Genomic DNA, 69,324 nt, shown 5'->3' on the forward strand with positions numbered 1-69,324 from the left:
CTCTGGAAACCCTTCGACTTAGAAAGAAACTTAACCAGGGAGGAAGATTAAGGAAGTCAAGGTAAAAACTAAAAACCGAGGGCAGCACACTAAGGCACACATGGCAAGGCTATATGCAAAAAGATAAAGATCTACACCAAAACTAGCAATACCTACAAATACACACAATGATTTCAAAAACTTAGCCTTCAATAAGATCTCAATAGGGAGGAGGATGAAGGAAGTCAAGGGACAAACGAAACAAAAGAGTGGCAGCAGACTGAAACAGCTGTGGAAAGACAATGCAAAAAGCCAGGATAAAGACACAAACCAAGACAGAATGACTACAGCAGAAAGGAAGACCAAGAAATGAATGTCAAAAAGTGAAAAACCGACAGAGATTAAAAGAAAAACGAAAAAAATAATAGAACAATAAAGGTAAGCACTAAGGAATGACACAAAACTCTTGAAGACAACAACATGTGAAATCCTCAGAGTTCATATGAACACTGAAATTGGGAGGAAGATTAAGGAAGGGCAAATCTAATAACCCATGGCAGCAAACTAAATCCGCTGCAGTAACACAATGTAGAAAGCAAGGGCACTCTGGAAACCCTTCGACTTAGAAAACTTAATTAGGGAGGAAGATTAAGGAAGTCAAGGCAAAACCTAAAAACCTGAGGGCAGCACACGAACACAGACATAGCAAGGCTATGCAAAAAGCTAGAGATCTACAGCAAAACAAGCAATACCCACAAATACAGGCAATGATTTCAAAAACTTAGCCTTCTACAAGATCTCAGTAGGGAGGAGGATGAAGGAAGTGAAGGGACAAACGAAACAAAAGAGTGGCAGCAAACTAAAATGAGATATAGAAAGACAATGTAAAAGCCAAGGTTCTTAAGGTCCCAGTATTTAATGTCAATGTCTCTGTATTTCAAGGTCAGGACTGCAACAGTTCTGCTGTCTGTGGACACCAGTGAGAGATGACCTGCTTTTCATTCGTTCAGGCACTGCACCTACACTTAGTCACAGATCTGATTTTTTTTTTTATGTTTTCCTCTCCAAGATGTAATAGACAACAGGGCACCCTTTAAGTGAAGTTAAATAGCAGTTCTACTGATTTAAATACAAAAAGTTTTCGCCTGTGGTACATTCATCCACAAGAACTTTAACACCTCTTGATAGAAGGAATAATAAGAAACATGACACTTTACCAAACTAGCTGCAGTGGTATTTTCTAGTTTTAAACAAAGCACCTGTGTGGAAGTTGCAAGCTCTCCTTATAGATTAGCAAACTTAGCAAGGACAAGACTGTGACAAGAGCAGGAGCTGCGACCAAGAACCAGTGAAAAGCAGCTTTGCAGTTTTGCAACGAGATAGAACGAACCGAGCATGCGCAGCGCCCCGGATGTAACTCACGGGCAAATGAGGAAGACTACTGAAAGAGATGAAGTAACGACCTAAGACCACCAGAGACTACCCAGGAGCTCTAATACACCTGCTAAAGGAGAATTGGAATAGATTCATACGCTCTCGGAAATATAACGATTAATATGCATATTGTAGTTCTATTTAACCTGAAATTAAAGGGTGTTTGGCGCACACGTTTGGAGGAGAGATCCCCCGTGTGCCCGGCGCCGTAATAAAGGACACCTGGTTAACAGCATACATTGTACTGTTAGGTTATTACCGGATCTGTGAATCACTCTAACCAGCGTTTTCCCTCTTGACTAGAAAATGAAAATCTTCAACAGCAGATAGCCCTGAAATAAGCTTCAGTCAAATCTGGACCCAATACAGGGTGTGCATTATGATATGCCACAGATCGGGACTTGACTCTTCAAAACAATCATGCACTAAGGAAAATTTTAGGTTGTTATGCAGAGTTTTAACTCGAGTCTTGGCAACCGCATTTGGGACATGAAAGGTATCAGCACTACAGTACTACGTGCAGTAGAGAAAACTGCTCTTGCAGTTCAATTCCAACACCGCATCCTCAAACAAACTGAAGCTGCTGTGTTTGAGCAACATGGGTGGAAATCTCACCTGCCACGCTGAAGTGACGCTGGGGCACTTCTTCACCTTGTAGTCTCTTTCCTCAGGCTTAGTGAATCTCTCCCAGAGTCTGAGGCAAAGCCCATGGATTTCTCCTGTTTGCAACAGGGGATGTCTGAGCCGTCACATGGTGGTTTGTTGTGGGGTACCACTTGTACCCTGGATTTGCCTTCATAAATGCATCCCTGTACTAGAAAGAAAAGGAAAACTTCCAGTCAGGTCACTCATGAGAATGCAGTATCCACAGGGCAACACAGTGCACTGCTTGTAATGAGATTTAAGACAGTAAAGAATCCTTAAATAGCTTGATTTTTAACAGTTTAATCACATGTTTAGAGTCTGACTGCCAACACAACCGAACAAAAGAAATACCATGATAGGAAGAGTTGTATTTCAAAAAGCGAGGTTTCTCTTTACCCACCTGAGGGTCTATCACCCAGAGCAGGCTGAAGTTCTGATCCTGCAAACTGCTCCCCACTGCTTCTCTGCTCACCTTGGCGAACAAGGACAGCTGTTCCCATTCTTTTGCAGGTACAATATTTCCAGTTTTACACTGCAGTTTCAATGAAATGAAGACATACATTTAGCAATACATGCAGAATGATGCTCCCAGAACAGGCAAAGAAATAAAACCTATGACCAGGATTACCTCATTTTCAGCAACTTCGGATACATCATCCCCGTGTTCCCACCAAAATGTACCACGCTGCATCAAATCAACCAGGAAAAAAACTCTTCAGGAACGCTGACCCACACACACGCTGTATCTTCAGAACCGGGCGTCTGTATGAAACTTGCACACTCAGGGCTGCGACCCCTCCCCCCTCACCCCTTTTCTCTCTCCCTCAGCCCGGGCTGGGAGCTCACCTCACCAGGGAAGGACACCAGGGAAGGACACCAGCCTCACCGAGGGACAGGGAGGGGAGAAGGGAGCAGAGAGAAAGGCCACACACAGGGAGGGGAGAAGGGAGCAGAGGGAAAGGCAACACACAGAGGAGCAGCTCTGCCTTCCCTTGCTCAGCCCACAGCCCGCTGGTGCCTGTGCCCGGGGGCTCCGTCTCCGTCCCCTGCCCCTCCCCAGCTCTGGGCTCCCCCCCGGGGCTGCCCCGGCCGGGCCCGGCTCCAGCGGGGAGCTCCCCCCCGCCCCCCTCGCGTGGCCAGCAGGCAGCACAGCCCCCAGTGCCCGCCCCACGGCCCCGCTCCCCTCACGGGCAGCCCCAGCCCTCACCTCAGCCGGAGCCTGGAGTGGATCCTGTCCCTGCCACACCAACATGGCCACCCAGCAGCCCCTGCCCCGGGCCTGCAGCTCCCAGCATGCCCCGGGAACCAACATGGCCACCCAGCAGCCCCTGTCCCGGGCCTACAGCTCCCAGCATGCCCCGGGAACCAACATGGCCAGCAGCAGCCCCTGCCCCAGGGCAGGCCCCAGGACTACAGCTCCCAGCATGGCCCGGGGCGCCCCCCCACACCCTGCCTTCCACCCTCTGGAAGCCTTTTCTTTCTTTCCTAACAGCTGAGCATTTAACTGACTAAATCTCAGAGGTACTCTTGTTCCTTCTCAACAAAGCAGCCATCTCCATCTGCTCACATCTGCCAAGCACACATCCAGGCAGGCCAGGAGAGCACGGGGTCCCATCTGCTCCCTGTCCCTCACACAGCAAGGAGGGTGACAGCCACCAGCCCCTGTGAGCTGGCAGCTCGCCAACAGCCACCGCGCGAAGGGACACAGCCCCTGCTCAGACACCACGGGCCTCTGGAATGGCTTTCCAGAAAGGTACCCAGGAGAGGGACAAAGAAGGACCGAGCTTCTGCAAGATCAGAGCAGAATGAGAAAGCCCAGAGTGTAACTTGGCAACACTCCAAAAGTGAGAAAAGACACCAAACTCTTCTGAGGATGTCACATCATCTTGGCAGACCAGTGCCCTTGCCCGCGTGCCGACAGGACCCACCAAAGTCGTACTCCTGAGATTTTCACCATCTGTGGTGGAAAGCCACTGGGTTTAACTGACGCCTCCAGCCCTTGGGACAGACAGACAGACAGATGAGAGGCTGTAAGGAAGAAAGAACCCCATGCTACGTCTACATCACCAAACGTCTCCAGGCACGTCAGACCTCAGCACGCTTCCCAGTTCCTCACAGCTCTACTTGGCTACTGCAGAAATAACTACTCCATAGCACTGCCCATGGCCGACAGCAGCCTGCTGCAAACTCCTTCCCGTAATTCCACCCACTGAATACAGTCGTGTGTGCACACAGACAGGACCCAGGAAGGAGTGGCACAGCCAGGAACGGGATTTTTGCCAAACTTGACAAAGACACCCTGTGAAAATGACAGCCCTTCTGTCTGAAAGAGCAACAGCAGCTTTAGTAGCGGGGTGGGGAGGAGGGGAAGCTGAAAGAGATTCTGTAGCATTTTTCAGTACTTTCCCTTGGAACAGCTTGAATGAAATCAAGGTGCAATCATGCCTTGTGACTTTGGCCAATGAAATCCACTAAAACTTTGAGGAAATAGTTTATACTCTAAAAAAAAGCAACAACCAAACCAAACACCACAGTTGCATTTCTAGCAATTACTGGAACTCTCCTGACATAAATGTTGCACATTGCAAAGCTAAAGCACAGCCACACAGAGCTGTTTGGTGGTTGGAATAACCACCAAATAACACAAGAAGAGGAGAACATTTTGCAACTTCCAGCACTACAGCTGATTTTGATGGAGTCAAGAACTAAAGCAGCCACAACAGATGAAGGACATCATGTAACATCCATCATGTTAACACATGCAAAAACTTTAGTTACTGCGACGCTGGTTCAAAACTGGGTGCAGGCATGACACATCCCTCCATTGCTGCTGAAACCAGAGCTCCATCACTGCTCCAGGGTTTCCACCGTGTTCCTACACACGCGCTCCTGCACCTACCCAGCTGATAAACGATCCAGGACCATAAACCCAACCAGAACGAACAAAGAAAAGCGTGAATTTTAGTGGAAGATTTCTGATTTCTCTTTCAGCTGAACATCAGATGCTTCTGAAAAGGAAACGCTGGGGCAGACAGCCCTGTCACAAGAAACTCACCTCCACGAGCAGGAACAGTGACGGCTGCTGGCAAGCTTCCGTCGGATGAGTCGCATCAGACTGGTGATTACTGGAGGAAACCTGGAACAGGGAGAGGGGAGAAAAACACCTCTGGGTTACTCCGACATCATCCTCTAAAGGAATTGTGTCACACGGGACGCACTCGTTAACTGTCACAGCACATGTCACTAGCAGTCACATGCCAGCTCCTCGTTTTATTTCACGTTCCTGATTTCTGCGCTGCGTTCCTGTGCACTGCGCGGTGTGCAGCGTGTGCTGCGCTGTGGGATTCACTGCCCTGTCTGCTCTCTGTCGCGTTCCCTGTGCTGTGCTGCTGCGTTCTGTGGTACCGACTGCCCTGTGCCCACGGTCTGTGTGACACTGTCGGTGCTGTGCTGGCTGCTGTGCTGTGTGGGGCCCAGGGGGCGGGCCCCCAGCCCCGGGCCCAGGCCGCGGATTAGCCGAGCCAGCACTGGGTGGAGCCACCAATGGGAACCGCCCACAGCGGGCGGAGCCACCAACGCCCACCAATGGCCACCAGCGGGCACTGGCCACACCCGTCGGCACGGCGATGCCCAGGGACGCGGCAGCGCAGGCGCCGGCAGCGGGCGGAACGCGGCGTCCTTGGCTTCCCCGGGGCTGCCTGCGCCCGGCAGAGCCCCCGCAGCCGCCCGGCCCCAGCGCCTGTCCCCGCAGGCGACCGCCCACCCGGGGGTCCGGCGGAGGGGTGCGCGGGGCTGTTCCCGGAGGGGTGACAGCCAGCCAGCCGGCCGGGGTGCCACAGGCAGACGCGGGGCTCTGCCCGGGGCCGAGCTGCGGGAGGAGGTGGGCAGGCGGAGGGGTGTCCGGGAGGGACCCCGAGCCGCGGAGCTGGGCTCTGCCGTCCGCGGCACGCACAGCCCAGCTCGGCGTGGGCACGGCCAGCGCGGCAGGGCCAGGGGCCGTCTGTGTGCCGGGAGCAAGGCTCAGGGGAGGGCTGGGCAGGGGCGGCAGCAGGGCACTGCTCGGGGCTGTCGACGGAACCCTCCTCACCCTCCCAGGGACCTCGGTGGGATCGGGAGGAGGCCGCGGGCGTGTGGGTACGGCCCTGGTCAGCCGGCGGGACGGACGGAGAGGGCTTTAAGCGGGAATGGAGGGGTCGGAGGACACCCACGGGAGAGCTGGAGGTGAGCTCAGGGCTGCCACGGCGCTGTTTGGGACGGTGTGTGTTGTGTCCTGTCTTCTGTGGTGTGCGCTGTACCCTCTGCTGCGTGTTGGGTCTGCTGCATGGTGTGGAGTTTAGTGCATGATAAGGTATTTGTGGTGTGGATGGCATTTTGGATGGTGTGGATGGCATTTTGAACGGTACAGGACGCTATAGGATGGTAAGCCTTGTATGGTGCAGTGTGTGCTCCATGGCATGTATTGTGTGGTATGTATCGTGTATTATTGTATTTTGTATGGTATGGTTTCGTATCTGGTATAGTACGGTTTTTTATTTGGTATGGTAGGGTATTTTGTCTGGTAGGGACGGTATGGTCTGTACTGTAAGAATTGTATTCAGTTTTGTACTGCCCGTGTGGCACAGCGCTGGGCATGGTATGGGGTATGGTGCTGTGCTGTCTGCGTTACATTCTGTGTGGCGTCAGATTTTGCATTGCGTTCAATGTATGCACGGTGTGGTGTGTACGGCGTTTCTGTGCTGTGTATTTTGTACAGTGTGGTGTATTTTGTGGTTTTGGTATTGGGGGTATGGTCTTGGGGATGTGGCATTGGGGTGTATGGTGTTTGGCATGAACAGTGTGCTATATATCGAAAGGCAAGTTTTGTTATGGTGTCGTATTGTCTGTGCTGTGTGGTGTGTATCTATTGTACTGTATGTGTTGTATATGTTGTGTGGTATGTATTGTGTCATAGAGTATGTATCGTATTGTGTGCATTGTACTGTACCGTATTTATTTTATTTTTTGTATTACATCCTATCATGTATTTTCTGCTGTATTGTTTATTGTTTTGTGTAGTGTATTGTGTGTATTGTGTGGTATGGTAGGCATGGTACGGTACTGTGGGTATTGTTTTGTGTTTTGTGTATTGTAGGGCATTGTCTGCATCATGTTGTATGTTTCTAATTTGTATTTTATTTTTCTATTGCAATTGCACTGTATTTATTGTGTAGTATGCTGTTGTGCTCTATGCAGTGTGTTGTCTAACTGTTTCTATTGTATTTATTTTGGATGCTGTGCTTCGTTTTGCATTGTATTTCATATTGTATTATATGTATGGTGTGTAGAATACAGAATGGTACGGAATGTATGGTATGCGGTGTATTACACTGGGTTCTGTGTTGTACTGGGTTTGGTCTGTTCTGTGTGTTGTGTTGTGTGTATTGTGTGGGGTTTGATTCTCTTTTGTATTGCATTGTACTGTTTGTATTGTAAGTCTGGTGTTCTATTTTATGGTATGGCATTTATTTTATTGTATGCAATGTATTGTAAGGTGTGGTATTTATTTTTTGTAAGTATTGTCTGTATTGTATGGTTTGTTTTTTATTGTATTTTATGTATTTTTTTGTATTATATTGTAACATACGGTATGTAATGTATGGTATGGTAGTGTATGGTATGGTAATTTATGGTCTGGCATTGTATGGTATGGCATTGTACTGTATTTTGCATTGAATTTTATGTATTTGATGTACTATACTGTATTTTATGTGTTTTCTTTAATGTATGTTACGGTATTTATTTTATTGTATGTATTCTATGTATTATTTTGGGTGTAGTACATGGCATGGTATTTATTGTATTGTATTTTCTAGTCCAGTGGGAATTGTGTTGTATGGTACGCATTGTATGGTATGGTATGTATGGTATGGTGTGCATTGTATTTTATGTTGTGCATTGTATCGATTGTATTCTATTTTATGGTATGTATTGTATTTTGCCTGCTGTAGGTGACCCTGCTTCGGCAGGTGGGTTGGACTAGATGACCCACAGAGGTCCCTTCCAACCCCTACTATTCTCTGATTCTGTGATTCTGTGATTGTATAGGTTGTACAGCCTGTAGGTACTGTATGTACTGTATGTTGTGTACACCTTGTATTGCATTGCGCGGTGTGTATTGTCTTCTCTCTGTTGTGTGTTTTGTGCTGTAGGTACTGTAATTTCTTTTCTACTGTATTTTGTATTGTATTGTGTGCATTTGATAGTATGTAACATATATAGTGTGTGCTATAGTAGGTGTTGTGTTGCTTGTGTTGTATTTTCTATTGAATGTATGTGCTCTGTGGTTTTTGCGTTGCGTTGCATTGCATGTACTGTACGTCATGCTATGGCATCATTGTAATGCACGTGTTCCATGGTGTGCATTGTGTGTGTGGTGTTGTATGGTATGTACTGTAGGGCATGGTGTTGTATTTATTGCATTGTGCGTACTGTATTTTGAATTGTATTGAATTCTGTATTGTATTGTGGGGGTTTTGTATCGTATTTTATATACTGTATTCTACTGTACGATATTTATTGTATTGTACGTATTGTAATGCATTTTGCGTTGCAATGTATTTTGCAGTGTGTTTTATGTGTGGCGTGGCTTGTACCGTACAGCCTGTAGTGTATGGCTTGCACTGGACTTTGGTTTGTGTTGTATGGCCCTGCAGTATTGCAGGCTGTCTTGTACAAGAGTGCACACAACGTGTGCTGTATTCCATCACAGATCCACTGGGATAAGCGAGACACGGCGGAATGAGTCCCACAGCTGGAGTTCTGAGATGGAGGGCTATAGGCTCCATTGTACGTGTTGTATTTTGTATTGTATCGTATTTTTTGTATCGTCGTGTTTCTATTGCATTGTGTGTAGCGTGTTTCATACAGTATTTTGTGTTATTCTGTATGGTATGGCATTTACAGTGTTGCATTTTGTAATGTGCTGTATTTTGTACAGTGAGGGTAGGTAGGATTGTCTGGTATGCACTGCATGTGTGGTGCGGTTTCCGTGGCACGGTTTGTAGGTATGGTAGGCATGGTCTGGTACTGTATGTTCTACTGTTTGTCTGGTACATACGGTATGGTATGGTATTTTGGTTGTGGGTATGGTATGGCATTGGGTACGGTACGGTATTGTTTTGAACGTCTTGCGTTACATTTTGCATTGTATTCCATTCTGCGTTGCATTTGTTGTATGTGTGAGGCATGGTATGGTACATACAGTGTTTTGTTTTGTAAGGTGTGGTGTCTTTTGTACTATGCAGTGGGTACGGTGTGATGCTGTGGGTATGGTATGGTACGGTATGCCATTGTATGGTCCTCAGGGTAAGCTACGGCATTGAGGTGTCTATGGTATGTATGGCTTTGTTTGGCGTGTATGGTATTATATGCGTGGTAGGTATGGTATTGACACAGGAGAAGAGTCAGAGATCACTCAGATCTGAGCTAGCAGTTAATTCATTCAGTTCTAATCACTACATTTCGGTATGCAAAATATTTAATAAAATACAGAAGGACTGGTGGTCAATACTCTGCTATCATCTGCTACACTGGAAGTCAGTACGGGAAACAACGACTATTGCGTAAGCTTACTAAGTGTATCTTAAATGTCACATGCATGCACAAAATGTCACTTACCAAGCCACCGGTGTGTGGGGTCAGGTCAGGGACCTCTCAGCCCCGAGGGGTGACCTTGGGAGATCCAGGGGAGGTCACGGCCATGCAGCCAGCTGCTGTGGAGGGAGAGCTCAGCGGACCCTGATGACTGCAGATACTTAACGGCATAAAGTGGTTGATTTGTGGTCAGATTTTCTGCTGCGTTCATGCAGTTTCGGTCCCTTCTCAGGCAAGTCTCCAGCCAAACCACTTTTTTTGGTTTGGGTGCTGAGCTCCCACTGACCGCTCACACAACACGAGTAACTTTGGCCAGGCTGACTTGCTGAGCATCTGCGTGGACCAGAGTTCAGTTAGGTCAGACAGGAGGAGGGCATCCGTCACAGGTAGGGATGGTGTGGTCTGGTGTGGTGTGGTAGGGTACGGTATGGCACTGTATGGTACAGCATGGAAATGTATGGTACAGCATGGTATGGTACAATATGGCATGGCACTGTATGGTATTTTGCTTTGTGTTATACGCATTGCATTATAGTTTGCATTGGGTTGTATGTATTGTATGATATTTTGCACTGTATGGTACGGTATTAATTGTATTTCATGCATTGTGTGTGTTGTGTTGTACACACTGTATTGTATGGTGTGGCAGTTATTGTTTTGTATTGTGTTCTGTAGCATATTGAATGTCTTTGTGTTGTATTTTGTACCGTATGGTATGTATTCTACAGAGTGTATTGCACTGTGTATCGTATGTATCATATGACGTTATCGTATTTATTGTATGTATTGTATTGTATTGCACTGTTTGTGCTCTTGGATTGTATCTACTGTACTGTATGCGTTGTATTTTATGAACCGTGTGGTATTGTAGGGTATGGTATGTACGTAGCTTACTCTATGCAGTGAATTGTATGTACTGCACTGCATTGTCCTGTATGGTATGTATTTCATGATATGTATTGTATGGTACGGAATGGTGTGCTATGTACCGTGTGCTACATATGGTATGGTGTGTCTTGTATGGCATGTATGGTACGTATAGTGTTCTGTATTGTATGTAATGCATTTTGTGTTGTTTGCACTGCACTGTATATTTTGTGTTGTTTAGTGAATGACATGGAATGTATGGTATGTGTTGTGTTGTAAGGGATGGTAGTTATTGTACCGTATCTGTGCATTTTCATGTCCTGTGTGGTATTTTGTTATTTTACGTATTGTGTTATCATACAGTATTTTTTAAATTTGATGTATTCCACTGTGCATTCTATAGTATTCTGTGCATTGTATTTTGCATTGCTTTGGTATTGTATTGAAAAAACGGTACTGTGTTTTGTATTGTTTTGTATTGTCTTGTATGTACTGTATACCATATTGTAGGTATTGTATTGCATGTATTGTATTTTTTCTTGCATTGCCTTGTGTGTATTGTATGTGTCCTGTCCTAATGTATGGTATAGTATTTATAACAGTTTATTCATTCTAGAGTATTTAGTTTTCTAAGGTATTTTGTTTTATAATATGTTGCATGTAGTTTACTCTATGTAGAGTATGCATTGCACTGTACAGTATGTATTGTATAGTATTTATTGTTTTGCAGCTATTGTGGGTATTGTGGGTATGGTAGGTATGGGACTGCGCTATACAGTTTATTATTGTCTGTATTGTATTGTACCCCGAACGGGATGAACCTTTTCCAGAACCACCCAATGCTCCTGCAGACCCTGCAGCCCTGGGTCCATAAGGAGCTGGAGGAGATCTTTGACAACAGGGGGTTGGAGGCAGCCATGGTGGAAGACACCATCATGGCCACGTTGACCAAGATGCCCCCGGCCCCGCTGCCTCCTGAGGAGGGTCTCTGCCTCCCCCGGCAGCCCTGCGATATCCGGCACAGACGAGCTCCTCGGCACCTCATCCACCGCTGTTGGTGGGCACCCGCCAGCCACCCCGCTGCTCCTGCTGCCATCCCCACGGAGCAAGAAGAGCCCCAGGAGGAGTCCAGGGAGGCTGTGCCCAGGCTCTCCACTTCCAACCGGGACAGGGAACTCTCCTGGGGGGCCACGGCCACCCTGAAAGATGAGCACCAGCAGCTCTGAGGACTCTCCAGCCAACAAGAGGCCAGCACCACACCAGGGACACTGGAGGGGCCCTCACCAGACGACCAAACCGGGACTGGGCCATCAGCTGCGGCACGCGCTGGCCCTCAAGGGCTCCCAGCCCCCCAGATGCAATTATCCGAATAAAAAAATTTCATTAAAACGACAGAAAAAGCCTCAGTGTTACCAACAGTGCAGATGGCATTGCTGTCTTCACCCTTTTTAGCTTTCTTTTACAGGGAGGGGTGGGATGTGAATACTGAGGGGTCCTTCTCTGTGTGCCAGGCAGTGTTTTGTTGTTCTCCCCCAAGGCAAATGCTGCCCAGCTCCGGGCCTGCAGCTCTCAGCTGGTCCCTGGGCCAGTGTCTCCAGCCCAGGGGTCTCCAGGGCCAGCCCGTGCCTCATCGCTCACCACCCAGCCCATCCCCCTCTTCCCTACACCCTCTGCCCCCACATCTCGGGGCACTGCTCCCCAACCAGCCTGCACTGCTGGGTGCAGCCTCGCGACAGTGGCACCCAAACCCCAGCTCCTGCACGGAGTCATGACGTGGTGCTGCTCTCTGCACCAGCCCAGGGTCACACCCTGCCCCAACAGAGCCCCAACAAGTGCAGCCCAGGAAGCGCAGAGTCCTGCCCCTGGGGAGGGACAACACCAGGCACCAGCACACGCAGCAGGCTGCCCGGTGGGGAAAAGCCAGGGAGAGGTGCCCGTGCTGCTGCCCTCCAGCCAGCCTTGGTGCCACCAGCATTGCTTCTCCTCTGTGGAGAAAGGGCCCGGCATGGGCAGATGCTCGGCAGATGGATGCTGGGCAGCTGAGTGCACTGCAATAGTCTGGTTTGGAGAAAAAGAGCCTGAGGGGCCACCTCACCACTCTCCACAGCTTCCTGAGGAGAGGATGTGCAGAGGGAGGTGCTGAACTCTTCTCCTGGGGATCCAGCGACAGGATGCGTGGGAATGAGACGGAGGAAGAGGAAGGCAGAGGAGGAGGGAAGAGGAACAGGAGAAAAAGGAGGAATGAGAGAAAGAGGAGGAAAAACAAGGCAAAGAAGAACAGGAGAAGTAGCAGGATGTGGAAGAACAGGAGAAAGAGGAAGAGGATGATGAAGAACCAGAGGAGGAGGAGCAGGAGGAGGAAAAGCAGAAGGAAGAACAGAGAAGAGAAAGAGGAGGAGAAGGAAGAACAGAGAAGAGAAAGAGGAGGAGAAGGAGGTCAAAACATCTTCAGATTCACTCTAGAGTGGCAGCACATCAAAATCCTTGGAGGAAACACATTCTGCATTTGTTTGTCCATGGGCATTCGCTAACCCCAAGCCTACTGGGGAAGCCGTTACTCACGGGAGTCATTCAGCGCCATGGCCATCGCTCCTCTGGGCACAGACAGGAAAGCTCTGGGTGACAAAGGCTCTCAGGTCGTGCTCCAGAAACAGCAGAGCAGCACCAGAAGATCCCCAGCACCTGATCACACAGACACAATTCCAACTCAGTGACACCATTACTGAAAACAAAACACCCAGAGCAGCACCTGCCATTACAACTCCTTCAGGGCAGCTTCAGCTGCTGCAGAGCTGCAGGCTGACGACCTTCCCACCGCTGCCACAGGCCCCCACAGCAATAACGACCGGCAAAAAGCACCTCTGCCCGCGGCCCACACCCACCCGGCCTCCAGCGGCAGCACAGCTCAGCCCGCAGCTCTGAGGCACCAACCAGCCTGTGCTCACAGCCCGTGCCACCCACAGGACGGTCTGTGCAGAGTCAGCTCACCATGGCCTGCGAGAGAGGGGGGCGGGGGGGGGGGGGGGAGAGAAAACTCTGGGGAAAAGGGAAGGTGTGGGCAGGAAACCAGAAATCCCTGACAGGGCTGGGAGGAGAGGCCCGGGCCGCCTGTGCCTGCCCACTGGCCACAGCTGAGCCAATCAGCGGAGCTGTGAGGACAGGCCCGGACTGCCTGTGCCCGCCCACTAGCCATGGCTGAGCCAATCAGTGGAGCCGGAGGCGGTCTGTCAGTCCCAGCCGGGCTGGGGCAGGGCCGGGGGGGGGGGGCAGAGGCCGAGGGGCCTGAGGAGAAAGAGGTGAGAGATGGGGGGGGGGGCAGCCGGGGCGAGGGAGAGTAGGGCTGGGGCAGGGCCGGGCTGGGGGAGCAGCAGCAGCAACAGCAGCAGCAGCAACAGCAGCAGCAGCAGCAACAGCAACAGCAACAGCAACAGCAGCAGGGATCTCCCCGTGCGGAGGGGCCGGGGGAGGGAGCTGGAGCCCTTCTCCCCCCAGGCCCGGCCATGGCCCCGTTCCCAGCCCTGCGCCCCAGGGCTCAGCTGGTGGTGACAGACCGGGGCCTCTGCTGTCCCCAGGCTGTCGTGTGGGGCTCGTGCTCGTGGAGCACCCCTCTCTGCTGACAGCCTGTCATAAACGGGGATTTCCAGACATGGGAGTGGTTTCTCCCTCCTGGTGGGAGCACACCCCAGGGCTGAGCTGTCAGAGAAGCCAGTGGGGAGCGCTCCTGGCTGGATGCGGCTCCCTTGGCAGATGTTTGTGCCTGAGTCTCGGCCCCGAGGTCTGATTTGTGCCTTTCCCCCCACCCAAGCTGTGCTGCTGGCTCTTGGGAAATGGGGGTACCGAGGGTGGGTGGATTTATAACAGCCGGGATGCTCCAGTCAGCCTGTCAGGGATTTTTTACTTCCTGGTTCCTGCAATAACAGTGAGATTTCACCCAGGAAAGTACGGTGTTTAGCTTTGGTTACTCCTTGTGTGGATTGTGTCAGTCCTCAGCCAGGTGCACAGTGGCTGTCAGAGGAGGAATGAGACTGTTCCAGGGTGAAGTGAGCAATGGGGATCTCAAGCCTGTTTTGTTTAAGGCAATCAGGTGAAAAACTGCGGTTAGAGCTGTCTGCGTTGCTTACCCTTCTGATTGCAGTGCTGCCCTCTACTTCTCTGTAATACTCACTTCTACTACTCAGTTCCGTCAAGTTTAAATTTCTGTAAATTGGTACTACACTTTGCCATTGCTTCTACTTGATTCATCATCCATTTGAAAATTCCCTGTTCAGGTCTCTCTGCTTTCTTCTCTCGCCTGTCCCCCAGAACGGTATTTGACTGCAGGGCCTGCAGAGTCTGTGTTTCCTCCTCATGGTGAGGAAAATATGGACATGAAAAACAAAGAGGTAGTGATTGTGAGAAGACGCCTGCCTTTGTGCTCATTTTCACATTCAAGTTCCTGTTGTGTGTTCTTAAATGATGTGGGTTACTCTAAGTGTTAGCAGCCCCTTGTCTGCATCCCTGTGCTCAGGAGGTGCATCAGAAGCTCTGTCTGGGCATTGCTGGTGTCAGACAAGTAACCGCAGCCCTTTCTGAAAAATAGCTGCTGGGTGAGTTATTTCCTAGGCCGTAACAGAAGGGTTTCTGGTTACATCTGCAGGAACTCAGGAGCAAACCCTGCTGACGGAAACCCTCAGAAGAAAGGGAAGACAGGAGAGAGAAGAGCAGGTCAGTAGAGTTGCGCTGCTTTACCCCAGATGGTGTCACACCTGCTGGCACAGTGACTGTGGGTATGGGTGCTCTCAGGGTGTTTTCTGATCTTTTCCAGTGTTCACCACCAGAGAGGACCTATGGCCCTAGGGGAAGGACGGCTCCCCCTTCTTTGTGCACCCCAGGATCTCATCGTGATGCATAACCTCCTGTGCAAACAGAAGTAGCCGATAGTCGAGTTCTTTAGGGAGGCTGTTGTGGGCAGGAGGAAGATCCCGGGAGCAGACTTCATTCAAGTGGTCAAAGGGGTATGGAGGGAGCAGAACGGGAGTGAACTGCTGCCACTGCCCGATGTCCTTGTGTGCAGACCTGGGGTGGTTCCAGTGGGGGAAATGGTGGCGGTTCAGCAAGGGGCACTTTCTCTTGTCTTACCCTTAGAGGACAACTCCCACAGTCTGGAAAGCTGGAGGGGAAAGGGAGAGCAGGGATATGAGAAGTGGGATGTCATTGAGGGCCAGTTGTGGGAGTGAGGGTCCCCGTTGCCTTATGGTCTCCAAAGAGAGTCACTGCTAAGTTCTGCAGCTGCCTGGATCCTGCTGCAGACACTGAACTGGCATCATGTTTCCCAGTGTCGATACTCGACCTTTTCCCCACCAATCTCATATATATATTCCCATTGTGCTGCCATCAGCCTGTATCTGTGCAGCACTGTTTACTCTGAGCCTCCCTTCCCACAGGGTGCAGGGGACAGAGCTGTGAGGAGCACACTCAGGTCAGCGAGGGTTCAGCAGTGCAGGTGTTAACTGATAGCCTAGTCCAAGCCAAAACAAGCCATCTCACATCCTAGGGGGCTGGGAAGTTTGGCGTGTTAACAGCCAAGAGGTCTGCAGAAGGCAGCAGAAGCCTGTTAAAGCCCAGTAAAGTTGTAAATGCTTAAACCTCACCAGGTTTCTTTGTGCTGTGCTTCCCTGCAGAACACCAGAAAATCTCACCCTGCCTACCTCTGGGGCAAGCCTTGATGCTTTTGTGATCACACTGCCATTTTCTGTATTGGCTGTCCGACTGAAGTTCCCATGAGAGACAAGGACCTGGAGAATGTGGTCATTTTGTTGACTTCCTTGAAGCGGGGGACTGTTATGAGCAGTGTGAATCTGAGGGAAGGTCAGAACCTGTGGCAGGAGATCAGAAACGGACAATGCAGAGAGACCAGAAGAGGTGAGAGGAGCACAGTGTGCTGGGAGAGCATCTCAGTAACGTTCTTGATGGGAGATGCCAGAGTGGGTCCTGAATATGGGTCCCTGAGACCCTATGGCAGCCTGTAGCAGAGTGGCCAGGAGGGGACTGCTGGGGAAGAGCTTGAGAAGCCAGGGCATGTGCAATGCTGCAGTCAGCCCGATGGCCAGAGACAGGTCACTCAGTCCTTCAGGCTGGGCTCAGAGTCTGCAGCCTGAGGTGTAATGTCCTCTTGTGGAGTTTGGCAGTGAGCATCGATCCTTCAGCTGATCAGCACCAGACCCTTTCTGCAGCTGTTGGCAGCAGCTGGAAAACAGAGGTGCAGAAGACTTTGCTTTTTAAAACCTGACTCAGACCAGAAGACTGGTCATGGTACCTGTGCTGTCTTTACCTGCACTTTTCACATCTTGGAGAGAAGAGGCGTTTGGCTGCCTGTTTGTAGTGTTGTTTTGCAGGTTAAACATACTCTGTTAGCGTGGAAGAGAACTGGGCGTAGACAACCAAAAGCTTCAGGCAACTGCAAAGTTGAGATGGGGGCAGTCTGTGATATTTCTGTCCGGATCAAAAGCTCAGGGGTGTTTCCATTCAAACAGTGGAGTCTGCTGGGAGCTCCAGTCTCCTGACTTCCAAACCCTGTGTCGTAAACAGTGACCAGCCACGATGTTTCTTTCTGCCACTCTCTAACGCAGTGTCTCTGGGCTTTTCCTTTGATTGGTTTTTAATCTCTGGTAGGTGTACAAGCTCAGTTCTATCCAACCTCTTGCAGACCTGCAGCCTGCCTGCCTTCTGCTGGGGGCCAAGCCAAAGGGGTGAAGTCTCCTGCTCGTACCAAGTCCGAAGCAAAGTTCAAGCACTGAGAAGTTCCCCAGTCAGCCCTGAGCCAGAGTGCAGCTACCTGAGCTGCGACGGGTGGAAGAGCCTGGAAAACAATTCATCGGCGCGAGGCGATGGAAGAAGGTGCGGTGAATGTGGCACTTGGGATGAAGTGACACGCTGGGGTTCGTGTCTGGGTTAGTACTGTACCTGCACACTGACTAAGGCCTTGGTGTCTCGAGTTTGGGTATGGACTCTTGCAGAGTACCAAGTTAATCTGTCTGTGAATAACCACGTTGTCTCAGGGTCGGCAGGGCCTGATAAACTCCATCCAGGAAGAAATCGACGGCGAGATGGCTTATCACAATAGGTTTTGTGTAAGGGCTTCTGGAGCATCTCCCTTCCACGTTCAGTGGATCTGGGGCATAGCAAGGTTTTGGAAAAATCTGTGGAGGAGTACCCGTTGCCGTTAGGCGTAGGAACAGATCTGTGGAACATGCCAGGCATAAGATTCCCCTTTTCATCTGTGTGCTCCTAAGACCAGAACTGTACCTTTCCATCCATTCTATTAATTTTAAGGGTCTGTTGGCATTTGCAATTCGCAGCCCTGCAGAGCGGGTAAGCTGGTCCATAGGTTGGCTCTCCAGGCAAATGCAGGTGTCTCCTTTCAGACTACAGACAAACCCCTCCTGGCATAAGGGCGGTATGCTTGCTTTCTTCAGTGAAGATTCATAATGCAGTACCTGTCCTGGTCCCACTGAGACTTTAAGGGGACAGATAGCAAGGAGAGGTGGTTTCTGGTAGAGGGTGGGCTTTGGTGCATATCCAACAGCCAGGCTTGTTTGCCTCTGCTGCTGGAGTTTGGACTGTGGCTATGGCCGACTTCTGGAATGAATACGTATAATCCGTATTCCGCCACAGGCTTATAAGCCAGGCTACCACGTGAAAACCTAGGCTTCCAAATCCCCATTAACAGGAGAAACAAACAGACACAAAGAGCAAAAACCTCTATCCCTTGGTTAAAGAGGAAATGCGGAGGGTTTCCGGACTCTGGCAGCCCAAAAGGCATTGAAAGATGTAAACCCAGCAGTCGTGGAAGCTCCCTCGTTAGCCCTGCCAGACTACAACAAGCCTTTTTTATTATATTTAGGTAATATGGCTCTCAGAGGTGTTAGGAGGAAGAGGGCGGGACTCCCCGCCCGTGTGACGGGGCCTTTTGTCACAATGTGCTGGGTCACATGAGGCGCGGGGGGTGGTTGCCGTGTGCCATTGCGTGCACAGTGACGTGCTTGCGGCTGTCGGCCGGGAAACCCCTCACTGGAACCATGAGGCAGGGGTTCTGTTGGTGCCGTCGCCAGCGGTCGTGCCTGGCAGCGCTGGGTGCACGAGAGGGAGCCAAGGCTGAGCCGGGGCCGCGGAGGCCTCTCCCCATCGTCCTCCCGCCCACCAGCAGACGCCATCGCGGAGCAGGCACCGCCTGGCCCCAGCCATGCCTGGCGTGCACTACAAGTTCTCTGCCAAACTGAACTTTGATACCATCAGCTTCCACGGCCTCCACATGTCCCTGCATGACCTCAAGCGCCAGATCATGGGCCGCGAGCAGCTGAAGGCATCCAACTGCGACCTGCAGATCACCGACGCCCAGAGCAAAGAAGGTGAGTGGGGCGGCGGGCACGGGGCCTCGGGGACCGCCCGGCTGGTGGAGTTGCAGACCACCGCATGGGGCTGCAGCCTGCGGGAGCCCCGCTCTGCTCTTTGCAGCTCAACTCAGCGTAGCATGAGTCAGCCTGGGGCTCGTCCCGCCAGCGTGTGGGGGATCAGGAGGGCCAGCGGCACCGGGGATACGTGGGGTGGGCAGCGGTAATGCCATTCAGCCACGACCGGTAGCTGTGACTTGTGTTGAGGCCTCACAGAGCTGTTTGTTTGGGGTTGCTGTTCTGACGACGGCCTTTGGATCCGTGCTTTAGAGCAGAGCTAGGCATGGAGGAATATGTGGTTGATGGGCGACATTTAGCGCTCACAGAAGCTTTGGTGTCCTGGAATTCTTCTAGGTAAAATGCTAAAAAGGTTTGGGAGGATATCTGTGGGGATAATCAGGACCTGTTTTAAAAAGTGGGGGTGTGGGGGTTTGGCGTGCCCTCTTCCCTGCTTCCTATAGACGCGTGTTCTGTAAAGGCAGAATTCCCTTCCAAAAGCCTGTTCTCAGGAATGATGCATTTTAACTTGCCTCTATTAAATTTGATGTGAATTTCATGACCTGTCTTTTATAACAGATGTTTTCACATTATTGTGGAAGAACTGCAAACTCCGTGACTCAGGTTTCTGTAACATTCTGACTCAGAACACTTGGAGAATGTGCTGTTCTGCTTATCAGGCAAAATCAACAAACTGTAACACCAAAATGGGCATCTGAACTGGCCTTAGATGAATAGTTTTAGGGAAGAACAGTGCTCTTGGCAGACTGTCTCTTGAAGTCAGCCGTTGCTGGAGTTCAGTGTTGCAGCACGCACTTGAGAGCTGTAGTAGTGCCACGATGTGATGTCTTCAGAAAACCTCGTGCTAACTCTGAGTGAAACCATTTGGCCTCACAGCTGCTGTCTTCAAGACTGCGCAAACTGAGCATTTCAGAGCAGACACTTCAGCAGCTTTTAAGGCTTGCCCTTCCCCGTGCCGTTTTGTTGATGTGCTAGTGTGGGGGATTTCTTTGGTTACGCCTCAGCGTGCAATTAATTCCTGGGCTGCCAGGCAGCATTGCTGTGTGGAGCCTTCCTAAAGGGTTTGGAGTTCCCCGTTTCCCTGGGTGAACTGAGGGTAAGCCGTGTGCCCATTCCAAAACCATGATGTTTCAGTGGAGCCCATGCAAGGTCTGTCTGGGAAGGAGCTGCTCGGGCTCTGTCCCCAGCAGGGCTGGGACCTCTCGGGGCTGTGCGGTCAGCGAGGTCAGTGTCCCTTGGCCAGGGGCTTAGGGCAGGTGTCTTTTAGTTCATTACCACGGGGTGTCCAGCTCGGCTTTCGCTTTCCCAGTCACACGCTGAAGTGGCAAGCCATGCCAATAAGGCATTAAGGCATCAGGCAGTCTGTGTAATCAGATTAATGACTGAAAGTATGTTAGATTTTATTGACTCATCCTTTCAAAGCAATGCAGGTGCTCTTTTGGAGCACAGTACTGTATAATCATAATGCAAATCAAAGTTCCATGAAGCATCTGGCCTACTGCACTAGCTAATTCAAGCAAGGATGAGATACCAACTGTGGTTGGGATCCTCTTTTGGTGGAAGCTGAAAATGCAGAAATAGCAGTCCAGTCTATTAATCAGGATGTTTCGAGGCAGTGCCAGCGACACAGAGGACTGGTTTGTCACAAAGTGTGCAAGTGGTGCTGATTAGAACAGAGTTGAAAAATGAGATGAGGAGAAAGCATATTTTTAAGCAGCAGGGAGAAAATGTGTTCTTGGGAAGTACCCTGTTTTCTGGTCGAGGCAGTCTGGCATGTCAGCAGTCATTTTGATCTCTTACTCTGCAGATCGCTTCCCCAGTCACGTAACAGCTGGTGAGCAAGACATCCAAGCCTAATAAAGGCTTTTCTTTGTCGTTTCGCATGTAGGCTTGCCTTCTGATGACTTCTGCTGAGCTTCTGTCCTTTATCGGAGTGAAAATACTTCTCTAGACAGTGCTCAGAGAGATGCCTTTGCAATGCTGTCAGCATCAAAATGGTGGATTAAAGCAGGCCATAAAAGAAAGTAGGAACTTTTTTCAGTAACCTGTTTATACCGTATATATGACCCAAATTATTAAAACTAGCAGATTTTTAGAATTATAGGTGAATTGAAAAATGGAATTTTTAAGTGGTGCATTAAATGTGAAGCAGTATAAATTTCAGAGCGTGGCTTGAGTTGTTTGTACTTTTTTGCAGGAAGAAGGTTGTGGATACTAATGCAGTTGTTAATTTAAGCTTTCTAAGTCATCATGAGGCAGCAGTCAAAGTAGCTGTTAACTTGCCTGCCTCCACTCGTTCCTTGAAATACTTCTTTCCTGACTGTTCTGTCTCTTCTGCTCCTGACTTTACTATAACATCCAAATCTTCCTTTGCTTTTGCAAGCTTGCTGAATTGAATCCTTAGTTTTAATCTCAGGTCAGATTGAGAAAAGCCCAGTAGCCACTCACTGTCCGTCACTGGCAGTAAAACAAGTTTTGTGCTCAAAGGGAGTAGGAATCACCCATGTTGTTACCTCCAGCTTGCTGAGTATTTCTGTTGGAGCTCTGCTTGGACACGTGTGAAAAGTCGCCTTGTTGCGCAGGAGGTCACTGCTCACTTTGCAGAGGTTGAGGTGTGTGGTGAGGCCGAGGGACGCTACTTTGTAGGTCCTGGGAGTTGCCAAGTCTCTGCCAGGGGATGCTGCTGCCCTCGGGGAACAGGTTCCTGCTGGGAGATGCCAGTAGGCAGATTACAAGGAATGGCTGCTGACAGTGCTTTAAAATATTTAGTCATATCCAGCTATCCTCATATATTCAGTCTCTTTCTCGGAGAGGTGCTACCCTTTGTAGTCATCCGCAGAACAACCACCATCCTCAGTCCGGCACAGGCACAGCAAACTCCTGTCTTTTTGTGGAGCCGCTGTTGCTTATCCTCCGTCTCTGGAATCTCAGTCCAGTGGTTTGTGGTGTGGACCAAAAGGAGTGCTCTGTGTGACTCCGTTCAGCAGGTAGAAGCAGCTGCTTTGGGCTTTGAGAACTGCAGCTGGCACTATCTCCTGGCAGTGGTTTGTCTGGGCCCGACAGCTGTTTGAGCTCCTGCTCCATCACACAGCCCCAGGGCAGGCCTTTCTTGACAGTGGCTGTGTGGTGGTGAGATTTTCCTTTTGAGAAGAGCTCCAGCTGTTGGCTTCAGGCTAGCACTTCTGTAAAAGCTTCTGTTTTTGTCATTAGTAGTCCTTTCTCCTATGATTTGAAACTGCTCCAAAGTCCCGAGGAAGCTTGCTGTTCGGCTCCGTAGGGGTTAAGATCAGAAATTAGTTTTGTCTCAAAGATTTCCCAGTTTTCTGAAGAAGGATTCCATCATTTGGAAATAGAAGTAAAATTTTCATTTCGTTGTTGAAATACTGTCTTCTGATAGGTATGTTTTGGTCTGAGAGAGGTTCCTGCCTGTAGGAATAATATGCTGAAAAATGGAGTGTAAATTGTGAAATATTCCTGTTCTGTGTGTGATCACTGAGTAAAACCACCCTGACGGAGCTTGACTAGACATACATCATCTTTGGTTTTCAGAGTATCGTTCCGATTCGTCTGTCAGGGTAAGGGCTTTTGATATTGAAGACCGTCGGCAGATTACAGGGAATGGCTGCTGACAGTGCTTTAGAAGATTTAATCTTATCCAGCTTGTGTAAGAACAAGATAAACACTGTTCTCGTGGAGAGGCCTTTGCATTTTAAGCTTATTCAGTCGAAGTGTCACAGGTAGTGTTTTTTTTTTGTTTGGGCTTTATATAAAAGGTCACAAGGCTTCCCTCCTCTGCAGAAGACTAGCGTGGTGAAAGCCAAGGCAAAGCATGGAGAGCTTCAGGCACACTCTGTTTTCGAAAGGCTGTTAAAGCCTGTCTTTGTAAGTGATTTAGTTTGAGTGTCTCTGCTCTGCGAAAAGTGAATCGAAAGAATTCACATCCCTTTGGTTAATTCAAACTAGACGATTAGCTTAAGAGGGGAGAGACAGCTTTACTTTGAGCCAATTCTGCCTTCCTTGTGAAAGCAAGCTGAAAAAAGCCCCAACAAAAAAAAGCCTCTGTGATTCAAATCCTAGCACTGCAGTTTCATTACTGTCCTGGTTTTAGCTTGGATAGAGTTAATCTTCCTCCCAGTAGCTGCTGTGCTTTGGATTTAGTAGGAGAACAGTGCTGACAATGCGGATGTTTTCAGTCATTGCTATGAAGTCAGGGACTTTTCCAGTCTCCCATGCTCAGCTGACAAGCAGGTGCGCAGGAGCTGGGAGGGAGCACAGCCAGCCCAAGCTGGGCAGCGGAAATATTCCATGCCAGGGATGGCACGCTCAATTTGTAAGGGTGGCTAGCAGGGGGGTAGGCATCCTTTTTCTTTAATTCGCTTTTCTATGAGTTGGCATCCTCTCCTGTCTGGGAGTTCGAACTTTTGCAGGAGTTTGGTCTTCAGCAGGAATTTTGCAAAATTCATGAAATCTGCAAGTTCCAGGTTCTGTGATCGCTGCTGGGGAACTGGCTGGGAATCGGTCATTAGGTGGTGGGAACATTGTATTGTATAGAGTTTGTTTTGCATATTCAGTAGCAGTAGTAGCTGTAGTATTTCCTTTGTTGTCTTATTAAACTGTCTTTATCTCAGCCCCTGAGTTTCCCCTTCTGTCCATTTCTGCTCCCCATCACACTGGGGGGGAAGGGGAGGAGTGAGCGAGCGGCTGTCGGGACCTCGTTGCTGGCTGCTGCGTTAAACCCCAACAGTTTCCGTTGAAATGTGAAGCACTGCCCAGCTGATAAGTGTGGCTGTTGACGGATTAAGCTCGCAGAAGCAGAGTTGGCAGGCTCTCCTCTCTGTTCTGTCAGTCCTGAGCACTGGCAGCAGAAGGAAATCACTTTTAGTGAACACCTTGGAAGGCAATGGCACAGAGCTTCATGCTTTAGCCAAGCGCCTGTTTTGTTGCAGGGCAAGCCAGTCAGATGTTACAATCTGGTTTCTGCAGGGGAGACCTTGTTTTTCTCCAAAGATCTACTGGTTTTGTAGCCTACCAGAAGCAAAAGCAACTGAATCTCCATCAGGAAAGAACTTCATGCATTAGCAGACTCTCTTTTTGTGACCTCTGAGACCCTTTTGTTGTTGGCATTGAAACTACTTTTAAAAAAAAGAAAAAGATTTTGCTGCTTGTGTTTGATGATCAAACCCAAAGATTACTTGAAATGTACTGTTAGTGTGTTTGAGACAACAAAAGCGTGATGTTACATATAAAATGTTGCTTTCATAGCTGTAAAGGTATTCTCTGAAGTGCTATGTAATTACATACGAATATACATTCCTATGAATTCACAAAGGTTTTTTTTCTGAATTCATGTTTTTTTCAGAATACACTGACGATAATGCCCTGATTCCGAAGAACTCATCAGTTATTGTCAGAAGAATCCCTGCCAGAGGACTCAGAGCTATCAGCAAAACACATGCTGCGTAGGTATCTGTAAAGCATTGCCTGCTCGGTTAGGGGTTTCAGGGTGTTAACTTGGTTTATGGACGTCAGTTCACAGAGGCGTTCAGGTTGTACCTCTCCTGCTAAAGCTGCTGTTAGGTTTTGGTGGAATGAGGTGGATTTTAACCTGTGTCCACCAAAGCAGACAGACATTTTTAGGCCTGCTGGGACATGGGGTTCAAACTCCAACAATGGTAACTTTTAAGATGATGCTGTTGGGTTTGTTCTTGGGCTTGATTGTTCTGAGACCCAAGCTGTAGATCCCGTTTCCTCTGTGTGGAGAGATTCCTTATTCTCTGTGTTTGCTTTTACTGCTTTTGTAGTAGAGAGAGAGAGGCATTTGCATTGTAGTGTAAACTTACCATCTGCTCCATCCTCCAAAGAGTCTGATTCTCAGTGTTTGACTAGTTCTTGCATTTGGGGGAGGGGGGTGGGATATGGCAAGTGTTCTTACGCCCCAAATCTGGGTATTTTTGCACACGAGCCTATAGAGGAAAGACCAAGGCTTGCCAGCTGGTGACCCGTGCAAACAAGAAGTTTAGAACTCTTAGAGTAATTTGTGATGAAGTAGACATGTGACTTAGGGGTTTTGTTTTAGTTGCGCTGCATGTCCCAAGAGAGACCAGTTTCTGGATACAAATACATTTCGACATTCACTAGACTATCAGAACACATTGTTTTGGTTTTCAGGTTCTGTAATCTGCTTTCACTGCTTTAAGCTGGGTACAAGTGCTTTATTTTAACTTCTGATCACCTTTATTTCTTCTTCCAGAAGTCAAACTGAGCCAGGGAGTGGAACATCAAAAGCAGTACGTAAAAAACCAATCTCACACTTTTTTTCTGTAAAACTGCATTTAATTCTAAACGGTGTAGCCTTGTGCTAATTTTCCACACATTGCCTTAAAACATGGTATATGCTGTAAATGCACTGTATTCGATTCAGCATAGTAAAAGCTGAGGAATGCCATCACTGGCACAGTTCTAATGTGAATATTGGTATTTGTGCCTACTGATGCATTGTATTTCATATTGAATATGCTGGAATACTTCCTGTATGATTTTGTGTTGCACAGATAATGCAGGATCATTTTTAGATCACATAGGTTCGAGGTTTGCACAGCTGAGCGTGGTGCCATGTTCTACACCTGTCTGTCTGTAGCTGGTTAAATGAACGCTTGCATAGCTTGTTGTGTGCTTTTTGTTTCTTGCAAGAAGAATTGTTTGGAGTGTATTTTTTTCCATTTTCATGTTGTATCACTTAGCTTTTGTTTTTAAATACTTTTTTTTTGCCTAATGTTTTTTGACAATGTTATCAAAAACCATGGAGAACCTATTATTGTTAAACCTGGTGTCCTGTTTCTTACTTCTACCTTGGGGGTTCAAACAAATACAAACCCCAACTTACCTGATATGTTTTGAGGCCAGTTCTTGCAGCTAAATGATTTCTTTTCACGTCCTTAAAAAGTGGGTATTTGTTCTTAAGCCTGTGTAATTGAAATGATATTGTTTGGGCCCCGCTGAGTACATCAATGTCTTTCATAGATTGGCGTGAATGTAAATGGGATTATCACGTTCTGCATCTAATCTTTCCACTTTATCTGATGAAGCAGTTTAGTTTCACAGTTTGCCTGCAAATGAAAGCATATAAAGCAGAATGTACAAATTCTGGCAGCAGGTTAGAGCCTGGTGCTTTTGTGGGTAAGAGCCCTGTCCTTTTTCCTAACTTCTGCCTGCTGTCCGTTTTTGGGTGTGGGTGACTTCAGGGTTGGACGCTGCTTTAATTTCCCAAAGGTTCAGCCTTTCTTTAGTATGCCACCGCTTTGAAGATATATTTGGAAAAGGGGCAGCATTGCTCTTCAGGTTTCAAAGCACTGTCGTTCTGCTGCTGAAATAGAAACAAGTAACACAAGGAAATATCGAACTGGTAATGGTCTAGACCTTGATTTGCCATTTGGCTCGACGACTATGTGTAACTATGCATGTCAAAACAGCCCTTATGGTAAAAAACTTACTATGTGGTGATTTGTATTTTTCATCTTTATTTGAAGTATGACTGCTTTTTCTTCACTAGAATCATGTGAGGCATTACACTAACCCTGGATCACTGGATCTGATCACTTGATTAGCTGTTAGGATAATTTAAATCAGAAACTCATGAACTCTGGGTCTATGTTCTCTGAAGAATACAGCCTCTGATTTCCTTGCAATGGTATGCAATCAACTTCATATGGAAAACTTTTTGTATGTAGGTCTAAAAACACCAAGTCTAAACCTGACTTCTGCAATTCTACCACTGGTGGGTTCAAATTCCTTTTTGGAAATCAGTGCCTCTCTATTGTGACTTTGAGTAAGTTGAACTGGCCCTCGTAGTTAATTTCATGCATTTACATAAACCACGTTTATGGTATTTGATATAATTCAGATGGGGTTTTATTTCTTGAAAACAGTATTTTTCTCTTTGTTTACTGCCATGCCTATAAAGACAAGTCCCAAGCTCATAAATAAAGTTCACATTCTTTTAGCCTCGCGTGTTCCCTGGCATGTCCGTATTACCTTTCGAAGGAGCATTTTCCCATAAGCTAACAGAGACGTCTCAGAAAAAAACAACAAAAAAACAACCAAACAATCCTGGAGCGGGAGAGAAGACTTAGTGTGAGATAGAACTAATGAAAGGTAGTGAAGGACAAAGCAAAACCATGCCCTTCTTGTTCGCTCTGACTGTCCCTGATTTGGGTTGTCAAGCCAAGGTGCAAGCCGTGCGTCTCTCTTTACAAGTCCCCTCTCCCTCTTGCACTGTAAAAGCGCTGCAGCCTCAGGTGCTGCTAGTGCTGGAGACACAACTAGCTTTATTCTTAAAGTTAGCTCAGGTCTTAGTCTAAAGTGTGGGGTTTGGGGTTTTTGTTTGTTTGTTTGTTTTTAATACACATATTTCTGTACACATTTCCAAGGAGAACCTGCATCTTAGTGTGGTAGGAAGAAGTCACTGGACAGCTTGTCAATTACTGTAGAACAGTAAAGCAGCAAAATTAAAAGGAGTTACGATGTTTTTTAGAAGAGCATGCACAAGAACTTATACTTTGAACATTTCTTCCTTGTCTTGCTCTTCTGTTAGCTATCATTCTACACTTCCAAATGTGCGCTGCTGTCCCACTGTTACTACAGCCAGAGCGAGGAAGTGGATACTTGTTGATTTAGTGTTCCTATTTCAGACTGCGAGGATCTCGAGGTGGTATTTGTCCTCAGAGGCTGCAGAAATGCAGAGAGTCCTGGCCATTGTCTGAGCGCTTGTCAAGCACAACGGTGATCCTTCCTGGCTGAAGTTTGAGTGCAGTCAGGCTATCAGGTTTTAGGAAAGCACTGTAATCTAAATGTAGCCCTCCAGCAGTGAGGTTAGCCTTTTCCTCCTATTTTCTGTGCCCCTTCCCACTCGCTTTATGTCAGTTCCTTTTTAGCCTTCTGTTGGAAATGGGAGTTAATATATTGACTGTTGATTTTGGGTGTTTGGGGTTTTTTTCAAATTCTTCTGCAGTATTTTCTTAAGGTTGTATACAGCTTTCGCAGAGATGTTTTTTCTACTTGACTGATTGGAGGAACTGGCAGGAAATACTATAGTAGAAATTTCAAGGGAAAAAAGGCACAAGATTGTGGGATCATTGGAAGATGGCTGTTGGACAAACACAGTAAATAGTACCCAAGTTACCTATTTTCTGATTTTGAGAACTGTTTAGTAGAAAGGAGTGCTATTACCTCCTTTAAGAAATTAGACCATATCCTGCAGGCCACATAACAACTGCTTCCTGGCAAAAAACGCAAACTAGGTAATAGTTTATGAACAGCTGTGTTTCAATTACTGGTCAAGAGGAGACTGTTCAATGCTAGACTCCAACAGAGAGCTTTCCTAATTTCTTGTTTGCTTCTGAAAAACCACAGAATTATAATGGTTGTGCTTCCGTGAGAGAACATAGGCCTGTCTTTCCACATGTAAAAAGCAGTGTCATGTGGAGCGTGAAGCTTCAAAATACACGATCCGGCTTCCTTTTTAACAGAACTAGGTACAAAATGTTCTGAAGAGAAGGGAAGTCGAATCCTCTGGTCAGTCTTGAGATGGAAAGACGGTCTCTTTTTGCCGTTCTGCATGTGATTTGAGTGTCTTTCTGGCATCGTTTTACCAGTGTAAGCTGTACTGCTGCTGGTGGCATAATGGAATTCAATATCCTGGAAAAACAACCAGATAAGTGTTATCCTTGGAAAAACTGCACTTTGATGTTAGTTCTCAATAAACACCGCAGCCCTCAAGCGGCCTGAGGACTTCATTCCTGCAGCTGCTCCAGTAGGTATCTGGGAGAGAGGAGTGTGGTTGCAATGGAGAGAAAAATTCCAGGATTGTGCTCTGAATCCATGCTTTCATCATCATTAAAAACTGGTTTTGGTCTGACAGCAAGGAGAATAAGATTAAATTCTCACACTTTCCAAACCAATTTGGGCAGTATGGCCCGTGGTCTAATAAAATACAGGAAATCAGTTTTCTCAGTTTTTATAGGCTACTCTGTCATGGGAAACACATTTATTTCAACACTTCGAGCAGTTTGGTTTTTTCTAGACAAAGTGGTGGGTTACTTTTATGGCTAATGTTTCGGATTGGTGCTTTTATTGGGGTTTTGTGGGGTACGGTGAGTTTGGCATTTTTACACTTACTGGCAGGAGGGGCAGCGTTCATGTCTCAGGGCTGATATGCCTGGACTTTGTTTTGACAGGCAGCTACTGTGTGCTTAGAAGCCTAACCTTGTGCATTTATGAATGATGAGACATTAACCGATTCATTTAAAAACTACACTGAAAAAAAGTTTCCTGAAGTGACGCTTCCTTCTCAAATAAACTTAATTTTTTTAAAATCCCTTTTAGCTGAATATTGACAGCTGCCTTACTCCTTTGACTTTTAAGCAGTGTTGAGCATTTGGCAAGGGTCTCTCTCCGAGATATTCTGGAGGAATGAGTAGATCTCAAGTGGCTTTGGTTGTTTTAGTTTCTTCTCCTTCATCACATCGGCACTCTCAGGCTGTCAAAGGTTTGGACTTTGTTTGGAACAAGTACAAATCACACCAAGTTGGAAATGCCTCTTTCAGTGACGCTCAGAGGATATAGTGCAGACTTTCAGACTACAGCAGAGGTTAACTATTGTTGTGTTTTGGTTGTAGAACTTCAAAATGTGTTTCATTTTTTGTGAACAGGTTGATGACTCTTCTGCATCTCTTCCTCTGGCCCAGCTTATTAAGGTACATATATATTCTTGTCAAATCCTTAAAAATCAAAAGAGTTTCCTTCATATTTTTAAATCTTATACTGTGATCTATAGCTGGATCACTGTTTCAATCTGAACACAACATTACTTTCATTTATAATAGTTTAAAATATTTATTTGAATCTTAAAATATGAGTATCTTTTGACACTGTCCTTTAAAGAGAAGCTGCCACTTTGGGAAGGTAGAAGGTGAGCACCTTGTCAGACTCAACGTGATGTGGCACTATTACTCATCTTCAAGACACAAAGAAGAAGAACCTCAGATGCCGTTTACCGTTTCTAACACTTTTCATTATTTTGCATTGGAAACTACCACAATTCTCAGCGAAGAATTCAATTCCTGTAAGTTGTGGACATTTCGGTGGGGTTTGCAAGAACCAAAACAGAGGCGTTTCTGTAACACAGACAACAGCGCTGTCGCGAAACCTGTCTGTGGTTCTGTAAACTCCTGTGAAGTTTGGCTCTAAAATGTGAAACACTGCCCAAGTGGTGTACACATTTCAGCTTTCTGGAAAATGCAAATATTTCCAAAAAGTGCAGGAACATAAGATAAAGCAGCTCAAAACTGTTACGTACTTGACCTCTTCAGTGCAGACCAGCTTAGCGTGGAGGCAGTGTGTTACAGTCAAAAGTTTTCTGGTTTATTATTACTGTGTATTAAAGGGCATACTTGAATTGTGGTCTATTCCTAGAAATATTTTGTGGGTTTTGGATGTCTTCTGGAAACTCTTTGGGTTCCAACAAATTAGTCAGGTATCCATAAAGTTTTCTGTAAGAGTTCATGGAAATGATTTCAAAGATGTTGGTCTGGATTATGTTACTGTTCAGAAAAAATTGTGTGTATGAAACAACCATTTAATACAACGCTGAAACGAGTGGGCACTTTTCTGAATGAACGCGTATAAAACCAAACCCACGAGTGACTGATCTCAGTGATAGGTGCTTGAAGGTCCAGACCATTTACAGTCGCTCCCTTAGAGCCTGCTTGTATCTGGAATCACAGAATCACAGAATAGTAGGGGTTGGAAGGGACCTCTGTGGTTCATCTAGTCCAACCCTCCTGCCGAAGCAGGGTCACCCAGAGAAGGCTGCACAGGATCTTGTCCAGGCGGGTCTTGAATATCTCCAGAGAAGGAGACTCCACAACCTCCCTGGGCAGCCTGTTCCAGGGCTCCGTCACCCTCGGAGGGAAGAAGTTCTTCCTCGTGTTCAGACGGAACTTCCTGTGCCTCAGTTTGTGCCCATTGCCCCTTGTCCTGTCACTGGGCACCACTGAAAAGAGCTTGGCCCCATCCTCCTGACACCCACCCTTCAGATATTTGAACAAAGAGGACTTTAAAACAAATCAGCTGGCTTCACTGATTTGAAGATCTAGTTCTGCATAAGGCTCTATTACAATTTGTATATTAAAAGGGCACAATCAACTGGAAGAAAGTGCAGGTTTTTCTTACAGTAGTTCAAGAAGTTAGCAGGGGGGGAGCTTGGTCAAATTTCTACTGAAAAGAATCTTTTGTCTTGCTGAGTGACTTTAAAAAACTTGATTGTTTTTAATGCTTCCGTGTCTGAAGCTGAATTTCATCAAGCAGAAACAACTGCCCCGACTCTTCAGCTGGGTGTCCTTTCAATGCCATAAAATGGAAATAAGGATACTTGCATACGTCTTTCTCAGTGAAATGTGCAGTGGATGTCTTCTCCTTCAAATAGTCTGGGGCTTAAAAACCGGTTTAAAAACACTGAATACTACAGGTTTTTCTACACACAGGTTCAGTCCACTCGGAATAGAATTGGATTGGTTACACAAGTCCTTCTGTAAGGCCCGAACAGAGCCTAAGGACTGGAGTGCCCAAGAATGCTCCTGTCAAGTAGACTGACAGGTACACAAAGACCATGCTGTGGCGTGAGGACTCCCCAGAACATCTCCAGGACAACTCTCTTTTGTAGAAGCAGCTGTCTTCATGCCCCCCACCTAGCGCTGTGCTGTTCTTTGCAGGATGGGATGAGTGATGTTGTCTTTGCTGTGTGGGCTGAAATGTGTTTCCAGTGTGTGTGCCAATAACTGTCTGCTCAACAGACTGCCAACCTGGCTGCGGCCAATGCTTCCGAAGAGGATAAAATAAAGGCCATGATGGTGCAGTCTTGCCAGGAGTACGATCCCATCAAGTAAGTGTTGAGAATGCCAAATCTTTTCTTTGGAGATTATGGAAAGGTTGTAGAGATGTTTGTTTTAGCAAGAGAGACATAGCATACCTTTTTCTTTTTTTCCCCAAAAATCTCCAGTTACATGAAAAGACCCGTGGGTCCACCTCCATCATCGTTCCCTTGCCGTTACTACGGAAAACCAGGCCACTATAGAAGGAACTGCCCGACAAGTGGGGTAAGGTGGTGGGGGACTGTTGCGGTGGGAACGAGGACTCGACCAATATGATCCATAACAGTCACCTTTATTAGCAGAGAATCTTTATTATATGGACAGCACTCGGTACAGCACTCGGTTGTGACTGGTCACTATTCATAGAGCGTCTATTAATAGAACACCCGGATTATATAGGCAGAACTTGACTATGATTGGTTACTATTCATAGAACGTCTGTTTACCCGCAGCTGGCCTTGGGGCATCTGTTTATCCACAGCCGGCCTCTCGATGGCCTTGAGGCCTGTGCTGCTGCAGAGTGATCAAGTCCATATTCAGAGTGTCTGGGCTGCTCACAATATGTCCCTGTTCTTCCAGAAATCCCACAGGGGACCTCTGGTGTTGCTCGGGTTTTCATATTTTCACCTTGGCAGTCACAGGGCAAATGCACGAAGACTCCTGTTAAGAATTGTTTCTCTTGGGGTGAAGTACAGAGGTTCTAGGGCAGTGTTGCAAAGCTCCTCAAAATTCAAGGGAAACCTGGAATGATAAAAGCAAAATTTTCTTTCTTCTGGATCATAGACATTAAAGATGAGCACAGATCTTTCTTGGTTAATTTTCATGTCTATTTTTATCTATTTCACTATTACTGTAAATTTTTCTGGTTTGAGCTCTTTTTAATGACAGTTCATGGTTTCCAGTGTTCCGTATAAAACCAAGATGATTCTGTTGACCCCATCCACTGAATATTTGCGTGTTTTAATTACACAAGTCTCTGCTTGAGTTTTCATGCCACTGAACGTTAGTCACTGACTGTACACGCGTGAGGTGTGAATCCAGCCCTCGTATAGGGACGGAGAACAGAAGTTTCTCTGGTGACCGATTCAGGGCACGGAATTGAGCTCTGGCTCTGAGCTGCGCTTTGGAGGAGGAGCGGGTTTGTGTCTCTCCCCTGCGTGGATGGTGAGCTCAGGGATATTTCACGCTTAAGGAACCTGAAGTTAAGCCAAAGAATGTCGACTGAGTGCAAACCACTGCTCAAGCCTTCGGAACATCCTGGCTATATTCATTTAGGAAAAGAAGTATTTTAGCTGAGCAACCCCTACGCTAGGTGAAAGGAGAGGATTACAGGCTTTTGCTGCTTCAAATCAACATTGAATGGTCATTTGAAGTGTGGGCCTTAAGATGAGATATGTCTGCATTTCTTTTCTGAACAGGACAAAAATTTTGTGCCTGCTCCCAGAATGAGAAGGAGCACAGGAATTCCGAGGAGTTTCCTGATTGAGCTGAAAGATCCCAACACAAAGGGCGCGATGCTGACAAAGACGGGAAAATACGCAATACCAATTATTAATGCGTACGTATGGCCTTAAGTGGACTGACCAAAAGGAGAAAAACCACGCGTAGATGTCTGAGTGGTAATGCAACCATGTTGGCCGGCATCTGTGATTACGAGGGAGGAAGCATTGTCGTCGTATCTTCACCTTAAAATCTGTGATACTTTCTAGTATTAAAATCGCGGGATCCTGCCCCTGGAACTTGGGTCAGCTTATGGCATTTCTGTATTTCTGCAAAACATTTCAGTAGTGTTGACAGTGGGAGTCGTTCTCTTGGAAAGCTCATTTTGCTTCTGGTTTATGTTTCAAAGGCTTCTTGCAAAATTTAACAAGTGGCTGTTGCACTGAGGTTTCCGCCCCCTCTGACTTTGAGCAAATCCCACATGTGAAAGAGACAAAAGTTCTCCTCTTGCTCTAAACTAAGAAAATACTACTACTGTGTACTGACAGGAGTGGCTGTTTTAAAAAGCACTTGGTAGCACTTCTGCTTTTCTGTCGTGGATCTCCTTGGGTGGAAGCTGTAACACAGACTTCCTTTGTTTATAAAATGTAATTACTCGGAGACTAACTTTATTGTGAGCCTGCATTTACTCTTACCCCCTGGAAAAAGAGAGGTGGGATTCATTTCACCTGCTCTCTAGCTGTCAAAAAATCATTTTTCTTGTCTGAGCTAATTTCTTAGTGGATCCAACAAATGGGAGAGATCTGCAGAAGGAAAATTGTTCCCCCTCCCCCTTCTAGTCTTGTGGCTATAGAAAAGTAGTTGAAACTGAATGCCTACATTTCAGAAGGCTGATGTGGAGTGAGAAGAATTCCATCTATTACCTTCCTTTGATAAAATCCACAGCTTGGAGAAGTTTTCCTTTACCCGCCTTTAACTTTTTTCCTGTTTCCTTACCCCCTGCCCCCCCCCACCCTCCCCTTCCCGCAGGGAAGCTTACGCCCGAGGCAAGAAGGAGAAGCCTCCCTTTGTGCCAGAGGAGCTGCCCTCCTCCTCCTCCTCCTCCGATGCCCTTCCGGATGAGCTGCTGTGCCTCATCTGCAAAGACGCAATGACTGATGCAGCCGTTACTCCCTGCTGCGGCAGCAGTTACTGTGACGAGTGTGAGTGTTACTGCCTTGTTTGTTAGCTCAGTGCATCGCGTCTGATCTTCTGAAGCGGAAAGAGGAGATAACAAAACTACTTGGTTACCCGTTCTGTTTGATACTTAGGGATACCCTGAGTCGGGAAGGACTCTTCTTGTACAAAGGGGGAAAAAAGACAGAAAGCTTCTTCCCCTTTTCACCTGTCCAGTTGAATCCTCTTCACGCGCGGAGGGACGGCTATGAGAAGAGTGCACACCTGTGCAGGTGCTGACAGCGTTAGATACCCAATGCATTTAGTCTGTCCGCAGCCCTTTCTCTCGTAGAACGTTACATAGCCAGCTCTGGTGACTTTCTGCAGCCTGCAGCAAACGGATCACTGGGCATTTAATGACCATTCTGCTCCACGGGAAAGCTAGCTAAACCCTTCAGAATGCAAAGCTCCTCATGGTCTTTTGAGATGTGTTTTCTTCATTAACCTTGAGGAGGGTGACTTCTCACTGTACGAGACAAGGGAAAACAGACCAGTCAAAACATCAAGGCACAGCCTGCTCTGCATCTTCAGATGTGACAACAGTGAAATACCAAAACTGTACAGTTCTTTGCTGCGTACTAGAAATCTTCTGCACTCTGGAACCTTTATAGCTTCATGCTCTGAACTGAAGACCATAGTAACTCATTAACTGTATGGTGTTTTTACAGCTGATTAGAACCCCCAGCATTTCCGTAGCTTTGCTAAAAACTATTTGGATGATTCTAATTTTTCACAGGTATTAGAACAGCATTGCTGGCATCTGAGGAACATACGTGCCCAGCGTGTCACCAGGCAGGCGTTTCTCCTGATGATTTAGCTGCCAACAAGTTCCTACGCCAGGTAACATGATGACTTTTAAATAAACTGTTTGTAAGCAAAGCCTGTCTGCAAAAAGCTGAAAGGGAAGAAAACATTAATTGACAGCTCCTTCAGCAAGGCTAAATTGAATAAAGCTAAATGTTCTTTTCAAATGCATCGTTTGTTGTTACAGCAGCTCACAACTCTTCAGAGATGCTCTGGCAAATTGAGGTCAGGCTTTTGGTTAACAGGATTGCCTCCCTTTCAGCTCGGTATTAACACTGAAGTACTGAAATGCAGACACTCGCGGTTACCAGCGATTAACATCAGTGTTTAGTGGGATGCGTTCCTCTATCTGTCTGTTGATGTATTTTAGGATTGATAGCATTTACAGGAATACACAAGGAATTTTACTCTCTGGAGGCTTTTGTCCGTCTATGTACTCAAGTTTTCTGTTACCTTTTTGTAAATGTTCTTCTGCCTCCAGGCTGTCAACAACTTCAAAACCGGAGCTGGCTACACCACAAGGTTCCTTCAGAAGATTCAGCAGCAGCAGCAGCAGCCACCACCACTGCTGCCTGTCGCACCTCCTGGACCCTTTCAGTAAGTAAATCTGTAGATCAACCTGAACAGAAAAGACACCAAAACGCTGCAGTTAGAGTCTTCTTCTTGAGCTCCCCCGCTAGCAGTTTGTGTGTCACTAGTGCCAGTCCAGATAATTGTGGGAGTTCTGGCTGCCGCTTCTGCTCGGAGAGAGGACACTTTGAGATGCTGGACGTGTGCCTCATGCAAGAATTTTCTTAGCAGTGTTGCTTGTGTGGTGCCCTTCTCAGTCCTTCAGTGCAGGTTTACCCTGAAGGAGGAACTTTTTCCACCTGATGCCTGGAATGCAAATAGCCGCTCTGTCCAAAGCCTGTCAGGCTCCTCTGTGCCGTTGAACGCAAAGGATCGCAATCCAAAAGAAGCTCTGAGGCAGCCCCTGAACTAGCACACAAACCTTTCCTCGGAAAGCTGCTGTTATCGCATCTTCCAAAACGGAGATGCAGCGTGGGGGCTTTACATATTCTAATGCTTTCATGCGCAACTGGCTTAAGAAAATATCTGGTGTAGATTTTTTTTTTTTTTCAGTTTACAGTAGTCAGGCTTTTCACACCTTGGACTTTATATTTCAAGTAGCTCTTCAAAACCCTGTGTGAATCATAAAAATTTGGTTGTTTGTTTGTTTTTTTTTGTAGTGCTGCCAATACCGCTGTATCTTCTCCTGCTCTGGTGACTGCCACCGAACGTTCTGAATCTTCCTCTCTGTCAGTGAGCCGTTTGTTGGAAGAGGAGGTAAGTTGATTTCAAGAGATGCAGGGATTCCTCTATTGTAGTGGAGCTTATTTTCCACCCCTTTGCATTTTTTCACAAGGGCTATCAGGTTGCTGTCCTAAGACAAGCAGCATTACCGAGTCTCCTGGGCCCCCAAAGGCAATCAATCCCCACCACTGGTAAGTCAGTATTACTTTAGAATTTCTTTTATCAATGATCTTCAGGTAAAGTGAATGGGATTTTGTTCTGTTTCCTCTCCCCGCTCCCAAAGGTCATCCCACGAGAGCCGGTACAATTCGCCCAGCAGGTGCCAGACCAGGCTGGGAACTGTGAGTATGGACAGAAATTCGGTGTATTACTACTTGTAACCTGTGAAATGAGGCTGTAACACGTAACTGATGCAACAGCAGATTTATAGTGACAGAAGTGTGCACAGATAGTTGTGGAGAATACAGATGGTAATTAATTTTTAAATGGCTTAACTGGAATTGGCTTTAACAAAGGGGATCTGTGCTTGCAGTAAGATTATTTCAAGGAAATCTTTTTGAGGATCTCTTGAATTGGTGAAGGACTTTGACAGGAGGCGTGATGCTAATGAGCATACGCAGAATAATGGGAAATGATTCTTTAAAAAATCAGAACAGAAAAACTTGTGAAGAAAAAACTCAGGGTAGCTGACGTTTTCTACCCCCAAAAATCGCTGGGGCAGGAGTCTGGCTAGCTCTCTGCTGGCGATGCTGTCAGTCTCTTTCCGAGAGCAGTGGCACTGAGTCCTGGTACGAGAGGCCGAGTTGAGAAGCTTTTTGATACGACTCTTGTTGAAATGCGGTCACTGTCCCTGGGTAGAGCTAGCGGTGTGTGCAGCATTTTGCTAGGACAGCTGGCTGGAAGTGTTGGTTAAGTAGTCCTGTCTGTAGGAGCGCAGTGCAAGTATTTTACGTCCCGCACAGACTGCCAAAGAAGTAGTGAAGTTCAGCAGACTGAGCTGGCATTTTAAAATGGAGCTTTACTGACTTCAGGCTAAATGCTGTTTTCCTGATGTTTGATACTGCACTGTAGCCATTCAGAGTTGCTCTTTCTGCATCTCACTGCAACAAAAACGATTTGCACTGCGAGTAGTGGTGGAGTCGTTAAAAATGTGCGTGCTCACGTACCAGTAAGGCCAGTATACACCACCTTGAATCAATCAGTGGCTGTGGTAGTTCATGCGCCAGAGGGGAGTGGAAAAGACTGACCCTTCCTGCATGTTTTCACACTAACAAGCAGCAGCTGTTCTGTCTGGTGAGCAGAACCTTTCCCACGTCATCAGGTTCTGCAATTTGCAGTAGCATTATGTCGGCAGCTGCGTGAATCTTTGACGTGAGCATATAGACAGGAAGAATAAACCCTAACCGAATTTGGGAGGAAAAAAAACTGTCGAGAGTGACTGTTTTGAATGAACTTCTATTTTTTTTTTCTTTTTTTTTAAGGTCCAAGTCTCCGTATAATACTTCACCTTGCTGCAGAAGATCACATACCTACTCCAAGTCGAGATCTGCCCGCTCGTGCTCCTCCTCTCGATCATTAAGGCGTTCCCACTCTCGTTCCCGCTCACCATCGCCGCCGTATCCAAGAAGAGGCAAAGGGAAGAGTCTAAAGCATCGCTCTCGGTCAAGGTCACACAGGTCTCAACATTCAAGGTCACGCTCACGCCCATGCAGAGGACAGCTTTCACAGTCAAGGTCTCCAGGGTTTAGAGGCCAGTCTCCCGCCAAATGGACTGCAGCTCGAAGGGGAGGAGAGAGGGAGCGTTTTAACAGAGGCACAGAAGGTCCATCCTGCGATCTGAAGGCTTACTGTGGCACTGAAAGCAGTACTGTTATTTCCAGTTTGACTGACTTTAGAATGGCCTTACTCTTAGTAATGGAATGACTTCAGATGGTGATAGCAAGTAACTTATTTCTTTTGCCTTTAATAAAAATATTAAGACATGATTTCAAATAATAAACAACATACAACAGAAAGAAACTTGATTTGATATGTTTTTAATTAGATGTGTTGCATATTACAAGCCATGTCAGGTCACTGGTAATCAGCCTTGACTTTGCTGTTCAAAAACAACAGGGCTAAACTTGATCAGTTCCCTGAAATCATTAATTAAAATAATAAAAGTCCCTGGGAAAAAAAATAGCAAAGAGTCATTCACAGCTCCAACAGATACCAGAGCAGGCCATCTGCACAGATTCAGTACAGCTGTATTTTTCAGCCCTTTGGTGACATTTGTATTGCATATGCACACCCCCAGCTCGTCCAGAACATCACACCGCAGGCAGAGTCAGGAGAGAGAAAACGTCCTTTTACTGTGGACACCGAGTGCGGGAGCCTGGCAGTCACAGGGGCTCCTCCAGGAGCAGGAAATCAGCACCTGCAGCGACACGGTCAGAGAGCACGGATCAACGCGCAGAGGCAGCAGCAGCCGCGGCTCGGTTCCCCTGTCTCTGGGAACACAGCGCACAGGGAGCTGTCGACAGCCCAGCAGACAGAGCTGCTGCCGGCAGTGGCTGCGCGGTGGCTCTGGCACCTTGTCCCCACGGGCGATGCTCTCGCAGAGCTGTGCGTGCGCAGAGAGGCCCCGTGCCCCTGTGCCAGGCAGCGGGGCTCCGTCGGGAGCCCCCGGGAGCTGCCGTGGGGTCCTTCCCAAACCCTGCGCAGCACCAGCCCGAGCTGCACTGCCTCAGAGCAGCGCTCAGAGCTGGGAAAGACGGGCAAATGAGCCCGGCACACACCTGGGCTTCTGCACTCGCTGGACCCTCCTGCTTTTTTCCACTCCCCGTCTTTTTCTCTCTTGCTTATTTTCTTCTCTTGCTGGCATTCCCTCTCCTCTGCCCACACCTCTTTTCTCTTTCTTTTTCTTCAGTGTTCATGTTCCTGGGGGGAGCCTGCAAACCTTTCCATCCCACAGTGGGATTAGATAGGGGAAACCAGGACCCACTGGAATCAGTTCTGCATTTCACCAGAGCTGACTCCTTTTACCTGCTTTCGTCCAAAGGCTCTTTGGTCCTTCCGCGCATACCGGGGAGTCGAGCGGTGTCCCTGGGCTGGCAGGAGGCGAAGTGACAGGTGCCTACACCAGAAATGGCGGCGTCAGCAGGTGGCAAGGGGCGCCCAGGAGTCGTCAGTGACCGTTTGGCAAACAGGCTTTGCTTGGGAAATAGGTCTTGCTGTAGAAAATTTGGAGGTATTTCCTTTGATTAAGCACACGCCTAACACATTTGAGGAACAACCTTTCCAGTTTCACCTACAATGTATCACCCCAAAGAAAAAAAAACACCAAACCCACAGAAACCCAGCAGGGATGGAACGCCAGGAAGAGGCCCAGCAGCCACTTGGACTCATCAGGAACCGCCCTCCCACACCAGACACATTGTCCCAGTGGTGGTGGAGCTGCCGTACCTCTGCCGTTTCCGATCCCACCACCGCTGTGGATGTGCCCATGGGCGCGGGCGACTGCTCAGCTGGGGGACCAGAGAGGTCAGCCACCTCCTCCCCAAAGATTTCTCCGCAGTTCTCGGTCATAAACTCCACCAGTGTCTTCACCTGCACACAGCAAAGCCTTGCTCTCAGCGCAGGGGCAGGCAGGCAGCCTCTCCCACTCCTGACCCTTGCTTCGACGCAGCAGGCTGTTGCTGTGGGGCTGCTCTTCCAGGCAGCCACCCCACCAGCGTCTGCTGGAGAGAGGGGGCAGCCAGGGACCTCTCCACAGCCCAGCTCTGATCACCATCCGGCTGCAGCCGTCCCGCTTCAAGAAAGCGTACCTTCTCCGTCACCTCCAGCATGGCCTCCAGCGGCAGCAGCTCCTCGTTGGGTGGGCTCAGCAGGTTTGGCCCAACGCGGATGGCCAGGCTGATGACGCTCATCCTGCTGCTGGCTGCGTGCTGGCCGATGTGCTGGAGGAGGGACAGCAGCCGCTTCAGGAGGACAAGATTTGCTGCAGGCAATCTGCCGGCCACCCTGAGGGAACAGGAACACCACGATGACAAAGCAGCTGTTGCCCCAGCCCTCCTCCAAGCTTGCCAGAGGCAGCTGGGAGCCAGTGGCTGTGTTGCGCAGCTCTCCAGGGGCTCTCACAAAATCACAGAATCACAGAATGGTAGGGGTTGGAAGGGACCTCTGTGGGTCACCCAGCTCAACCCCCTGCCCAAGCAGGGTCACCCAGAGCAGGCTGCACAGCACCGCGTCCAGGCGGGGCTGGAATATCTCCAGAGAAGGAGACTCCACAACCTCCCTGGGCAGCCTGGGCCAGGGCTCCGTCACCCTCAGAGGGAAGAAGTTCTTCCTCACCACGCAGTGCACAGGAACACAGTGCAGAAATCAGGAACATGAAATAAAACGAGGAGCTGGCATGTGACTGCTAGTGACATGTGCTGTGACAGTTAACGAGTGCGTCCCGTGTGACACAATTCCTTCAGAGGATGATGTCGGAGTAACCCAGAGGTGTTTTTCTCCCCTCTCCCTGTTCCAGGTTTCCTCCAGTAATCGCCAGTCTGATGCGACTCATCCGACGGAAGCTTGCCAGCAGCCGTCACTGTTCCTGCTCGTGGAGGTGAGTTTCTTGTGACAGGGCTGTCTGCCCCAGCGTTTCCTTTTCCGAAGCATCTGATGTTCAGCTGAAAGAGAAATCAGAAATCTTCCACTAAAATTCACGCTTTTCTTTGTTCGTTCTGTTTGGGTTTATGGTCCTGGATTGTTTATCAGCTGGGTAGGTGCAGGAGCGCGTGTGTAGGAACACGGTGGAAACCCTGGAGCAGTGATGGAGCTCTGGTTTCAGCAGCAATGGAGGGATGTGTCATGCCTGCACCCGGTTTTGAACCAGCGTCGCAGTAACTAAAGTTTTTGCATGTGTTACGTGATGGATGTTACATGATGTCCTTCATCTGTTGTGGCTGCTTTAGTTCTTGACTCCATCAAAATCAGCTGTAGTGCTGGAAGCTGCAAAATGTTCTCCTCTTCTTGTGTTATTTGGTGGTTATTCCAACCACCAAACAGCTCTGTGTGGCTGTGCTTTAGCTTTGCAATGTGCAACATTTATGTCAGCAGAGTTCCAGTAATTGCTAGAAATGCAACTGTGGTGTTTGGTTTGGTTGTTGCTTTTTTTTTAAAGTATAAACTATTTCCTCAAAGTTTTAGTGGATTTCATTGGCCAAAGTCACAAGGCATGATTGCACCTTGATTTCATTCAAGCTGTTCCAAGGGAAAGTACTGAAAAATGCTACAGAATCTCTTTCAGCTTCCCCTCCTCCCCACCCCGCTACTAAAGCTGCTGTTGCTCTTTCAGACAGAAGGGCTGTCATTTTCACAGGGTGTCTTTGTCAAGTTTGGCAAAAATCCCGTTCCTGGCTGTGCCACTCCTTCCTGGGTCCTGTCTGTGTGCACACACGACTGTATTCAGTGGGTGGAATTACGGGAAGGAGTTTGCAGCAGGCTGCTGTCGGCCATGGGCAGTGCTATGGAGTAGTTATTTCTGCAGTAGCCAAGTAGAGCTGTGAGGAACTGGGAAGCGTGCTGAGGTCTGACGTGCCTGGAGACGTTTGGTGATGTAGACGTAGCATGGGGTTCTTTCTTCCTTACAGCCTCTCATCTGTCTGTCTGTCTGTCCCAAGGGCTGGAGGCGTCAGTTAAACCCAGTGGCTTTCCACCACAGATGGTGAAAATCTCAGGAGTACGACTTTGGTGGGTCCTGTCGGCACGCGGGCAAGGGCACTGGTCTGCCAAGATGATGTGACATCCTCAGAAGAGTTTGGTGTCTTTTCTCACTTTTGGAGTGTTGCCAAGTTACACTCTGGGCTTTCTCATTCTGCTCTGATCTTGCAGAAGCTCGGTCCTTCTTTGTCCCTCTCCTGGGTACCTTTCTGGAAAGCCATTCCAGAGGCCCGTGGTGTCTGAGCAGGGGCTGTGTCCCTTCGCGCGGTGGCTGTTGGCGAGCTGCCAGCTCACAGGGGCTGGTGGCTGTCACCCTCCTTGCTGTGTGAGGGACAGGGAGCAGATGGGACCCCGTGCTCTCCTGGCCTGCCTGGATGTGTGCTTGGCAGATGTGAGCAGATGGAGATGGCTGCTTTGTTGAGAAGAAACAAGAGTACCTCTGAGATTTAGTCAGTTAAATGCTCAGCTGTTAGGAAAGAAAGAAAAGGCTTCCAGAGGGTGGAAGGCAGGGTGTGGGGGGGCGCCCCGGGGCATGCTGGGAGCTGTAGTCCTGGGGCCTGCCCTGGGGCAGGGGCTGCTGCTGGCCATGTTGGTTCCCGGGGCATGCTGGGAGCTGTAGGCCCGGGGCAGGGGCTGCTGGGTGGCCATGTTGGTTCCCGGGGCATGCTGGGAGCTGCAGGCCCGGGGCAGGGGCTGCTGGGTGGCCATGTTGGTTCCCGGGGCATGCTGGGAGCTGCAGGCCCGGGGCAGGGGCTGCTGGGTGGCCATGTTGGTTCCCGGGGCATGCTGGGAGCTGCAGGCCCGGGGCAGGGGCTGCTGGGTGGCCATGTTGGTGTGGCAGGGACAGGATCCACTCCAGGCCCCGGCTGAGGTGAGGGCTGGGGCTGCCCGTGAGGGGAGCGGGGCCGTGGGGCGGGCACTGGGGGCTGTGCTGCCTGCTGGCCACGCGAGGGGGGCGGGGGGGAGCTCCCCGCTGGAGCTGGGCCCGGCCGGGGCAGCCCCGGGGGGGAGCCCAGAGCTGGGGAGGGGCAGGGGACGGAGACGGAGCCCCCGGGCACAGGCACCAGCGGGCTTGTGGGCTGAGCAAGGGAAGGCAGAGCTGCTCCTCTGTGTGTTGCCTTTCCCTCTGCTCCCTTCTCCCCTCCCTGTGTGTTGCCTTTCTCTCTGCTCCCTTCTCCCCTCCCTGTCCCTCGGTGAGGCTGGTGTCCTTCCCTGGTGTCCTTCCCTGGTGAGGTGAGCTCCCAGCCCGGGCTGAGGGAGAGAGAAAAGGGGTGAGGGGGGAGGGGTCGCAGCCCTGAGTGTGCAAGTTTCATACAGACGCCCGGTTCTGAAGATACAGCGTGTGTGTGGGTCAGCGTTCCTGAAGATTTTTTTTCCTGGTTGATTTGATGCAGCGTGGTACATTTTGGTGGGAACACGGGGATGATGTATCCGAAGTTGCTGAAAATGAGGTGATCCTGGTCATAGGTATTATTTCTTTGCCTGTTCTGGGAGCATCATTCTGCATGTATTGCTAAATGTATGTCTTCATTTCATTGAAACTGCAGTGTAAAACTGGAAATATTGTACCTGCAAAAGAATGGGAACAGCTGTCCTTGTTCGCCAAGGTGAGCAGAGAAGCAGTGGGGAGCAGTTTGCAGGATCAGAACTTCAGCCTGCTCTGGGTGATAGACCCTCAGGTGGGTAAAGAGAAACCTCGCTTTTTGAAATACAACTCTTCCTATCATGGTATTTCTTTTGTTCGGTTGTGTTGGCAGTCAGACTCTAAACATGTGATTAAACTGTTAAAAATCAAGCTATTTAAGGATTCTTTACTGTCTTAAATCTCATTACAAGCAGTGCACTGTGTTGCCCTGTGGATACTGCATTCTCATGAGTGACCTGACTGGAAGTTTTCCTTTTCTTTCTAGTACAGGGATGCATTTATGAAGGCAAATCCAGGGTACAAGTGGTACCCCACAACAAACCACCATGTGACGGCTCAGACATCCCCTGTTGCAAACAGGAGAAATCCATGGGCTTTGCCTCAGACTCTGGGAGAGATTCACTAAGCCTGAGGAAAGAGACTACAAGGTGAAGAAGTGCCCCAGCGTCACTTCAGCGTGGCAGGTGAGATTTCCACCCATGTTGCTCAAACACAGCAGCTTCAGTTTGTTTGAGGATGCGGTGTTGGAATTGAACTGCAAGAGCAGTTTTCTCTACTGCACGTAGTACTGTAGTGCTGATACCTTTCATGTCCCAAATGCGGTTGCCAAGACTCGAGTTAAAACTCTGCATAACAACCTAAAATTTTCCTTAGTGCATGATTGTTTTGAAGAGTCAAGTCCCGATCTGTGGCATATCATAACGCACACCCTGTATTGGGTCCAGATTTGACTGAAGCTTATTTCAGGGCTATCTGCTGTTGAGGATTTTCATTTTCTAGTCAAAAGGGAAAACGATGGTTAGAGTGATTCACAGATCCGGTAATAACCTGACAGCACAATGTATGCTGTTAACCAGGTGTCCTTTATTACGGCGCCGGGCACAGGGGGGATCTCTCCTCCAAACGTGTGCGCCAAACACCCTTTAATTTCAGGTTAAATAGAACTACAATATGCATATTAATCGTTATATTTCCGAGAGCGTATGAATCTATTCCAGTTCTCCTTTAGCAGGTGTATTAGAGCTCCTGGGTGGTCTCTGGTGGTCTTAGGTCGTTACTTCATCTCTTTCGGTAGTCTTCCTCACTTGCCCGTGAGTTACATCCGGGGCGCTGCGCATGCTCGGTTCGTTCTATCTCGTTGCAAAACTGCAAAGCTGCTTTTCGCTGGTTCTTGGTCGCAGCTCCTGCTCTTGTCACAGTCTTGTCCTTGCTAAGTTTGCTAATCTATAAGGAGAGCTTGCAACTTCCACACAGGTGCTTTGTTAAAACTAAAACTAGAAAATACCACTGCAGCTAGTTTGGTAAAGTGTCATGTTTCTTATTATTCCTTCTATCAAGAGGTGTTAAAGTTCTTCTGGATGAATGTACCACAGGCGAAAACTTTTTGTATTCAAATCAGTAGAACTGCTATTTAACTTCACTTAAAGAGTGCCCTGTTGTCTATTACATCTTGGAGAGGAAAACATAAAAAAAAATCAGATCTGTGACTAAGTGTAGGTGCAGTGCCTGAACGAATGAAAAGCAGGTCATCTCTCACTGGTGTCCACAGACAGCAGAACTGTTGCAGTCCTGACCTTGAAATACAGAGACATTGACATTAAATACTGGCACCTTAAGAACCTTGGCTTTTACATTGTCTTTCTATATCTCATTTTAGTTTGCTGCCACTCTTTTGTTTTGTTTGTCCCTTGACTTCCTTCATCCTCCTCCCTACTTAGATCTTGTAGAAGGCTAAGTTTTTGAAATCATTTCCTGTATTTGTGGGTATTGCTTGTTTTGCTGTAGATCTCTAGCTTTTTGCATAGCCTTGCTATGTCTGTGTTCGTGTGCTGCCCTCAGGTTTTTAGGTTTTGCCTTGACTTCCTTAATCTTCCTCCCTAATTAAGTTTTCTTTCTAAGTCGAAGGGTTTCCAGAGTGCCCTTGCTTTCTACATTGTGTTACTGCAGCGGATTTAGTTTGCTGCCATGGGTTATTAGATTTGCCCTTCCTTAATCTTCCTCCCAATTTCAGTGTTCATATGAACTCTGAGGATTTCACATGTTGTTGTCTTCAAGAGTTTTGTGTCATTCCTTAGTGCTTACCTTTATTGTTCTATTATTTTTTTCGTTTTTCTTTTAATCTCTGTCGGTTTTTCACTTTTTGACATTCATTTCTTGGTCTTCCTTTCTGCTGTAGTCATTCTGTCTTGGTTTGTGTCTTTATCCTGGCTTTTTGCATTGTCTTTCCACAGCTGTTTCAGTCTGCTGCCACTCTTTTGTTTCGTTTGTCCCTTGACTTCCTTCATCCTCCTCCCTATTGAGATCTTATTGAAGGCTAAGTTTTTGAAATCATTGTGTGTATTTGTAGGTATTGCTAGTTTTGGTGTAGATCTTTATCTTTTTGCATATAGCCTTGCCATGTGTGCCTTAGTGTGCTGCCCTCGGTTTTTAGTTTTTACCTTGACTTCCTTAATCTTCCTCCCTGGTTAAGTTTCTTTCTAAGTCGAAGGGTTTCCAGAGTGCCCTTGCTTTCTACATTGCGTTTCTGCAGCGGATTTACTTTGCTGCCATGGGTTATAAGTTTTGCCCTTTACTTCCTTAATCTCCTTCCTTATTTTAATGTTTGTGTGAAGTGTGAGGATTTCAAATCTGGTTTTCTTCAAGAGTTTTGTGTCATTCCTTAGTACTTACTTGTATTGTTCTATATTTTTCCTTTGTTTCTTTAATCTCTGTCGGTTTTTCACTTTTTGACATTCACTTTTTGGTCTTCCTTTCTGTTGTAGACATTCTGTCTTGGTTTGTGAAACTCCCCCAGGCACCAGTACAGGCTGGGGCGGCCCTGCTGGAGAGCAGCTCTGCGGAGAGGGACCTGGGTGTCCTGGTGGACGACAGGCTGACCATGAGCCAGCAGCGTGCCCTGGCTGCCAAGAAGGCCAATGGCATCCTGGGGTGCATTAGCAGGAGTGTGGCCAGCAGGTCAAGGGAGGTTCTCCTTCCCCTCTACACCCTAGTTAGGCCTCATCTGGAGTGCTCTGTTCAGTTCTGGGCTCCCCAGTTCAAGAAAGATGAGGAGCTACTGGAGAGAGTCCAGAGGAGGGTTAGGAGGATGATGAGGGGACTGCAGCATCTCTCCTACGAGGAAAGGCTGAGGGAGCTGGGCTTGTTCAGCCTGGAGAAGAGAAGGCTGAGAGGGGACCTTAGAAATGCCTCTAAATATCTGCAGGGTGGGGGTCAGGAGGACAGGGCCCAACTCCGTTCAGTGGTGCCCAGCGATAGGACAAGGGGCAACGGGCACAAACTGGAGCAGAGGAAGCTCCAGCTGAACACGAGGAAGAACTTCTTGCCTCTGAGGGTGACAGAGCCCTGGCCCAGGCTGCCCAGGGAGGCTGTGGAGTCTCCTTCTCTGGAGATATTCCAGACCCGCCTGGACGTGATGCTGAGCAGCTTGCTCTGGGTGACCCTGCTTGGGCAGGGGGTTGGACTAGATGACCCACAGAGGTCCCTTCCAACCCCGAACATTCCGTGATTCCGTGACCCACAGAGGTCCCTTCCAACCCCCAAACATTCCGTGATTCCGTGACCCACAGAGGTCCCTTCCAACCCCGAACATTCCGTGATTCCGTGACTCACAGAGCGCCCTGGCAACCCCCAAACATTCCGTGGTTCCGTGGTTCAGTTGAGTGTGCAGGGAGCGTGCAGGGAGTGTGCAGAGAGGCCAGGCGTGCACAGGGAGCAAGTCGTGAGCGTGGAGCGTGAGCAGTGACCATGCAAGGAGCATGCGGTAAGTGTGCATTAAGCGTGCAGTGAGTGTGCAGACAGGCCAGGAGCGTGCAGGGAGCTTTCTACGATGGCACGACTGGTTGGGTAGAGGAGGGGAGAGCCGTGGGTGATGTCTGCCTCGACTTCAGCAAGGCTTTCGACACGGTCTCCCATCACATCCTCCTAGGGAAGCTCAGGCAGTGTGGGCTGGACGAGTGGTCGGTGAGGTGGATTGAGAACTGGCTGAATGGCAGAGTTCAGGGGGTTGTCATCAGCGGCGCTGAGTCTGGTTGGAGGCCGGTAACTAGCGGTGTGCCCCAGGGGTCAGCACTGGGCCCAGCCTTGTTTAACTTCTTCATCAGTGACCCGGATGAAGAGTTAGAGTGTACCCTCAGCAAGTTTGCTGATGACACCAAACTGGGAGGAGTGGTGGGTACACCAGCAGGCTGTGCTGCCATTCAGCGAGACCTGGACAGGCTGGAGAGGTGGGCAGAGAGGAACCTGATGAGGTTCAACAAAGGCAAATGCAGGGTCCTGCCCCTGGGGAGGAACAACCCCAGGCACCAGTACAGGCTGGGGCGGCCCTGCTGGAGAGCAGCTCTGCGGAGAGGGACCTGGGTGTCCTGGTGGACGACAGGCTGACCATGAGCCAGCAGCGTGCCCTGGCTGCCAAGAAGGCCAATGGCATCCTGGGGTGCATTAGCAGGAGTGTAGCTAATTGGGGCGCCCTCGTTAGCAGCGCTAATGTAGAGCAGGGCGCTGATTGCCCCGGCTGCGAGGGGGGCGGGATTTGGGGGGGCTTGGGGGGTCCCGACCCCCCCACTCTGGCCCCACCGGCACTTTGGGGGGGGGGGGCACACCCGAACTGCGGGGAGGGGGGCGGAGCGTGACGCGGTGCCCGGGAGGGGCGGGGCACGGGGGGGCGGGGCGATGGCGGCTCGGGAGGGGGCGAGCAGCCAATAGGCGGTGCAGGCGGTGACGTCATGCGCAGCCATTGGCCAGGCGCCGCCGCTCGGCGTGTGCGTTCTGAGCCCGGGTCGGCGTCAAGCGATACGTGGGGTGGGGGGAGGGGAGGGGGGGACACCCGCGCCGTGACAGGCTCCCACGGTGCCACCCAGCCGGGGTGGGGCCGGGGTGGGGGGGGCTGTGCTGTGACCCCCTGCCGCGCGCAGGCCTCGCGGCTGAGCACCGCCCCGCTCGTGACATGTGTGGGCTGTGGGGAGGGGGGAACCCGGGGGGTGTCTGTGGGGCTCCCCGCACCCCGCCTGGTGCAGCCAGGGGGGGGGCTGTGGGGGTCCCCGCCCCTGGGCGCAGCGTGGGGGGTGGGGTGGGGGTGTGTCCCCGCGGGGGGGCGGTGTCACACAGTGGGGGCGGGGCGGGGGGGCGGAGCCGCCGCCATAAAGCTGCGGGGGGGGGGGCGGGGGCACGTCCCCTCCCGGCGGTGCGGAGCGATGCGGAGCGGAGCGGGCTGCGGTAACCCCGGCAGCGGCAGCTCTGCGGGGCCGGTGAGCGCCGGGGGGGTTTTGGGACCAGGGGGGCTCCGTGCGGGCCCCGTGCGGGCCACAGCCCCCTGACACCCGCCCCCCCGGGCTCCTCTCTCCACAGGTCTCGGCCTACCCTCGGCCCCCCCCCGATGCCTCTGCCCGCCCCTCTGCATCCCTCCCCCCCCTCCCGGTTTATTTTCCTGTTTTTGTTGGTTGGTTGGTTGGGCTTTTTCCTACCCCGCACCCCTCCCTTGTTTCTCCCTTCCCCCCGCCCGCAGCAAGATGGTGCAGAAGGAATCTGAGATCCCCGGTTTCCACCGCTCCTTCAAGGTAAGGGGGTGCTCCCCGCCCCCGTGATGCTCCGGAGGGGGTAGGGGGTTGGGGTGCTCCGGGGGGGGATGGGAGAGTGCGGGGTTGGGGTGCGGGTCTGCGGCGGCTGGATCCCCTGCCCGGAGTGGGGGGGGGGGGGGGGGGCACGGACACACATCAGCGACCTCCCCCTTCCCCCCCCCCCCCCGAGGAGGGAGGGGAGCGCTCAGGGTGCTGCCACCCAACCCGGGCCGCAGGACCCCCATGTCCCGCCGGCCCGGTGGTCGGGGTGCTCCCCGAGGGGAGGTCAGACACCCCCCCCACACCCCCCCCCCACAGCAAGGCTTTGCTCACCCCGCTGCAGCTCCCACGGGTGTCCCCCGTGGGGTGGGTCAGCAGGTGGGCTGCACGTCTGCGAGCAGGGGGTGGGGGGCTGCCGGGCCCAGCCCGGGACCTGTTGTGCGAGGGCCAGATCCTGGCAGGGGGGCTGTGGCCGGGGCACCAGGACCCCCGTCCCTCCCGGCCGCTGTCAGGCGAGGGGGGTGCGAGGGGGGGGTCTGGGTCCCCCAAACGCTCTCGTCAGCCGGGCAACTTCGTGGGAGCTTTGTTTAGTTTGGCTCCCGGGGTGCGAGGGATGCTGGGACCTCACCCGAAACCTGCCCGGCTTATTTTAGCTGACACCTAATCCTGCTTTGAGGACTTCTGGTTGGGGTTTGGGCCCCCCCTCCATCCCCCCCTCCATCCCCCCCTACGTTCCCCCACCCCGGGTGGTTGGGGACCAGGACGGGGGGGACACGGGGGACACCTCGGATGCGCTGCCGGAGCCGCCGCGCAGCGTCTGCCCTGTGTGTCCCATCCCCCAAACTTTTTGTGCGCCGGTGCTGCGGCAGCGGGCAGGGCCCCCTGTCCCCCGTGTACACCCCTGGTGCCCCCCCCCGGGAGGCCTCATCCTGCCCGTGGTGCAGGGACTTGGGCCCGAGCCGCTCATCCCCGCCATGACATGGGGGCCTTGGGGGGGGCTGGAGGGTGAAACCTCACTCCGCAAACCCTGATACTGTCTTTTTTTAGGGGGGTGGGGGGGGAATCTGGCCAAACGCTGCGCAGGAGCGTTTTCAGGCATCAGGAGTGGTGCTTGGTTGGGGGAGATGCTCGTGGCATCCCCGCACCGCGATGGGGACCCCCCGGCCCCTCGAGAGCCGCCCCGGCAGCAAACAGGCGCTTTCGGGCTGTTTCTGGCGGCAGTGGCCGGGGCTGGCTGCTCCCGCGCCGCGCTGGGGCTGGCAGCCGGCCCGGGCACCGGGGCACCGGGGCGGGTTGGGGAACGCCGCCGGGAGCTGCTGCCTCCACCCAAACAGATTTCGTAACCCCGCGGAGGACGGGGCCCTTTCGCCTCGCGGCCGGGTGCCCCCGGCACTGCCCCGTCCCGCGGTGGGGTGGCTCGGGGGGGGCTGAAGTTCCCCATGTCCCCTTTGGGGTGCTGGGGGCGGAGGCGCTGGGTTTGGGGTGGGGGAGGCAGTGGTTCCCACACCCATCGCCCATGTGGGGTGCAGGGAGGGTTGGGAGCGGGGCCCGATCCTGCCAGGTCACAGGCATCACGCAGCCACGGGCACGGCGCTCACCGGAGCGGCGCTGAGTGGGCTCCGGCCCCCCGTGACCTTGCGGGGAGGCGGGAGGACGCGGTGCGGTGGCTCCGGAGCCCGTCCTGCCCTGTGGCTCTTCTTCCTCCCCCCCGGCTGTAGTTCAGGTCAGGGTGGATGTTCGGGGCTGGGTTGGTACGCGCAGCCCCAGTCCCTCTCATCATCGCCCGCGTGCCGGCCTGGGGCTGCTGGCGCAGAGGCATGACCCCGCGGCAACATCCCCGGCAGGAGACGTGGTCAAACCCTTCCTCCTCCTCCTCCTCCTCCTCCTCTTCCTCCGGCTCTGCTGCATCCCTCTGGCAGCAGCGCCGTGAGCCGGTGCCCTGCACGAGCAGAGCGTGTGCCAAGGCCAGCGGCGTGCCTGGACCGGGTGGGCGGCGGCGGCTGGTCCAGCAGCTGCCGTCTCACTCGTGTTCTTGGCCCTTGCAGGAACAAAACCCCTTTGAGCTGGCCTTTGACCTGGAGCCCGTCTTCGAGTGCCCTGGACCTCGGGATGTCGGCCCTCTGCATTCCCCCGAAGGCGTTGAGGGGCTGCCCCAGGGGTGGCGATGCTGGGGGGAGCGCAGGGTGGCTGGGGGTGACTCAGGCCAGTGGCTTTGCTCCGGTGCAGATGTGCCTTTGAGTCAGCCCATCGACATCCCCAGCACCAAGAAAAGGAACAAGAAGCAGCACTGCAGAGCCACCGACAGCTTCTCCAGCAGGTTCGAAGGTGAGCGGGGCTGCCCAGGGACCCCAGGGGTCCCCCCCCGGGCTGCGGCAGGGCTGGGGCCCTCCTGGTGTCCCCAGGCTCGGGGACAGCCGTGGTGTCCCGTGCCGCGGTGGGGCCGGCAGCTCAGGCGCCCTCTCTCCTGCCAGATGTTTACTGGCTGCACGACGAGGTGCTGGGAGAAGGGGCCCAAGGCAGAGTCCAGTCCTGCGTTAACCTCGTCACCAACAAGGAGTACGCAGTGAAGGTAAAGCTCTGCGGCTTGGGGCTGCAGAGCCGGCTCCTGCCCACCCCCTGTCTCAGTTTCCCCTTCTGCCCTCCACATCCTGGGCTCCTGGCTCTCCTGGCTGTGCGGAGCTGGCACAGGACGACGGTTTCACGGGGTAGAGGGGATGGAGAGGGGCAGGAGCGGGGCAGGGCCAGGCCACGCAGGTGGCACGCTGTCCTCTGCCACCGCCCAGCTGCAGGACCTTGGTCAACCCCCTTAGCCACGCTCCTATCCCTGTAAATTAGGGCAGACACGAGATTAAATTAACGCTTGCGCCACGTCTAGGGACTTGGGGCAAGCAGGGGCATGTGGTGCGGCAGGGTGGCCAGCCCCCGCTCGCCCCAGGGAGGTCTTCGTGCCCCCGCGAACACTAGAGGGGTCAGGGTGAGCCAGCTGCTTTTTGGGGCTGGGGATGGTGGTGCCGTGTCCCTGCACCCCACAGGCTCCCAGTCACGGCGTGGGGGGGCTGGGACAGGCCCTGTGTCCAAACGCAAGGGGCACTTGGCTTCCCCTGTTGCCCCGGGGTGCTTTTGGGTGCCCAAGGAGGGAAACTGAGGCAGGGGGAGGGCTGCATGGTGGTTGGGTGTTCAGTGTGCCCCAAAGGGCTGGGGGTCAGTGAGACCACCCAGCTCTCCCCCGCGGGTGGAGACCCCCTGCTCACCCCATGGCACGTCCACCAGGCACCCGCTGTGCCAGCGCCCGGCGGGGCGAAGGGCCGTGCTCCGCTGCCGGGGCGGCTGCGCCGGGGCTCGGCCGCAGAGCTCGCCTTGGCTGCAGGCCCCGGGAGGGAGCGGCTTGGCCCCGCTGCCGGGAACAGCCTGTTCTGCTGCCTTAACCTCTTCAGGCACCCCCCGCCTGCCTCTGCCCGGCCCCGGGGGTCCCCAGCGCAGGGTGGGTTGGGGCGCAGTGGTTGCCGGCCCCGGTCCCTCCCCAGCAGCGGTGCCTCTCCCTGAGTCTCGCCCGCTTTGCCTTGCAGATCATCGAGAAGCGCCAGGGCGACGTCTGCAGCGGGGTCTTACGGGAGGTGGCGATGCTGAATCTGTGCCAGGGACACAGGTACCGCAGGGCAGCCGCCGTCCCCATCCCCCACCGTGGCACAGGGCGCGGGCTGAGACCGGGCTGACGCTCGAGACACCCATGGGCGGCAGGCAGGCCGCCCTCCTGCGCGGCTCTCCCTCCGCGTGGCCTCGCCGGGAGCATCCCGAGGCGACGTGGAGCCGCTTGCCATGACGACGGGGCCGCGGCGGCCGAGTTGGAGCGGTGCCGAGGGGCGAGCCGAGCTGCCGCCGCGGCGTTCGCCGTCCCGCCGCAGAGAGCTGCTGAGCGGGGCTGTTTCTGGAGCGGGGCGAGCGAGCCAGGAGGGTCTGCGAGCAATTAGGGAGCGGGGCCTGGCGCTGGAAGCCCCTCTCCCCACTGGAATGTGGCCGGGGGCCCCAGCCGCGTGGTTTCAGTCGCTGGAAACCCGATTTTCTCCTCCGTTGGCCCTGCCCCGGGGAGCCGTGTGGGGTGGGGGGCTGCGGGGAGGGGGGGACCCCGCGATCTTTTTAGGGGGATGCCAGGCTGACGCCGCTGTCCCCGCAGGAACATCCTGCAGCTGATCGAGTTCTTCGAGGAGGAGGAGAGGTTTTACCTGGTGCTTGAGAAGATGAGGGGAGGTGAGTGTGGTGCCGGGGCGGGGGGAGCGGGGGCGGCAGGAGCCCCCCCAACACCCACGAGCCCCCACTCCGCTCTCGCCCGGCCGCAGGCTCCATCCTGACCCACATCCAACGGAGATGCCGCTTGAACGAGCTGGAGGCCAGCACGGTGGTGCGGGACATCGCCAGCGCCCTGCACTTTTTGCACAGCAGAGGTGAGCCGAGCCACCCCGGGGTGCAGCCGTGCCCCCCCCAGCCGGGGGGTGCTGCCCCCCCCTCCTGCCCAGGGAGCAGGGGCCGGTGCCGGCCGCGGGCGCGCAGGGTCAGGCCCGGCTGCGTCGTGTTGTCGCGGTGCGGAGTCTGCTCCTCCGGTTTGGCCGGGACTCTGGGCCAGCAGCAATTTGTGCCCTTCGCCATGACGCGGGCGGTGATTTGGGGTGGGGAGGGAGGGGTCCCTGCGCCACCCCCAGACCTTCTGCTGTGGAAATCTTGGGGGGGGGGTGGGCAGGCTTTTCCACTCATCGCCTCTTCTCCCCCCTCCCAGGAATTGCTCACAGGGATCTAAAACCGGGAAATATTCTGTGCGAGCGCCTGGACCAGGTGAGCGGGGAGCAGGGGGTGGTGCCGGGGCTGGGGGGGCCCTGGTTCCCCGCGGGGGATGCTGCTGCGGCAGCTGGGGCGCGAACGCGGGGCTGAGGGTACCCGGGGGCTGCTGGGGGGGGTCACTGACCGCTGCTCCCCCCCTCCCCAGGTCTCCCCGGTGAAGATCTGTGACTTCGGCCTGGCAAGTGGCATCAAACTGAAGGGGAATTGCTCCCCCATTTCCACCCCGGACCTGCTCTCGCCGGTAAGCGTGCAGACCATGGGGCAGGGGGGGTATAATGTTGATGGGGGGGGGTGCTGGGGGGGGGGTGGGTGTTGTGGAATGTCCATGGAGGGGGGAATGTCCCTGGTGGGGCTCCCCCAGGCTTTGGGGCTGCGTGCAGCCCCCCGCTGCTCGTCGCTCCCGTCACTGCAGGACCCCCCTCGGCAGTGGCAGGCGAGATGCGGTTCTGTAACGCGGGGGGGCCGGGCAGCGCAGGGGGGGCTGGCGCAGAGCCCGGGCTGCCGTGAGCCTTAGCAACAGCCGGCCCCGGCGGAGGCGGCTGTGCAGAGGCTGCGCTTTCGGGGAGAAGTGGGTCAGGCGAGGGGCTGGGGGGGCCACCGTGATCCCCCCCACTCCGGTTGTGGGTGAGAGGGGGCTGGGGCTGCTTGCGTGCGGTGCAGCCCCTGCAGGGTGGGCACCCCGAAAGCTTCTGGGGTGCCCCTGCGTTGCAAGGAGCTGTCTCACATTTGGGGGGGGGCACATACCAAGCCTGCCCCCCCCTGCAGAAAGCCCTGCTCCCCTTATCACCAGCAGCAGGGCCCCCCCCCGCGCAGGTGTTGCCCTGTGCCCCGCTGTTTTCGGGGTGCTCACAGTGTTTCCAGGGTGCTCACGTGCTGGCTGGGGGCAGACCCTGGCCCACGCGGGGTGCCCAACAGCAGAGGGGGGGCCAAAACACCCCCCCCCCCCTTGTTCCTCCGCGTTTCCCCTCCGCCAGGGGGAGGACCTGAATTTCTGAGGTGTCCCGAGTTTCCCGTTCTCAGCAGCGGGGGCAGAGGGGGGTGGGTGCTGTGGTCCCTGCCGGGTGGAAGCCCATGCAGGGTTGCTGCGGGTTGGGCTTGCGTGGGTGTTTTTCTTCTTCTTGCGGTGGCATCAGCTGCCGAGGCCGGCGAGGCGTCTCGTTTGGAGGCCTCTCGTTATGTTACGGGGTGATTATCTGCTGGCTGCAGCTCTGCTCTCCCCTGGTCACGAGGCGGTGCGGGCTGCAGGTTGGGTCACGTGCGCTGGAAAGCCCCAGAGCCCCGGCAGCCGTGGGGGAACCATGGGGGAACGGGACTGCTGGCTCTCGCCTCGCGCCAGCGTTAACTCCTCCGGCACCCGGATCCGGCGCCCGCTGCGGCGGCCCTGCCCGCGTCAGGCAGGGGAACAGGCAGAGCCGGCTCCGTCCCCGCCGCCCGCCCGCCATGTCCCGGGCGATGGGACGGACGCTGCCCCGCTGAGCCGGCCCGGTGGCGGCAGTGCTGGGGGGCAGTCTGGGGGGGTGTTGCACCCCTTTAGGGTTTTATTTTTTTCGGGGTGGCAGGGCTGTGACATCCCCCGCGTGGCGATGGGAAACCTGGCCGGGATGATCTGCCCTGCCAGGACCAAACCCGGGAAGCGGCCGTGTCTGCACCCTCATTTTGGAGGGGGTAGCCCCTTAGTTCTGGCAGACACCCCCCCCCCTGCCTCTCAGCTCTGCCCCATCGCTCCCCTGTCCTTTGGGGCTCACCCCCGCCTCTCCCCGCAGTGCGGCACCCCCGAGTACATGGCCCCGGAGGTGGTGGAAACTTTATACGGTTACGAGGAGACGCCCACCTACGACAAGCGCTGCGACCTGTGGAGCCTGGGCGTCGTCCTGTACTTCATGCTGAGCGGGTACCCCCCCTTCGTGGGCCGCTGCGGCTCCGACTGCGACTGGGACAGCGGCAAGTCGTGCTACACCTGCGAGGTGCGTGGCGGACCCCGGCAGTGCCGAAACCCGCCGCTGGTTTGGCAGCACCCCTCCCAGCTCAGCCGCTTTTTTATTTACCCCCCCACCCAGGAGATGCTCTTGGAGAGCATCCAGGAAGGGAAGTACGAGTTTCCCGACAAGGACTGGGCGCACATCTCCTCTGGGGCCAAAGATCTCATTTCCAGGCTGCTGGTGACAGATGCCAAGAAGCGGCTCAGTGCGGCCCAGGTCCTGGAGCACCCCTGGGTGCAGGGGGTGAGTGCTGCTGCCCCCCCGCCCCCTCCACTCCCCAATGCCGGGGTGGGGGGACACCCCATTGCGGGGTGCTCGGCTCTGACCTGGCTGCGTTTCGTTGCAGTGTGCCCTGGATAACACCCTGCTGACCCCCATCATCTTGCAGAGGTGAGCGTGGGTGGCCCTGGGGTGGGGGTGGGGGACACATTCCAGCCCCCCAAATCCTGGCTCCTCTCCCCAGTGAGCTGCTCTCAGCTCTGCTTGGCTGCAGCTCTCGCCATCTGGGCAGCTGTTGCAGCACGTGATTCGGGCTGGAGCCGTGTTTTTGGTGCCTGACCCATCTGGCGTGGCATGCGCGTGAGGGGACACCCCGATATTTGCCCCCCAACCTCCCTCCAGCCCCCCGCATCCCACCCTGAGCTGCTTTCTCCCCGCAGGAAGAGCAGTGCCAAAGAGCTCACCTCCTTCGCCGCAGAGGCCGTCGCCGTCAGCCGCCAGCTGACATGGTGCGACAAGGATGAGGAAGAGGAGGCGGAGGAGGAAGCACGGCCCGTCACCATCAGTGCTACCTCATGGGCCATGCAGCTCTACCCCCTCCTGAGTCCAAGCTGGTGGTCAAGCAGCGGCAGAAGTGCAACCTGGTCAAGGCGGTGGCTGCTGGGCAGCACCTGGTAGCCCCCGTGGTCGTGGTGGCTGACCAAGCGTGAGCTGCACCCCTCGGACCTGCTGTACCCCACGTCCCCCCCATCCTCCTTCTTTCTTCCCTCCCCCCCCAGCCCCCACCATTTCTGGCTAGTGACAAGATCAGGACTCGTCCCTGTGGCTGGTTTCCAGGGTTTTGCTGATCTTGTAGGTCTGGGGTTGGGAGGGTTTCTTGAAGATCTGTTTTTTAAGGTATTAAATCATTAAGGTTGCTTCACCCAGGACATCTGACTGACACACGGACTTTTGTTTCCCCGACTCTTGGTTTCTGCTCTGAGATTTTTTCCTCCCTCCCTGACACCAAAGGACTCTTTGTATCCGCGGCCGCTTTGCCGAGTTCAGCTCATTTCATGCTGTGAACAAAAGGCCCTCGGTCGTGTTTTCGACAACGGGAGTTGCGTTTTAACCTCGTCCCTCCCTTCGGAGCTGCGGGTCTTTCTCCGATGTTGGGGTCGATCCCACAAACCCCCCCTCCCGGGGGTCTGGGAGGCATCTCCCGGGCGCAGGGACCCCCGCCGTCCCGTGCTCGGGGGCATCCCCGGCTGCGCTTCGAGGGGCTGCGGCGGGCAGGGAGCAGCTCGGGCCGGGGAGAGACGGTCCCAGCGAGGGAGCAGCTCCCCGTCCCACTGAGCCGCCCTCTCTCCTCGGCAGCCTGCTTTCAGAGTAAGCTGTTCACCCCTTTTTTTTCTTTTTTTTTTTTCTTTTTTAATTGTTTTTAAACTGCTAGCTGTGCTTTTCTGCAGGGCATGGAGAAATGTCTTCCTTTCCCCCTGCGCTCTGGCCGGCGGCTCCCCGGGGGTAAGGTCAGAGCCGGGGGGATGCTCAGGCGCCTGGGGCCGTGCGTTGCACCCCTGTTTGTGGAGGGGGGGGCTCACCAGTGGCTGGTGGAGGTGCAGGGCAGGATGAGGTCTCCAGGGCGGCTGGAGCAGCCAGAAAATATTACCCCTGCGGGAATAGCGGGGTGCTCTGTGGGAAGGGAAGGACCCCCCTTTAAAGAGCACTGGGACTCGTTGCAGGGCAGTGTGACCTGGCGTGGCTTCGGGCTGTCCCCGAGGCTGCCGTGGCCGGAGGGTCTGGGGGTGCCGAGGGTGCCGAGTGCCCCAGGATGTGCCGGTGGGCGAGCGGCCGGGCTGGCGGCAGCACCCGAGGGCCACGGCACTGGGGAGCAGCTTGGGAAGGGCTCGGGATGCGGGGCCGGAGGGTTTGGGGTCGCGGCGGCAGTGCAGGGTGGGACGGGTGGCTGGGGAGAGCTGGGCATGCGTGTTCATGTGTGTGCATCTGTGTTCATGTGTGTTCATGCATGGAGTCACGCTTTCCTCGGAGCTTGCTTTGGGGAAGGGAGGGAATGCTCGCGGGGGAGGGCCTGGGGGTGCTGAACTGGGACGAGGCCCTTGGCTGGTTTCTGCGGAGCGGGGCCGGATCTGTCCGGGTGAGCCAGCAGCGCCCGTGCTGGGGGCCGGGCTGGCCTCCAGCTCGTCCGAACCCCCCCTGGCACCACGCCGGAGGGGCAAAGCCCCGCTGCCTGCCGCGCGTCGTGCCACCGAGCTGCGCCCGCCGCCGTCCCCGCGCCTCACCGGGAGGGAGGGTGCCCCTTCGTTAGCGATCTCCTCTCCCTTCCAGCTGAATGCTTTGAGCTGTATACTCTGAAAAAGCAGCCTCGGCCCATCGCGTGCACAGGGGAAGGCTTTGGGAGCTTGCTGTGAGCCGGGGAAGAGACTCCCCCCAGGTCTTCAGCCGAGGGCAGTCACTGTCTCTGAAAGCAAAACAAAGTTCTCCTTTTTGTTTGAAGACTGCTGACAGCAAAACTATGCAATATCTGTTGTTTTTTGTTTCAGGGAGGTGTGTGTGAGTGAGCTTGGGACATGGTGATCTCGGGTGTTGATGGAGCTTGGGGCAGGGACCGTCTTTTCTGGCCCTTCCCGGCCCTTCTGCCGAGCGGCGTCGGTGGGTTGGGAGGGTGCTCCCCCCAAAACCGCCTCTGCCTTCTCCCCTGGGTGCCCCTGGTCCCACCACACAGGGTGGGGAGGAGCCGGGAAGCAGCGAGGGGAGACCCCCAGCACAGGCACCGCGACACCCCAGAGAAGCCTCCTTTAAAGGAAAAAAAAGAAATCCATCTTGATTGTACATTGTTACTTTTTATAGCTTATTTTGTCTTATCAGTTGTCGATAATTCCTTATTGTCTTATAGTAAGAAATACCGAACGCTGTACAGTACGCGATGCCTTGAGCTGGTGTTGTGGAAGCTGTTGTTAATGCTGCACGCCGCAGCCTTTTTTAAAAAAGAAAAAAGTCTCAGGAAGGGGATGGCAGGGGGAAGTCTCTCCCATGTTTTTTTGGCCCCCGTGCTGGTGTTGGCAGACTGAATTTCCCTCTCTTCCCATGCGTAAGGCCGAGCTCTTCCACAGAGAAATGCGGTACACGCTCTGCCTGCGGCGGGTGCGTGGCCGGGGGGCCGCGTGCTGGGCCGGAGCTCGTCCCCGTGGGCGCGTTGCCCACGCGTGGGCATCCTCGGCCGGGTCTTTGCGGCGAGGCGGTGGACGTGCCGGCGAGCATCCGAGCTCTTCGCTGGTCGCTCGGCCCAGGCTTGGCTTTGCGTTGCGGCTCGGGGGGGTCGGTTTTGGACCCGGCGCTCCTGGCGTGGCACTCGGGGTCTGGAGGGGACCTGTGCCGTGGGGCTGGCGAGCTCCTGGCAGCTCCGGCGTGCGGGGCAGGGTCAGCGTCTCTAGAGAAGTTTTAAGGAAGGGAAGGGACCGGCATGGCTGAGCCGAGACCGTCTGGTCAGACCAAAGGGCAAGAGGGAACTGCCCTGGCAGTGGAAGCAGGGACAGGTGTCTTGGGAAGAGTATAGGGATGCTGCCCGGTTGTGCAGGGACGGGGTCAGGAGGGCCAGGGCGTGGCTGGAGCTGAACTTGGCAAGGGATGCACAGAATAACCAGAAGGGCTTCTACAGGTACGTCAGCCAGAAAAGGAAGGTTAAAGAAAGCGTACCCCCCTGATGAACAAGAGTGGTGACCCCGTATCAACAGACGAGGAGACGACTGAGGTACTCAGCAACTTTTTTGGCTCAGTCTTCACTGGCAGCCTCTCTCCTTGCCTGTCCCGAGTCCATGGACTGCAAGACGGGGACCGGAGGGGCAAAGCCCCCCCCCACTCTGAGGAAAGGTTCGTGACTACCTGAGGAACCTGAACAGACATAAGTCTATGGGACCTGATGAGATGCATCCCAGAGTCCTGAGGAAATTGGCTGCTGTAGTTACCAAGCCACTCTCCATCATATTTGCAAGGTGATGACAATCACATGAAGTCCCTGGTGACTGGAGGATGGGAAACATGGTGCCCTTTTTTGAAAAGGGTAGAAAGGAGGACCCTGGGAACTACTGACCTGTTGGCCTCGCCTCTGTGCCTGGGAAGATCATGGAACAGATCCTCCTAGCAGCTATGCTAAGGCAGGTGGGGTCAGGGAGGTGATTTGAAGCCATGCTGGCATGGCTTCACCAAGGGCAAGTCCTGCCTCACCAACCTAGTGGTTGGTCTTTCTATGGTGGAGCGACTGCATCAGCGGACAAGGGGATGTCATCTACCTGGGTTTCTGTAAAGCCTTCGACACGGTCCCCCACAACATCCTTCTCTCTAAATCGGGGAGGTATGGATTTGACGGGTAGACCGTTCAGGTAGATAAGGAGTTGGTTGGAAGGTTGCAACCAGAGGGTGGTGGTCAATGGCTCGATGTCCAAATGCACAGTGGTGACAAGTGGTGTCCCTCAGGGGTCTGCACGGGGACCGGCACTGTTTAATATTTTCATCAATGACTTAGAGAGATTGAGTTCTCACTGAGCAAGGTTGCAGACAACACCAAGCTGAGTGGTGCAGCTGACACGGCACAAGGACGGGATGCCGTCCAGAGGGACCTGGACAAGCTGGAGAAGTGGGCCTGTGTGAACCTCATGAGGTTCAAGAAGGCCAATTGCAAGGTCCCGCACCTGGGCCAGGGCAAGTCCCCACTATCAACACGGGCTGGGGGATGAAGGAATTGAGAGCAGCCCTGTGGAGAAGGACTTGGGGGTCCTGATGGATGAAAAGCTGGACGTGATCTGGCAGTGTGCGCTGGCAGCCCAGAAGGCCAACCGTGTCCTGGGCTGCATCAAAAAAGGGTGGCCAGCAGGGTGAGGGAGGGGATTCTGCCCCTCTACTCTGCCCTGGTGAGACCTCACCTGGAATCCTGCATCCAGCTCTGGAGCCCCAGCACAAGAAGGACATGGACCCGTTAAGGCTGGGTTGGACTGGGCTCTGAGCAAACTTCTCCAGCTGAAGATGTCCCCGCTCATTGCAGGAGTTTGGACTTGATGAGCTTTAAAGGCTCCTTCCAACCCAAAAGGTTCTATGATTGTGTGATGTCTAAGGACTCTTGTCCCTGTCCAAGAAATTGCTAAGAGTGAAATCACCAGGATCTTCCCGCAACCCCTTACAAAAGTTCGAAATAGAATATAATCGAATAATTCCGGCTGGAAAGGAAGCTGAATCCATCATCTAACGCGGCTGCCTGACCGCTGCAGGGCTGGCCGCAGGCTGAAGCCTGTTGTTCAGGTCACTGGAGACCGCAGCACCGGGAAGAGGGGGCGGGAGCAGCGCTGGTGCCATCGTGAATAGCACCGGGCGGCGGGCGCTGCGCCTCGGCCCGCGGCTGCCCGGCGCCGGCTGCCCCGGGGCCCGCGGCGGGTGAGGGAGGGGCGGCCCGGGCTCCGGCCGGAGCCGCGCGGCGAGAGGGCCCGGCTGGCGGCCGGAGGGCCCGGCGGGGAGCGAGGGCGGCCGAGCCGGGGCGGTGCGCGGCGCCTGCGGGAGCGGGTCCCGGCGAGGGCCGGGCGGCCGGGCCGGGGGGCCCTTCCCCGGCGGGGGCTCCGTGCCCCGGGCCCGGCGTGTTCCTCCGGGGCCCGTTCGCCTGGGGAGGCCGCGGGCGGGGCGGGGCGGGGGAGGCGTTCGCTGCCGCCGGGCCCGGGGCTTGGTGAGGGAGGGGAGCGCTCGCCGGTGCGGCCGGCGGCTGCGGGAGCGCGGGAAGGCGGCGAGCGGCGACGGGCGCTGCCCCGCGGCTTCCGGCCCCGCGCGCTGCCGCGGGGGGTTCGGTTCCCGCCGGCGTGCGGGGCGCGGGGCGTCTGCGGCGCGGGGGGGCGGGAAAAGGTTTCGAACTGAGATGGTTCGGGGTGGGCGCCGCAGGGGCGAGGGTTGGCGGGGCTCTCGAGTTATGGTGATTGATCTGCGGTGCGGTCCTGGGGCGTGTAGGGCAAAATAAGTGACGGCAGGCGTGGGGGGATTGTTTAAATTCATGGAGTTGTTAGTGTTTAGCGTTACAGAATGCATTTTAAATTAAAAATTTGTACTCCGTAATGCAGTAAAATGAGTTGAAGATTTCTGTTTTCTGTTTGCTGATAGGAGGAAGAAGAAATGGTGCCATAATGGCGGTGAAAGCAGTGCGGTTGAAGAAAGGACTCTTATTTCACCTGAAACTGGAGGAAGAGATCTTATTTTTAAAGATCAGAGCATAAGGTAACGTAACGATAGCAGATTAGTGGGGGAGAAGCTGGAATTGCGAGTATAGAAAATGCTTCCCGCAGGTCGGCACAGACAGCATGGCCAGAAGTTTCCAGCAATTGGGAGGAAGAATTCGGGGTTCAGTTCCCCGTGGTGCTTTTGTAGGTTATGTACAGCTGAGCAGGTCTGGCTTTCGTGTTGTAGTTTATCTGTCAGTGCACGGGAAACAGTATTTCTTGAATATTTTTATATCAGTGGGACTTTTTTTTGTAAGGCACGTTGAAGCCTTTAGGGTTTTTGTCCTAATTAATGAGAAGCCGTAGTGAGTCCGTGATGTCTTCTGGGTTTAAAGCTGCTCATGTGCTGTCCGGATTGAACCAGAATCCCAATACACCGTTAGCTTTTCAAAGTTTGAGCTGCATCCCAGTTTTGTGCGCTTGGTTTTTGTGGTTTTTCATCATTTTTTCTTCTCGGTTGAGTCTCTGGGAACGCTACTGTGGTTGCAAGCCACTAGTCTTGACCCCTTTTAGACTCCGGAGAGAGTATGAGTTTCTGTGCTGTTAGAAAAACCTCCTGGTAAGTGGCCGTGGTGTTTTGTTTTTTTAATCTTTCTTAGAACTGCTGTGCATGTTGTGTCTTTGTCTGATTTGGGAATTTTAATAGCTTTTCTGGTCTGGTAATAATTGTAATTTCAGTTAGCAAAGGGTGTGTGAAGTAGATTAGTGACTCGTGTCACTGTGTGTTTTCTGTAGCAGCCGTGCTGCCTTTCGTGTACAAGCATTCAAAACACACAAGTTTCACAGCGTGCTGCTGTCGACTGCAGTCCAAAAGATGCTCGTGGAGGACTGCCCAAACCATCGCATGAGTCCAAATTAAGTTTACTAGCTAATCAAATCTCTGGCTTCACTTCATAGCTCTTGTAGTTTACGGGAGTGATTAAATTCATGGACGTTTACTTCTTCATTTCAGCAATCGCATGATGGCCATGATTCCGGCAGACCATTCCAGAGCAGCATTTTATTGCGTGCACCGAGTGTTGCTCATCGGACAACCAAAAGTGTGGATTCAGTGATGACAGCTTTTCTGAATCTGCTGATGACAGCTGTTTGTGGAAAGGAAAACGGCAGAAATGTTTCAGCTTTCCGCCTGCGAAATCTGAGCCTTTTCAGCTTGGCCAGAACCACCAAAACCAAACTGCTGTCGGTGGGTGTGGTGCTCCAGGAGCAGAATTGGGATGCAGTGGCTACTGAGCTTGGGATTCTAGGCATGGATGGTAGTATTGACAGAAGCAGGCAGCCTGAGACTTACAGTTATTTCTTGGCTAAAAAGCTGATGAAGGAAGCTCAGCAAAAGGAGGCGGAGACTTTAGGTAAAGAACTGGATGAATACATGCACGATGACAAGACAACATTGCCAGTGGAAGAGGAAAATGGGCAAGGCTTTCTCAAACGGGAGCGGCCTGTGAAAGATAGACTGGGTGAAAGACAAGAAATGAAATATAAAGGAAGGTATGACACAACAGAAGAAGATTCAGAGGAAAAAGTGGCAGATGGCTTATCGGTAAGTTTAGTAACCCCATATCTTCACTTCCTTAAGTGCTGGTAAACTGCTGATGGAGTAGTAGTTTTCCCCCTCTTGGGGGAAAAAAGCTTTCTTTCTGCTAAATATGTAAGGTGTCTTACCAGATTACAAAAAGTGTGAGTGCCTTGTGTGTATTTCCAAAATCTGGGATTAAAATGCAGCATTAGGGCTGGTACCTTGTAGAAGCATCCAATAGTACTGTTCTAATTTCTTTTTTTTTTAAAGATCCACCAGATAGTTTGTTATTTGAGAACAGTGGCAAGGAAAAACATTGTTTGTCACGATACAGATTTAGTAGTGACATTTTTAGGAAACACCCCGTGAGTAAAGATGTGTGTTTGGAGTTGGACACCAGTGAACACCTGCAGTGGTCACCATGAAAATCTGGCTAAGTTATAAACCTTTGGAACTGTAGGTGACTGGGCCTGTGTACTGTTTTGGAGAGCACAGCTTCTGAAATCCCTGTTGTTTACGTGGAACCTGCTTGTCTGAACAAAATGTTTTGCTGCTGTAGTAATGAAGGGCTGCACCAGGATGAGACAGCAGAACTGAAATCCAGCCTTGCCTCTGCTCTGTTGAGAAACTGAGCTGCAGTTCTGTGCTAGGTCATGGAAGCCGCTGTTGGGGTTACCAAGCTCCAGCCGTGTGCGCGCTTGCCGCGCTCCAATTCTTTTTCACAGTCCTGCTATTGAATTGTTGTACACTGAGCTGAGTCAGAAAACTGAACTGTCCAAAAGCCTGTTGCTTTTTTTAAGGAGTTAGTTTGGAGAGAGATTTGTTTCCTTACCCAATTTGCTGTACAGTTTCCTTAGAGCTGGCACTGGCAGCGCTGGTGGTGTGAGAGAGGGCACCTGACTGCAGTCGTTCTTCCTTAGATTGACTTAAACAGCCACACAATCCTTTTTCGGTGGTTCAGGGGAAGAAAATGATGTTAAACAGGGGAAAAGCAGTTACAAGATTTACTGACCATAAGTTTGATGTTTAGATGAAAGCTGGGTTTATTGATCATTGTTGATTTCTTACATGGGATACATAGTATTGCCAGATGCTGAAATACAGCAATTAGACCATTATTGAATTATTGATGCTGTTATCAGTTCTCGGTAGCTTCTCCTTTATGGATTTGGAAAGTTTGAGTATGTCTCTTGTAATAAACTCTTCTTTGTTGTATTGAGCTTCATCAAAATAGGGCAGAAGGCTCTTTTTTTCTGATTGTTTATCGCAGTGGTGGCACTGAATAGCATCAGTAGGATTGTGTTTATAGGCATCACGGCACTGTTGCTTGATCTGTGCTGCACCGTCTGTGCCTGGATTCCTGACCTTTTGTTGTGGTGGCCCACACAGGGAACTGAAATCAAAGGGGTTTTCTGACTGTCTGTTGCAATGTTTTGCCCTTTCTCTTGTTTTCCTGTTGCAGTGCACAGCTGCTTGTTTAAAGCAGCGTACGGGAGGGTTGCGCAGGGCCACAATGAGCGCGGGGTGGGGATTTGACTGTTTAAGCTGCTGCTGCTACTAACAGAAGGTCTATTTCACCAGCTCTCTGAGGACTCCTGGTTATCTTAAAGTTCTCTCCATCTTTGAGAAATGCTTCCATCTCTTCCAATAATTCATAATTTAGAACTCAATCCTATAAATATTTAAGAAAGCATGTACATGCTGGTGCCTGATCATTCGTTGAACTCGGTGAGACTAAACACAAAGTGTAAAGTTGAGCGGGTTGGGTAATCCCTTTTGTGATGAGGACAATTGTCACTAAAATGTGAGTTTTAACATTTAATTTCAGGTAACTTCAATCATACGGTTGAAGCTAGGCTGGTTGTTCACATCTGCGGTCAGATCCCTTCTGTTATGCAGTCACTGTAATGTATGCAGCTGTAGAGCATGGTAATGTCATCGGAAGCAAGGAGGCCAGACAGCAGTCTTCAAGAAACTTAGGAGGTGGTGGTCGCCTGTTGGTCCCTGAAGTGTAAAACCACTGAGCTGTCGTGCTCGGGACTGTGCTTAGTGAGGAGCTTTGCCACTGAGAACATGAGACTTTAGCATCTGAACTCTTGCTCTGGACAGGAGGTGTTGGTGTGTGGGGTGATGATGTTTTCCAGTGGGAGCACGTGCTTCGGCACAGTGAATTGATGCTGTGAGAGCCTCTCCCTTCATGCAGACTGAGGATGAGAACTTTTGTACGAGGACGTTGTTGCTAACAAAAGAACCCAATTTAACTCGGTCATATTGCAGTGTTTTGTTCTTGTTTGCATTTTGTAGGTTGTCATAGATCAGTCAACAGAATGGTTTAATTTTTATTCTGTATGTTTGTCTGAATGGCACACGATACAGGAGAACTTCAACAACTAGCTACAGACAACAGCAAGTGTAGATTTAACTATAAAAGGTGCTGTACTGTCAACTGCTAAATGCACAGCAGACTTTTATAGTTCAATTCAGAGATTTATTAGAGTTTCTCATTTGGTTTAATCTTTCACACATCAATAGAAAATAGTAATCACTCAGTGCATTTTAATTGAAACAAATTTTTAAAATGCATGCTTTAGAAAAAGAAATCTGGTTCAAGGAGCCACTGAAACACATTGAAATGTATGGACTCTGTCATTTTAGCACAGTTTTATCTCCCACAGAATGAACTACTCATTATGGAAGTTCCATGGTCAGTTTTACTCAAGAAATTATGCTGACAATAAGTGTATCTTTTTTTTCCCCTCCTCTCAGGCTTTGTGAGCCAAAGAAAGATTTAATTGCCCGAGTAGTGAAAATAATTGGGAAGAGAAAAGCTATTGAACTGCTTGTGGAAACAGCTGAAGTGGAACAAAATGGTGGACTGCTCATACTGGTAAGAAAAATGTGATATTGTGGGTTTGCGGGGACACCCCCCCCCCCCGACTTTTTACTTGTAGAATATTTACGTAGTATGATTGCGCAGCTTTCACATTGTACAGGGTTCTCCCAGAGCCTCGTGGCCTTCCCTCCCCATGGAACTTGCTTAATAAATGCTAATGTAACCTTCCAGCGGGATTTGAGTGAGCAATGAGGTGAATGTGCCTGGAAATTGCCGCACTTTTGTATTGAGATTGGTGTCTGTTCCGCAGTGCTAACGCTGTATCTGTTACTCTGCCCCCCCTCGGGGTCTCTTGCTGGCAGACTGAAGAGTGGAGGGTTCTGAAGCTTGAATCAAAGCTTGTGGTGTTCGGATGGAGGTGAAGCCTCTGGCCCAGTGCTGCCGTGAGTCCGGTGGGTGTTTGGCAGCACGGACAAGCCTGCTGGGTTAATCAGCGTGCCGTCAGAGGCCCGCGGGCCCAGGGAGCATTTCTGATGTCGCATTTGAGGAGTGACTTTCAGAAGGGAATCTGTTAGCTTGATTAGAGAACCATTGGCTTGTGTTATCAGTAGATCAAAGCTCAGTACTGACTTCTGTTACAAATCATGGTAAAAATCCTGTACTTAATGGTTAGGTTTTCAATTTCTCGGTATGTTTTGTGGCTATTAAATAATGAGCCTCAGTGCAAAAGTTCAGCAACAAAAACAGTGGGAGGAAACTAAGAATTACCTTCGGGCATTTGTTCAGAATTTACATCTGTTAAGTTCTGTCACTGGAAGTAGAGAGGAGGAAAAAAGGGGGGGGGGGGGGAAAGGCTGTCAAAAACAAAAAAAACCCAGCACAAAAAAATTACCACCTCCCGCCTCAAAAACGAGATACTGAATTGCTGTGACAGAGCTCTGGTGAAGTTCAGGCAGAGCTGGGTGCAGGGAAGGGAGTGAAATTTGTGCACTAAGGACAGGAGAGGAGGAGCGAGCCAGCGCGCAGCCTCCCCCCATCTCCCCCGCTGGCCGAGGGAGCTGAGTTTGTTCCTCGGCCGCTCTGCCGCAGCAGCCGGAGGGGGTTTGGCCCCAGGGATGGGGGCTTCCCCCCCCCCCCCCCCCCCGTACAGGAGGCTGCTCCTGCTGCCGCTCGCGGGGCTCAGCTGCTGCTGCCGGCGGTGCCGGTGCTCGCCCCGCCGGCCCGTCCCCCCCTTCTCTGTCCCAGCGGCTGTCCCGTCGGGTTTCCAGCCCCCGCCTGCCCCCGGTCAAACCCCCGCAGGTGGCTGCGGGGCCGCAGAAGGTCGCCCGTGGGGGGCAGCTGACGGCCCCCCCGCCCTCCCGGCGCTTCCCCCGGGCCGCGGCTGCTGACCCGCTCCCGGGGGGGGGTGGGGGTGCCTGCGGATCGCCCTCCCCCGCCGCCTGGGTGCGGACACCGCCTCCGCGCCCCGGGGCCGCTGCCGCCCGTCAAGGCCCGGTCCCGGCGGGGGGGCCGAGATGGCGGCGGGGGGGGCCGGAGCCTCTCCCGGCGCGGGGGCCGCGGGCGCCGGGGCCCGCCCGGCCCGTTGCGGTGCGGAGCGGAGCGGCGGGGAGCGCGGCCCCGTTCGCCGGGCGCCCCGGAGCCGGGCGGGCGCGGCGCGGGCGGTGCCGCCGCCTGCGGGGGTCCCGCGGGTCGGGCCGGGCCGGGGCCGGGGCGGGAAGGGTCCCCCAGGGCCGGGCCGTCTCCGCTCGGCCGAGCCGCGGGGCCGCGCCGCCCCCCTCCCCGCGGGCTGCGGGGCTGCGGGAGGGGCCCGCCCGAAACGCCTCGGCGGCGGGGCTGGGTGTGCGGCTCTGCGGGGCGGGCTGCGGCCGGGAAAGGTCTTGTCCAGCGCGGGGCGGCGGGGGAGCGGCGGAGACCCGGCTGCGGGGAGCGGCTGTTCCGCTGCTGCGGGGCCGGCCCCGCGGGCGGGGGCCGGGAGCGGAGGCGCGGCCCGGCCCCCCCGGGCTGCGGGCAGGGCGGGCGCGGGAGGCCCCGGCTGGATCAGTGCGATTCCCGTTCGTGTCTGTGTTTCAGCCCTGGAAAGTGCCCCACATCTCTCATCCTGGACCCAGGGCTTTCGGGGAGGATGGTGC

General features: G+C 52.2%; 2 protein-coding genes across 2 annotated transcripts; both read left to right on the forward strand.

Moving 5' to 3' along the window:
- Positions 1-18,163: 18,163 nt before the first annotated feature.
- On the forward strand, positions 18,164-38,044 carry LOC142359390 (E3 ubiquitin-protein ligase RBBP6-like). Its single transcript, XM_075412009.1, has 12 exons — positions 18,164-18,187; positions 18,315-18,439; positions 19,257-19,340; positions 25,255-25,291; positions 29,711-29,755; positions 31,853-31,941; positions 32,059-32,155; positions 33,349-33,488; positions 34,400-34,572; positions 35,322-35,425; positions 35,871-35,986; positions 38,020-38,044. The coding sequence occupies exons 1-12, from the start codon at positions 18,164-18,166 to the stop codon at positions 38,042-38,044; spliced, it is 1,059 nt and encodes a 352-aa protein (XP_075268124.1).
- An 11,452-nt stretch (positions 38,045-49,496) lies between these two features.
- Positions 49,497-57,597, forward strand: LOC142359393 (MAP kinase-interacting serine/threonine-protein kinase 2-like). Its single transcript, XM_075412014.1, has 11 exons — positions 49,497-49,570; positions 51,616-51,895; positions 52,042-52,139; positions 53,137-53,216; positions 53,742-53,815; positions 53,905-54,009; positions 54,339-54,394; positions 54,546-54,641; positions 56,164-56,364; positions 56,458-56,667; positions 57,043-57,597. The coding sequence occupies exons 1-11, from the start codon at positions 49,523-49,525 to the stop codon at positions 57,274-57,276; spliced, it is 1,482 nt and encodes a 493-aa protein (XP_075268129.1). The 5' UTR covers positions 49,497-49,522; the 3' UTR covers positions 57,277-57,597.
- Positions 57,598-69,324: the final 11,727 nt, after the last annotated feature.

This window comes from Opisthocomus hoazin, unplaced genomic scaffold, assembly GCF_030867145.1.
Source record: "Opisthocomus hoazin isolate bOpiHoa1 unplaced genomic scaffold, bOpiHoa1.hap1 HAP1_SCAFFOLD_90, whole genome shotgun sequence".
In the NCBI taxonomy this organism is placed as follows: domain Eukaryota; kingdom Metazoa; phylum Chordata; class Aves; order Opisthocomiformes; family Opisthocomidae; genus Opisthocomus; species Opisthocomus hoazin.

Coding starts and splice junctions, on each gene's coding strand:
- LOC142359390 (XM_075412009.1), top strand. CDS start 18,164: ATGGCCGACTTCTGGAATGAATAC. Junction 18,440..19,256: donor GCCTTTTTTATTATATTTAG/GTAATATGGCTC, acceptor TCCGTGCTTTAG/AGCAGAGCTAGGCATGGAGG. Junction 19,341..25,254: donor GTGTCCTGGAATTCTTCTAG/GTAAAATGCTAA, acceptor TTCTTCTTCCAG/AAGTCAAACTGAGCCAGGGA.
- LOC142359393 (XM_075412014.1), top strand. CDS start 49,523: ATGGTGCAGAAGGAATCTGAGATCCCCGGTTTCCACCGCTCCTTCAAG. Junction 52,140..53,136: donor ACAAGGAGTACGCAGTGAAG/GTAAAGCTCTGC, acceptor TTTGCCTTGCAG/ATCATCGAGAAGCGCCAGGG. Junction 54,010..54,338: donor GCACTTTTTGCACAGCAGAG/GTGAGCCGAGCC, acceptor CCCCCCTCCCAG/GAATTGCTCACAGGGATCTA.